Source organism: Macaca fascicularis, chromosome 6, assembly GCF_037993035.2.
Source record: "Macaca fascicularis isolate 582-1 chromosome 6, T2T-MFA8v1.1".
Lineage (NCBI taxonomy): Eukaryota > Metazoa > Chordata > Mammalia > Primates > Cercopithecidae > Macaca > Macaca fascicularis.
Window position 1 is genome coordinate 101,690,776 of NC_088380.1, and position 72,089 is coordinate 101,762,864.

General features: G+C 47.3%; 1 protein-coding gene and 1 pseudogene across 8 annotated transcripts; one reads left to right on the forward strand and one right to left on the reverse strand.

The window, feature by feature from the left end:
- Positions 1-2,475: 2,475 nt before the first annotated feature.
- Positions 2,476-54,706, reverse strand: LOC135971343 (SH3 domain and tetratricopeptide repeat-containing protein 1-like). 8 transcript variants are annotated; one of them, XM_073993916.1, is made up of 8 exons: positions 54,558-54,706; positions 51,425-51,541; positions 13,281-13,461; positions 11,954-12,104; positions 7,709-7,831; positions 6,847-7,003; positions 5,689-5,885; positions 2,476-2,875 (listed from the first exon to the last, which is right to left on the reverse strand). In XM_073993916.1, exons 6-7 carry the CDS (start codon positions 6,980-6,982, stop codon positions 5,782-5,784), a joined length of 240 nt encoding a protein of 79 aa, XP_073850017.1. In that variant the 5' UTR covers positions 6,983-7,003; positions 7,709-7,831; positions 11,954-12,104; positions 13,281-13,461; positions 51,425-51,541; positions 54,558-54,706; the 3' UTR covers positions 2,476-2,875; positions 5,689-5,781. The 8 variants fall into 8 exon arrangements, 7 of the variants coding, with proteins under 7 accessions (XP_073850017.1, XP_073850016.1, XP_073850018.1 ...); XM_073993915.1 differs by lacking the exon at positions 51,425-51,541; XM_073993917.1 differs by lacking the exons at positions 13,281-13,461; positions 51,425-51,541.
- LOC102116644 (uncharacterized) lies at positions 53,927-55,365 on the forward strand (annotated as a pseudogene).
- The last annotated feature ends 16,724 nt before the right edge of the window (positions 55,366-72,089 follow it).

A 72,089-nucleotide genomic window follows, 5' to 3' on the forward strand; every position in this document is an offset into this window, starting at 1 on the left:
CCTCAAAAGCTGCTGGTTGCCCATTTTCATGGTTATTTCTTGATCATACGCTAAACAAGGGTTGGACGATTCATGAGTGTTCCAGGAAAGGGGTGGGCAATTCCCAGAACTGAGAGTTTCTGCCTTCCCTTCTGAGACCGTGTAGGGTAACCTCCAGATGTTGCCATGGCATCTGTAAACTGTCGTGGCGCTGGTGGGAGTGTCTTGTAGCAGTTAAGGCATTATAATTAGCACATAATGAGCTGTGAGGGCAATCAGAGGTCACTCTCGTGGCCATCTTGGGTTTGGGGCTTTGGCCAACTTCTTTATTGCAACCTGCTTTATCAGCAAGGTCTTTATGACCTGTATCTTGTGGGGACCTCCTATCTCATCCTGTGACGAAGAATGCCTAGCCTACTGGGAATGCGGCCCAGCAGGTCTCAGCCTCCCTTTACCCAGCCCCCATTCAAGATGGAGTCGCTCTGGTTCACGTGCCTCTGACAAGCTGGCCTGGGTTGAGTGTCCCCTAGTGTGTGGTTGTTGGAGCTGTTCCTAGGAGTAAGCGGGATTGTCAGTAGGAAACAGGCCTCGGTTAGCCCTGGGGCTGGCACTCTGCCCCAGTATGTCGGTCTCATTTTAGTGGTGACAAAACTGGGGCTCAGAGACATCAACTCCCTCACCCCGAACCCCCAGACTGTGCGTGGTGGGCTGGGGTTTGAATGTGGGGCTTGAAGACCCATCATCTCCTCTGGTCCCCCAGTCTCTGCTGTCCAGGAGAAACAGGATCCCAGGATCCAGGCCCCTCATGGCACCAGCCAGGGTGGGTGGAGATGGGAAGGCACAGTTCCAAAGCCCCCCGGATTCTGAGGCAGTTCGGGGGCCGAGAGCAACCCGGACCTGCGACCCCACCCCGAGAAGAATGGCTGCAGGCCCGGCCCAGCGGGCAGGAGGTCTGTGTCCTCAGTCAACGTGACGGCGCTTCCCGCTCCTCCAGCCAGGCCGTGCCGTCTTCACGTTTCCAGTCATGCGGCCTCCTCTCCAATTCCCAAGCCCAACCCACAGAGACAGCGATCTGGGGTCAACGTGAGGTTTGTCAGCAGCTCTGAGCTGCTGCTTCCCGCCAGCCCCGCGGCCCGTTCTGGAAAGCTCTCTGCTGTCCCCTGGTGGGGAGGCTCGGGGCAGGGCTCTGGTTGCAAGCATGGGGTCCCAGAACCTCCTGGCTCTGTCACCTCTGCTGGGTGGCAAACCAACCCAGGACTGAACCAGTGACACCTGTGGCGCTCCCAGAACCTCCTGGCTCTGTCACCTCTGCTCGGTGGAACACCAACCCAGGACTGAAGCAGCAGATGGGTGCCTGATTCCTTATTATCAGAGCTCCGCCCACTGGCAAGTCCCTCTCTGGGCCTCAGTTTCCCCTTCCATTAAACAAGGGGCTTGGGGGATACAAAGGAGAGGTAACAGCTTAGTGAGGATGGGAGGTTTCTTCTGGGGAGATGAATACATTTATGAAACTTGATGGCGTGAGTGGTTGCACAGGACTGTGAATGCACAAATGCCACATTATTTGCGTTGAAATAGTTCATTGCATGCGATGTGAAAGTTACCTCATTTAAAGTGTTTAAAAGAGCGGCCTGGGAGAGTGCAGTGTATGTGAGAATCACGTGGGACACCCACAGTCTCTAACCTCGGTTTCCTTGCCGTAAACTGGCAGAGACCGTGTGAGCTGTGTTCCTTGGGCCCAGAGATTCCAAGAAGGAAAACCTGGGTTTCCAGGGACTGGGATGAGGGCCGGAGGCTGGAAGGGGAGGGGTATGTGGGGACGGCTGGGGGGCAGCCCAGATAAGGCTTTCAATACTGGGTAGCAGCATCTACACAGGCAGAGATCCCCGCATCTCACTTCCCGCAGGGCTGACCGGTGGTCAGAGGTGGGACTGGCCAGGCCCGGCCCAACCAAGCCTAGGAGCAGAGGACACTGAGTGAGGGATCCCTGGGGCCACCCTCACTGGCTTGTGGCTCTCCTGACACCACAAGAGAGGTCCAGGAGCTGACCTTGGGTCCTAATGGGGGACATCTTCCTGGCTGCAGGCTGGCAGGGTGGTGTGGTGGTCAGTGTACTGGGCTCTGCATCTCCGCCCCTACCTGCTGTGTGACGGTGGGCCAGACACCTAACCTCTCTGTGCCTCTATTTCTTCAATGGCGAACAGGGACACTAGCAGCCCCCACATCCAGGCACAGTGGCCTGAAGGTTAAAGGCAAGGGCGGCACGAGACCTACAGCAAGAGCTCTGAGCAGGGAGAGCAAGGAGCTGCCCAGAGTTCCACCACCATCTCCCCTCTGGCCGCCGAGGAAACCGAGGCTCATGATGACCTGGCCCAGGTCTGTTGGACTCACAGTTGTTCTCATCCCCAAGATCAGCGGGCTGCCACCAGGGAAGGAGATGGCCCCCAGACACAGCCCAGGAAGCACACAGGGAAGGATGCCCTGGGGACTTCGGTATGTTATTGTAAAAAAAAACCATTTATTGCTATTTGAACCCTGCTTTCATGCCTCCATTTCCCAGAAAATGAGCCACGGGAGACACCAGGAGAGGGAGGAGACCATCCTCCTTGCACAAAACCCACTCCCTCGGATGCTGTCCTCAGCGAGGGTGGCTGGGGGCCAACCAGGGGGCCCACCCGCAGAGTGGCAGAGGAGGCAGGTTGACCCTGTGGACGTTGAGCTCTGTGGCGAAGGTCCTGGCCTTCTGGTAGAAGAAGAGCGACTTCTCACGGTCCAGGAGGAAGTTGTGGGAGATGGTGGCCGGCCGCGTGTAGATCTTCAGCTGTGCCTTCTTGTTGCCCAGGTCCACGGCGGCTGCCAGTGCCAGCTGGTAGTACCTGGCTGCATCAAACGGGTCCTGAAGGGGACAGGTCATGCTCAGCAAAAGGGGGACTCGGAGCCCGTCTTCCCAGAGGCCGTTCCTGTCTCCAGGTCATTCCACATGTCCAGCCAATGCTGGCTCACCCCATGAACCCTGAAGCCTGTGACACTGCTGTGGTCTCAGCTGCAGGAGGTGGGGATGACCCTGACACCCCTGGAAGCCTTCCTGACTGCCCCTACGCCCCACTCACCCCAAGTCTCCTGCCCCAGTGCCACCCTCTCTGCAGGCAGTGGCTGCTTTCCCCATGGGCTGAGGTCAGGGCAGATCCTGCCTGCTCTGAGAGTTCCATGCAGGGCCCGTGGCTCCAAGCCACAGCAGGGGCACAGCGTTGAGTGACCCAGGCTCCCCTCTGGCCCCTGTCCATGCTGACCATTTCCAGGCCCTCCACGGGACAGGCCAGGTACAAAACCATCTCACAGGTGTTCTCTCTGGCAATGTTCCCTGAAATATTGACGGAGTGTGACTCCCCAGACATCCACTCCCATTTTCAATGCATCTTTGGCTCAAATTCACCATCCCTGGGTTGGGATGCCATCTCCCAGACCTCCTCCTTGACCCTCCCATCCCCCACCCGGCTTCTCCCCAGGCGCCTCCTCCACATGGGGTCACCCAAGGGACCTCTCTAAGACCCATGCCTAGCCTGTCCCTCTTTACCATCTCAAGATGACTCCCAGGGCCAAGGACAAAGTCCAAGATGCAGCAGTCCATTCCCCCACTGCCCCGCCCCACACACGGCGCAGGGGCGTGAGAAGGCCCCGAGTCACCGCCACTGCTCATCCAATGCCCCTCGGCCCAGCCGAACACTGGACTCTGTGCTGGGTACGTGGCTGAGCCTAATGTCCTTGCTCCCAGTCTGAGGGACCTGGGAGTGAACACTGACCACACAGGGTGGCCCGGGCTGTGGCAGAGGGAAGCCCAGGAGCCTGTGGGGGGCCCAGGAGGCCCCAGACTCAGCCGGGGGTGGAAGGCAAAGGCTTCCTGAAGGGGTGGGGGCATCCCAACTAAACAGGAAGGAGCCAGCCAATGCATATGTCTCTGCGTGTGCCTGTGCATGTGTCTGTGCATATTTGGGTGCCTGTGTGTCTGTGCGTGTTTGTGTGCCTGTGTGCATGCCTGTGTGTGTGTGCGTGTCTGTGTGTGCGTGTGCCTGTGCCCGTGTGCATTTGCGTGTGCATTTCCATGTGCCTGTAGTGTGTGCAGCAGCTAGTGAGTGGCAGGCTGAGCCAGGACACACCTAATCCTACCTATTCCAGGGCTCGCTCTCACGTGTAGACTAAAGGGGACCCCTTTTTAGAGGCAATCGGCAAAGATGCCCATTTACCCCTGCCTCTCTGCCAGCCTTCCAGGCCCCATGCAGCCCGGCTTTTTCTCCTACTCCTCTGGGCCCTGGGTCCAGAGCCTACTACACAAGGAGGAGGGTGTAGCCTTGGAAAGACAGCCGCCCTTGGGGAATTCCAAGGGGGTCTCCCTGTGGGAAGCTGGCCTGCGCTGACAGCATAGTCACAATGAGGCCCAGAGGGCTGTGCATGGGAAGGAAGACTGTGCATGGGAAGGAGGGCTGTGCATGGGAAGGAGGTGAAGGAGGCCTCTGCCCCTCAACCCCAACCATGGACTTTGGCCTCTCAGGTACTACTTGGCCCTTTCCTTCCTCCTGGGCAGGCGGAGTGGGCGGCAGGCTTGACCAAAACAGAGAAAGGCCTCTTCTGGGAGGCCCGTCCCCCTGGGTCCCAGGTGAGCCCCTGAGCGGTGAGCAGCGTCCCTCTAGGTCTGACACTTGGCACCTCCCTGTCTGGCTGGGACTTGGGAGGCCACAGGGACCACTTCTGACCACCAGGTGTCGTCAGCACTGGGCGGGGGCCTTCCCGGCAGCCCCAGGCCTGCGGTGGGGGATACGGGGCGGGGTCTTAGGGCTGCCCCAGCTCCTCATGTTGTTCTAAGGCCCCCAAGATCTCGGCCGCAGGACTGGAGTGCCCTGGCCCCTCAGCCCATAAGGAGCACTGACGCGGTGCCGGTGCGATGCTGAGGAGGGGCGGTGCCTGCTGGGCAGAGGGGTGGAGACACCCCAGGTCTGAGTCTGACAGTCCCAGCTCTCCACCCCTGCAGGGCTGGGGGCAGAGGGAGCACAGCACCTCCCCTCGAGACAGACCCGACCCAGCAAGGCCTCAGCCTGGCTGGCTGGGGCCCCGCCCCACCGCACCTGCCCTGAGCTGGGGTTTCCCTGTCTGTGAACCCAATGGTAAGACACTGGTCCCACCCCACCCTTCCTGGGTGATGTGAAAATTCAAGGTGTCTCGGAACTCCAGGAAGGAGTTGCTCAGTGCAGGCTGGCACCCTGGGCAGGCTTCCTAGACGAGGCGCCAGGATTTGGGTTGGATCTTGCAACGTTGATTCAATGCGAGGATGATGCCGTCCTCCGAAATGTCCTTCTCCCGACCCTGTTTTCTTTGTTAAATGCAACTTGACACTTGACTGTCAAGAATCAGCTTTGGTGTCATCTCCTCCAGGAGGGCCCCCCGACTGCAATCCTCCTTCTTTATCCAGAGGACACCATTGCCCACTCATGTGTCAGCCTCCCTGGCTGAGACTGAGTTCTTGAGGGTGGGGCCTGGCCAGCTTGGGAGCTGGGTTGTATCTGCTGACCTTGCCGGCTCCTCCAGCCACGTGCAGAGCTCCAGGGAGGCCACTGGGCCATTCCTAAGGAAGGCTGGAACCCAGGCCTCTGGGGTCTGGGTGGAGATCCCACTCCAAGGGGGCCGGGAACACCCCAAGCCCTGCCCCTCCCCACCCACCTTCAGGTCGTAGAAGATGATGTCACCGAGCACCAGGTACACATTCACGTAGTGGAGGGTCTCCTCGTCGAACTCCAGCGGCGAGTTGCAGAGCTACAGGGCCTTGAGGTAGAAGTGCTCCGCCAGCTTGCCATGACCCAGCTGATGGTGCAGGGCGGCCAGCCGGTGGTAGGCCATGCGCTCATTCAGCTGGTCCCCTGGGGTGGAGGCCAAAGGGGCAGGTGTGAGGATGTGGCTCCCTGGGGCAGGGAGGGCACAGGCCCCTCTGGAGCAGGCATGCAGACCCCAGGCAGCACACCTGGCTTGCCTCCAGGCACCTGCGGTCACCTGGGCAGCTCTGGCCAGTCCCTTCTGGGTTCCCAGACTCACTTTCCCATCTGCAAAGCAGAATTAATAAGGCCTGCCCCGTCTACTGTGAGGCTTTGGCAAAGTCGGACTTGGATGGCCCAGCTCTGTGCCTACACATAGCCACCTGCCTATGCTCACTGGTTTTAACCAGGGGAGCCCAAAAGCCATGCAGTCCAGGTGCTCCCAGGCACCCCGGCTCCAGGCAACCCACAGACATAACATCCGACTCCTCCTGGGTGTGTCACAATCGGAGCCCCCTACTTTGGGGAGTCAGCTGCACACCTACTGTGTACTGGGCCACAGGGCACAAGGCGCTGGGGCATGCGGCCTGCCTAGGGTTCCCTGTCTCTGGAGGGGGACAGACGACCCTGGCACAGCACCAGGGGATGCCCGGCCTTAAGGGGCAGACTGTTGGAAGGGGAATTGGGATTTTATCAGCCAGAGAGCTGGGTGGTTGATGAGGGTGGGAAGGGTACAAGAGAAAGGGAATATGCCACTCAGCCTGGCACATACAGGGACCAACGAGATGCCTGGCATGTCTGGAAGGCAGAGGGCACACTGGGCGGCCCTTGTGGTCAGCAGCGGGAACAGGCAGAGGAAACAGAGCTCAGTCAGGCAGGGAGCTCTGCACTGCGTGAGAGACCTTGGGCTGTGCCGCACAGCCGGACGGGGAAGCCAGTTGGGCAGATCTGCCTGCCTGGACAGGAGACCAGGAAAATCCAGCAGCTGTTTCAGCTCCTGCCCTGCAGTCCTGGAGGCTGGGCTCTGGCACAGTGTGGGTCCTGGCAGGGTGGGGCTCAGGGGACTTACCCAGAGTGATGCTGAGTGCTAGGGCCACGTAGGCAAACTCCAAGCACTCCTGGGGATTTTCCAGTGTGGCCAGCAGTGCCACCAGCTTGTTGCACAGCTGTAGCTGCAGCTCCGCCTTGCGGTTGCCTGTAGTCATTGCCAGGGCCAGGACCCGGTCCTACCACACAGGCAGGTGGGGTCAGGTTTCCCGTAGCACCCACCTTGCCCAGCGCCCTCCTCAGAGCTCAAACATGTGCTTGGAGCTTCCCACACCCCAGCTACACCTGCACCTCCACACAGCTCTGTGCTCTGGGATAACACACAGTTCAGACACCCAAGTTGGGGGCTGAAGAGTCACCTGAGGCCCATCCAGCTACACCCGGCAGCCTCAGACCCGTCTCTCCCACCTGGCCACCGGGGGTCTGACTCGGGGGAGCCAGCACTCCTCTCTGCTCTAAAAACACCACATTTATCTGTGCCCAGGACTGAGCCACACCGTGAGCTCAGAGGAAGGGAGAAGCCGTCCCACTTCGGGGTGCATGCAGACCCGGGCCTCCCAGTGACATGCTGTGTGTCCTCTGACATGTCCCTGTGCCTCTCTGAGCCTCAGTTTCCTCATCTGAAAGATGGGGACAGAACTTCCCGCTCATGGTTGCTTGAGATCATCAGGTACAAGGGTAGAGCCATTGTCACATCCAGGCCCCGAGTGTTTGTCCCAGGCAGGGGCACGGTCAATATCATGCCCGGTGAGACCACTTGGAAACTAGCATGTGCATGGGTGGCCCTGCCTCCAGGTGGGAGGCCTCTGCCCTGCCACACCTGTGCCTCAGCCCTCCAGGTGCCCCCCTGAGGCCCACCCACATCAGCCCACAGGCCAGCTCACCCGGTAGAAGGACACAGCTTTCTCCCGCTCCCAGGCCCCACTGAAGAAGATGTCTCCAGCTGCCTCAAACAGCTCCGGCCCCAGGTTGGGGTCGCCTGTGTACAGGACCACATTCTGTGCCACCTGAAAGGAGACAGAAGTTCCCTCAAGACCCACACCTGGTGAGGTGGCCATGCCCACCTTTTCCAGCCTCCTTCCTCTCACACACTACAGGTACACCTGAGCATTTTTCAGACCCTGTGCATTAGGGCTGCCCCCACCACTGGCATGAGGACAATGAACTGATGCACCTGAGTGCCAGGAGATAACTGAGCAGCTGCAGCCCAGGAGCCCGACACCTGTGAATCCTACCACCAGGGCTAGCCCTAGCCCACTCCCCCTGCACTCACACCAGTCTCCGTGGCCCCCAGATTGCTGGGAGCCCATCCCCTGGCTCCTTTCTGCGTTGCCACATCCCTGCCACATCAACAGTGTTTGTGGGTGGGCCTGGTCCCCTCTTGGCCATGAGCTCTTGATCCCTCTCCTCAGCTCAAGGAGGTATACAGCAGGTGCTCAGTAATGAAAGCTTCACCAGGCTCGTGGGCTTCACAATTTGTTCCGGACCACACTGTGTTTGGGAAAGCCTCTGAAAACAGCCACTATGATAGATTCATTTTGTAAGGAGATGTGCCACGTGTTGCTTGGAGCAAGTTCTTCTGTGTGTTAACTGAGTGGTCACATTATTTGAGCATGTGCTGTATTTGAGCAGGTGCTGGGCACTGTGAGGGGCTGCGCCTCTGCCCTCAGGGAGAAGATGCTGGCCACTGGGGGAGGATATGAGGGAACCAGTTGGAGGGAGGAAAAAGGCACACAACAGGTGCTCAGCAGTAGCTTAGGAATGAGTGGATGGATGGATGAATGGATGAGGAGATGTAGACACATGGATGGATGGATGAGTGTGTGGATAGATTAATGCTGGGATGGATGGATGGACGGATGGATGGATGGATGGATGGATGGATGGATGGATGGACGGACGGACGGACGGACGGACGGGTGGGTGGATGGGTGGATGGATGGGTGGATGGGTGGATGGGTGGGTGGATGGGTGGATGGGTGGATGGGTGGATGGGTGGATGGGTGGGTGGGTGGGTGGATGGATGGATGGATGGATGGATGGATGGATGGATGGATGGGTGGAATGATGTGTGTATGTCTGTATGTATGTATGGGTGGGTAGATAATGTATGGATGGGTGGAGGGTAGATGATGTATGTGCATATGGATGGATAGATGGTGGATGAATGTATGGATAAACAAATTGACAGATAGATGAATGGAGGGATGGATTAATAGGTAGATTGGTGGGTGGATGGATGAATGATGGATGGATGGACGAACAGTGAATGGATGGATGGGAGAAAGGATGGATGGAAGGATGGATGGATGGATGAATGGATGGGTGAATGGATGATGGATGGATGGAAGGATGAACAGGTGGATGGATGGATGATGGAAGCATGGATGGATGATGGAAGCATGGATGGATGATGGATGGATGGATGAATGGATAAAAGGATATGTGGATGGATGATGGACGGATGGAAGGATAAACTGGTGATTGGATGGATGATGGAAGGATGAACGGACAGATGGATGGAACAACAGGTGAATGGATGGATAGACGGGTGAATGGATGGATAAAAGGGTGGGTGAATGATGGATGGGTGAATGATGGATGGGTGAATGGACAGATGGATGAATGGACAGATGGATGGATGAATGGACAGATGGATGAATGGACAGATGGATGGATGAATGGACATATGGATGATGGATGGATGGATGGATGGATGGATGGATGGATAATGGATGGATGATGGATGGATGGATGAAGAGATGAATGGATGGATAATGGAAGGATGGATGAATGGATAAATGGATAGATGGATGAATGATGGATGGATGGATGAACAGGAGGTGAGTGGATGGTTGATGGAAGGATGGATGGATGACAGATGGATATATGGATGAATGGATAAATGGATGAATGGATAAATGGATGAATGGATGAATGATGGATGGATGAATGGTGGATGGATGAATGGTAGATGGATGGAAGGATGAACAGGTGGATGGATGGAAGGATGGAAGGATGAACAGGTGAATGGATGGTTGATGGAAGGATGAATGGACGGATGGATGGATGAACAGGTGAATGGATGGATAGACGGGTGAATGGATGGATGATAAATGGATGTATGATAAAAGGATGGATGATAAAAGGATGGATGGATGAATGGACAGATGGATGGATGAATGGACAGATGGATGATGGATGGATGGATGGATGCATGGATGGATGGATGGATGGATGATGGATGGATGGATGAACAGATGAATGGATGGATGATGGAAGGATGGATGGATGAATGGATAAATGGATAGATGGATGAATGATGGATAGATGGATGAACAGGAGGTGAGTGGATGGTTGATGGAAGGATGGATGGATGACAGATGGATATATGGATGAATGGATAAATGGATGAATGGATGAATGGATGAATGGATGAATGATGGATGGATGAATGGTGGATGGATGAATGGTAGATGGATGGAAGGATGAACAGGTGGATGGATGGAAGGATGGAAGGATGAACAGGTGAATGGATGGTTGATGGAAGGATGAATGGACGGATGGATGGATGAACAGGTGAATGGATGGATAGACGGGTGAATGCATGGATGATAAATGGATGTATGATAAAAGGATGGATGATAAAAGGATGGATGGATGAATGGACAGATGGATGGATGATGGCTGGATGGATAAATGGATGGATGGATGGATGATGGATAGATGGAAGGATGAACAGATGAATGGATGGATGATGGAAGGATAGATGATGGAAAGATGGGTGGATGATGGAAGGATGGATGGATGGATGAATGGATAAATGGATGGATGGAAGGATGAACAGGAGGTGAGTGGATGGATGATGGAAGGATAGATGGATGATAGATGGATGGATGGATAAATGGATGAATGGATAAAATGGATGGATGGATGGATGAATGATGGATGGATGGAAGGATGAACAGGTGAATGGATGGATGATGGAAGGATGGATGGATGAATGGACGAACAGGTGGATGGATGGTGGCTGAAAGAATGGATGATAAAAGAATGGATGAATGATGGATGGATGAATGGATGGATGGATGGACGATAGATGGATGAATGGAAGGATGAACAGGTGAATAGATGTATGATAGATGGATGGATGGATGGATGGATGGATGGATGGATGGATGGAAGGAAGGATGAGCAGGCGAGTGGATGAATGATGGAAGGATGGATGGATGATGGATGGATGGAAGAATGAACAGGTGAATGGATGATGGAAGGATGGAAGAATGGACAGAGAGATGGATGAACAGGTCAATGGATGGATGGATGATAAAAGGATGGATGATGAATGAATGGATGGATGGATGGACAGCTGAATGAAAGCATCATGGATGGATGGAAGATGGTTGGATGGATAATGGAAAGATGGATGGAAGGATGGATGGAAGGATGGATGGAAGGATGGACGAACAGGTGAATGGATGGACGAAGAGGTGAACAGAAACATGATGGATGGATGGATGGATAGAAGGATGAACAGTTGGATGGATGATGGAAAGATAGATGGAAGGATGGATGGATGGACGAACAGGTGAATGGATGGATGGACAGGAGAATGGATGGATGATAAAAGGATGGATGGATGATAGATGGATGGATGGACGGAGGGATGGATGGATGGACAGAGGGATGGATGATGGATGGATGGATGGATGGATGCGTGGAAAGACAAACAGGTGAATGGATGGATGATGGAAGGATGGAAGGATGGATGATAGATGGATAGATGGAAGGACCCACAGGTATATGGGAAGATGATGGAAGAATGGATGGATGATGGATGGATGGATGGAAGGATGAGCAGGTAAACAGATAGATGATGGAAGGATGAATGGATGGGTGGATGGACAGGTGAATGGATGGATAGATGGGTGAATAGATGGATGAGAAAAGGATGGATGAATGATGGATGGATGGATGCACAGATGGATGGATGGATGGATGGATGGATGGATGGATGGATGGATGGATGGATGGATGAACAGGTAAATAGATGATGGAAGAATGAATGGATGGGTGGATGGACAGAAAGTGAACAGCACAGGGGTCCTCCTGCATCCCTTGCCACTCACCTGGATGTACAAGTCCACCAGCTCGCTCTGCTGCAGGCTGTAATAGATCTTCCCTGCTTGCAGCCAGGCACGCGCCTCCTTCTCTTTCTTCTGAAGATCAATGAAAATCCCCAGACTTCATTTAGTGTAGTCCAGAGTGGATTTGTAGGCCCTGGAATCAGACACAGGTGTCAGAACAAGGGCTTTCATCCTCCTGGAACCAGTCTGCCTCCTCCTGTGGGTCTGGTGACAGATGAATCTGGAATGTGCGGACTGGGAACGGCCCCCTTGTGTGTGCAGTGTTCTGCCCTTCCCAGGGTGCTGGGAGGGCCAGGGTGAACACACACAGCATGGAAAAGATGAAGGACATCCTTCTGAGGGAATTGGGCATCATGCTGCCCTGTGGCAGGAGGAATGTGCTAGTCCATCTCCCCTGCCTCCCAGACATGGCCTGTGTCTTCTCCAGACGCACCAGGAGCCGTTAGTGTTCAGAGGCTATCTGGGCCGATGGTTCTCAAGGTGTGCAGGTATCACAGTCACCCGGAGGCCTGTCCCTATAGCTTGCTGGCCCTGCCCACAGAGCTTCCGGCTCCACAGGCCTGGGGCAGGCCCTAGAACTCCCACTTGCCACAGGCTCCTAGGTGACATGGATGCTGCTCTGCTGGTCCAGGGACTACACTTTGAGAAGCATGGCTCTAGCACACTGGCCCATTTTCCTTTTGTGAACCTGAGGCCAAGACTGGAGCCAGTCTCCCAGGTCCCCATGGAATCTGGCTCCTTCCCTGCTCTCTCAGTAAGTCTGACACTCCAGGGGGTGTGACTGCAGCAATGTCACTGGGCCCTGTGGGTGGGGTGGCCAGGGCCATGGTTACCCCACCAGGTCAGGATGCTTGGGGGAAGCCGAGTAGGCCACATATGGGATGTGAGACCTTGAAACCCTGCCCCAGGGAAGCAGGTGACACAACTGGCTCTGTCTTCTGTGGGAGAGAAGCCACAGGTGGCTGCTGTGGTCACATTTAAGGGGACAGATGAAGGCCAGGAGTGAAGATTCGGGGCAGTCAGAGGTCAGATGACAAAAGCCACCATAGTAGGAAGAACAGCCCAGAGAGCACGTACTGCCTCTGCTGGGGTGGAGATGACCTTTGACCCAACAAGGGAGGCTCAAGCTGGGACTCACGGGCCAGCAGCAGCCCTGGAACGACCCCAGGCCCACCAGCTCAAAGCATCTGATGCCAAGGAACCAAATGATCAAAAGGAGAGGGGCTGCTGGGGTCCTGGGCCAGCTTTCTTGTGCCCCGCTCCTTGCCCTGCCCATCCCCACCTCCACCACTGCAAAGCCAGCCCTTACCGCTCGGTACCCAGGGACAGGTAGAGCTGACTGATGGTCTCCAGGAGCTGCCCCTCCAGCACCTTGTCGGCCACCTTGCGGGCCAGGGAGAGCTGGAGCTCATGGTAGATGACACGCTGGGCCTCACTGGGCATGACGGTGCCGTAGAAGTAGCACAGCCGCTGGACGGACCGCAGCTGGCCTGGGCAGAAGACAAAATGGAAGACATTAGTCTCCCAGCATCGAAGCGAGGCTGGCTGGGCTCGGAGGCCCCTGAGCCATGCTTGCCTCTTTCACACCTCTGTGAGCCTGGGCCCCATAGGTGGGGAGACTGAGCACAGACAGGCCATGCACCCATTTCAGGACAGATTCCGAACACACAGTCACATGGGCACACTTTGGTGCAGATGCTCATGGTAGAGGCCGGCCTTCTTTACAACTCCCAGGGCTGAGGTCCTGGCCAGGCTCGGCCCCTGCACCAGGCCATCTATTTCTGCTTCACAAAGCCTCTCTGGCCAGGACCAGGGCCGCCTTCAGCCTGAGCTGATGAGGCCAGGGGCACAAGTAGCCCCTGTCGCAGATGGAACCCTGAGAGAGCAAAGCCAAGCGTCATGTCTGCCACATACGGCATCATGTTGGGGGAACGGGGTTCAAAGCTGGGCCCTGGCGTTCCCACACATGCTTCTCTCATGCAACCAGGCTCCCAAGCCACAGGCTCACTGACCTCTCCCAAAGCCAGGGCGCTGGGAACGGTGGAAAGCTTCTGATTTTCTAGTGCCAGAAACATTCCGGAGATTAACACAGGAAACCAGGTACGCCAAATGGACAGCTGTTACACACACCACCCAACAACAGCTGAATACACAGTCCTCTCGAGCACCCATGGGACATTCCCCATGACAGACCATGTGCCAGGCCACAAAATGAGCCTCAGGGAATGGAGAAGGTCTGAGACCAAAGCAGAGGTGTTCTTCAGCTGTACTGGCACGAAACTGGAAATCAACAGTGAAGGAAATGTGAGAAATTCAAAAATATGTGGAAATTACACACTCCTAAACAACCAGTGAGTCAAAGAGACCATCAGGGAAACTGAAAACTAATTTGAGAAGAATGCAAACAAATGCACAGCCCGGGCCAGCGCGGTGGCTCACGCCTGTCATCCCAGCACTGTGGGAGGCCGAGGCGGGAGGATCGCTTGAGTACAGGAGTTTGAGAACAGCCTGGGAAACATGGTGAAATCCCGTCTCTATAAAAAAGTAAAATATAAAAATTAGCCGGGTAGGGTGGTGCATGTCTGTAATCCCAGCTACTCGGGAGGCTGAGGCATGAGAATGGCTTGAACCTGGGTAGAAGTTGCAGTGAGCCAAGATTACACCACTGCACCCCACCCTGGGCAATAGAGCAAAACTCTGTCTTTAAAAAAAAAAAAAAATAGCACAGTGTATCAAAAATTCCAACATGCAGCTAAGGCAGTGCTGAAAGGGAAATTTATAACTGTAAATGTCTACATTCAAAGACAGAAGAAAAATCTCAAAAACCTAACCTTCCACCTTGAGAAACTAGAAAAAGAATGAACTAAACCCAAAGCAAATAAAAGGAAGAAAATAATAAATATGAGAGTGGAAATGGGAAGTAAAAATACAGAGAATGGAAAAACAGAGATAATCAACAGAACCAAAAGTGGGTTTTTTGAAAATAATAACAAAATTGACAAATCTTTCACCAGACTGACCAAGAAAAGAAAGAGGGACACAAATGACGGAAATCAGAGACTGAGCACCATGGCTCACGCCTGTCATCCCAGCGCTTTGTGAGGCCGAGGTGGAAGGATCGCTGAGGCCAGCATTCAAGACTAGCCTGGGGGAACATGATGAGACCCCATCTCTAATAAAAAGAAATAAATAAAAAATTAAAAACCCAAGTTTCTAAAATGAGAAATGAAAGAGGAAACATTATTGCCAACCTGACAGAAATAAAAGGATTCCATGAAAACACTACGAACAACTCTACACCAACAAATCAGACCATCTAGACACAACAGCCAAACTCCTAAAATGACACAAACTACCAAAAGTGACTCAAAAATGACCCCAAGTAAGCATGTGGGGTATCAGCGCCGCCCTCGGTCTCCTTGACCATTCAGGGCAGGGTGGGGAGATAGGGAGGCATGATCCCCGTTCCCTGGCCTGCATTTCCAAGTCTGAATCCCCCAGCACCCTGGGGACGGCCTCGTAGGAGGAGGTGCCACAGGCTATTGTGCCAGGAGCCACGGGAGGCTGCAGTGGGGGTTGGGGCGCTGGATTCCTGGAGGGTCTCCTTCCAGTCAGAGAATGCCCCTGGGGAAGAAGCCTGGGTCTGAACCCCCCACCCCTCCTTGGGCAGATATGTGGGACCGGGGCCCCTTCACATGGTCCTTCCCAAAATCTCATCCCTCCTAGGGCCAGGAGTGGGTGCCAGGCCTGTGCTGGGAAATGGGCAGATTTGGCCACAGCCCCTGGGGCTCTGGTCCAGGCCACAGGAGGCAGCTCTGAGTGCTCTCACTATGCCATGACAAAGCACTGCAAGGCAGAGGGGACCCACAACAGTATCCCTTGTCTCGGCCATTTCCCTGGACTCAACTTCCTCATCTATCCTCTGCGGCCTAGATTTCGGACAGCCCTGCCCACCTACTGTCCATTCACTGCTCAGTCTGCAGTGACTGTTGGATAGCACTCCATGGCTCCCCAGTGCTCTTGGGGAAAAGGCCAAGCCACAGCCTGAGGCCCCAGGCCCTGCTTAGCTCTCCAGAAGAGCTTCTCACCATCCAGCACCCAACCCACGCACTCCTAACTCTGCACCTCCCTGCATAAGCCCTGCTCACTCACCCCCGCTCACACCCCACTTATCCCCGCTCACACTTCCGCTCACTCACCCCAATCACACCTCCGCTCACTCACCCCCACTCAGTCATCCCCGCTCACACTCCCACTCACTCACCCCATCACACCTCCGCTCACTCACCCCCACTCACTCATCTCCACTCACACTCCCGCTCACTCATCCCCACTCACTCACCACCGCACCCCACTCATCCCGGCTCACACTCCTGATCACTCACTCCCATCACACCTCTGCTCACTCACCCCCACTCATCCCCGCTCACTGACCATCACACCTCCGCTCACTCACCACCACTCACTCATCCCCGCTCACTCACCCCCACTCAATCACCCCCACTCACTCACTGCCCCTCACACCCCCTTCGTCCCCGCTCACTCACCCCCACTCGCTCACCCCTGCTCACACCCCACTCATCCCCGCTCACACTCCCACTCACCCCCATCACACCTCCACTCACTCACCCCCACTCACTCATCCCCGCTCACTCACCCCCACTCACTCACCACCACTCACCCCCACTAGCTTATCCCTGGTCCTTCACACAGGCTACACCACCAGCCCCTCCACCACCACCTATTACTTGATTAAATCCTCTCAACCCTCTGGTCCCAGACTAAGAGGCTTCCCTAACCCGGGGCCAAGTGCTGCCCCGCCATCACGCCACTCACCCTTTTGTGGCTTCTCTGGCCTAAAACTCACATTCCCATGCTCAGTCCCTGCCACCCGAGGACCCCACAAGCCCTATTTATGCGTGGGGCTGGCACACACTGCACAACGAGCTGCTTTTGCATGAACTGCTCTGCGGCTTCGGGCAATCACCCGCCCCGTGTCCTTTGTGAAGTGGGATGACAGGTGCGCAGCCTGCCAACACACCAAGCAGATAAGACGGGCACAAGAACCGGCGTTCAGGGCCTGGCTCATGGAGGGGCCCCAAGTCCCAGCTCAGCAGAGCCTGTCTTGATCCCAGGGTTATGGCTAGGGATTCCCAGCACGCAGGACTTTCCGTGCTCAAGGCAGCATGGTCCCTGGGCAAACTGGGAAGAGCTGGCTGCCCCAGTAGGGCAGAGGGCCTGGCCTTGCATGGGAACCGCCTGTCTCCAGGGCGCTTGCCAACATCTGCTGCTGGCCATGACTCAGCACTTTCGATGGTGGAAAAACCACCACTTGTTTCTGAATCACAAACCCCAGGTGTGCCCTGATGCGAGTGGCCCCGGAAGGTGAACAGGAGGAACCGGGGCACTCACTCTCCACATGGCCCATCTCCACAGCGACTGGAAGGGCCCACTCATAGTAGCCCTTGCCCTGCTGGGCCGGACCCTGGTGGGTGCAGAGGTGGCCCAGCTGCAGGAGCACGTGGGTGAAGTCCCGGCCACACTCCCTGCAGGGCAGCCTTGAGAACAGCCGCACGGCCTCCAGGAGGTGGTGCTGGGCCAGCCTGCTGGCACCCGCGTGCAGGCACAGGGTCCCGAAGTTGGCCAGCACCACTGCCTGGTTCCTCCGCTGGCCCAGGTCCTGAGCCGCCCGCAGGGTGCGGTAGTAGCCCTAGGCTGCCTGTCTCATCCGGCCCAGCAGGGCAAGGGCTACTATGCCTTCAGAGCCACGTCTCTCTCTTGTCATCTAACCCATTTAAACTCTCCTTTCAAACTATATGCCAGACCTAACCACTTCTCACCTTTCTCATCATTTCCAACCAGGTCCAGCCCTCATCACAGCGCTCTGGGTTACTGCAAAAGCCTCCCAATCGCCAGGCACAGTGGCTCATGCTTGTAATCCCAGTACTTTGGTAGGCCAAGGCAGGTGGATCATCAGAGGTCAGGAGTTCAAGACCAGCCTGGCCAACATGGTGAAACCCCTCTACTAAAAATACAAAAAATTAGCCAAGCATGGTGGTGGGTGCCTGTAATCCCAGCTATTCGGGAGGCTGAAGCAGGAGAATCACTTGAACACAGAAGGCAGAGGTTACAGTGAGCCGAGATCGTGCCATTGCACTCCAGCCTGGGTGACAAGAGCGAAACTCCATCTCAGAAGGTTTAAAAAAAAAAAAAAAAAGCCTCCCAACCTACCTCTCTCCTTCCACCTTTCACCCTACCCTGCATTCTACCTTCCACTCTCAAACATTTCAGAAAAAAAAAAAATTATATCCACAGAGAGAGAAAGAGAAAGTACAAATGGGGTGAAATGTTTGGGGAATCTGAGGGAAGAGTATATGGGAATTCTCTGTACTATTTTTGCAACTTTTCCATAAGTCTGGATTATTTTGAATTCAAGAGTTAAACAAAGAAAAAACAAAAACCAAAACAAAAACAAAACACTATCTCCATTTGTGAATCCATCCTGTCTTTCCCCTGGCAACTGAAGGATGCTCTCAACTAAGCACATCTATTTTTTCATGAACACTAAAAGAATCCTTGCCTAGTTTTGACTTTCTGTGCTTGGCAGTAGAATTTCATATATGTGTGTGTGTACATATATGTGTGTGGTGTGTGTGTGTATATACAGAAAGGGAGAAATATATATGTGTGTATATATATAAATATATTGTAAATTTATACTGGTAATGTGTATATATATAAATATATGTGTGTGTTTAGATATATATAATACATACCCCATAGGCTGTCCTTAACCAGTTCTAAACTTAGTCGGAAAAACACATACCTAAGCAGAGAATTTCAAAATAATAAGATGAATATTTTGATAGAGGGATGTGTTGCTATGGAACATGCTGCTAAGACACAAAACCTCCTAGATGGGGCAAAGAATGAACGAAGTTTTGCACCTATAGGCACCCCCTCTGATATCCCCTCAAACGTTTATATTTATATGCATTTGCTTCCCCCAGGACCCCCGTTTCATAAGGGTTAGTCCTAGAGCCTAGCAAGTTCCTACTACAGCTGGCACACATATGCCATTCAAGAAACAGTGGCTGAGTGAATGACGAGTTAAGAACCATTTGTCAGCCAGTGCTCAGTAATACAAAATGCACTGGTATGCAAACTATATTTTTGTTGAAAGCAAGGGCAGGATCACAAATTATCTTTCCAGAGAAAGCAAACCTCAAAAGCTTCTTTACCCTACTAAAGCACGTTATAAGACGCTCCCCTTATATAAAAGAAAACCTCCTCATTCGTTATCAATGGCATGGAAACCTAATAAGCCTTCACCTCTGATGACATCTCTTCCATCCCCAGGGCTAGAAGAAGGAGGTTCTGGAAACCCTGGTAGTTGTGAAGGTGGCTCCCAGCTCTGACAGTCTTGAACCCTGCGGGTGCGGAGGTCACACAGCAGAAGAACAACAGAGGGAAGCATCATCAGGCTTTGAATATGTTTGAACCAGAGATGGCAAATAGGCTGCAGCCAACTGAAAACACCAGAGATTCATGGTGGCCACCTGAGGGGTTGTGCTCTTAAAAAACAAAAATAAAAATTAAAAATTAAAAAATTAAAAAAGGAAGGGGTCAAGAATCCATCAGGTCTGACTGAGATGTGTATCAGTGACTAACACCTCATATGGCAAAAGTACTCCGGTGCGCTTTGGGTACTCACAGCTTCAGCAGTATTCAAAGGCGTGTGCTTCCCTAAGACTAAGCCACGGGAATACCCCCAGCAACAATGCCAGGAGAAACGTCTAACATGGATTTGGCTAGAAATACAGTTGTCTTTAACAAATTAACACTGAATAAATCCTGACTTACTAGAGCCTGCGAGAATGACATTCTCAATAACAGTTATCACTACAATCTCCAAACATCTGCAATCCTGCAAGGAGGAACTGTGACAGCGCAGGCCACGTGTCCAGACGGCTTGCCAGACTGCCTGTCACAGAATAAAAGAAATGAAACCCCCCCTAAGAATGTCTTCACTCACATTTAGCCAGTTGTTCCTTTGTGTGCATCTCTTTGCTAAAATGGCCATTCTTCCCCACAGCCTGAAGTCATACGCTAAAATAAATGAGACTCACATGAAGCCAGAAACGTGCAGATGCCAAGGAAACCAACACAAACGAAATGGGCTGGAGAGTGTGGCCAGGAGGATGGTACTTCCCAGGAAGCAATTACTTCATCTCTGCCCATGAAGCAGGCAGCTGTCACTGTCCCCCAGGCCCACGCCAGCCACTCGAAGTAGGTTCTAACCAAACTACCTCCAACAATCAACATAAATACACCACACAATTGGCTTCTGAAAGGACACCTTGCAACCAACAAGAAACTGCTAGCACAGCTTTGAAAAACTGTGCAACTAAAATCCTTGGAAAGGGATCAACACTGCCACATTTTGACTCAAATACTGTTTCGTGGTAGCACTGCAATAATTCACTGAAACAAAAGAATGAATGAGGAACATTATATAAATGAATATAAAAGAATGAATGAAGAATGAACATTATATAAATGAATGTTTATATAGGAATCAGAGGAAGCATGACTAATCATTTAAAGAAATAGGTCAAGAAACTGCTAGGTTCAGATGCTACCGTGAGACACTGTCAGGGCCTTAGGCAAATTCACTTCTCTTGGTCCTGTTTCTAGGTTCATCAAAAATCAGCTTCGGATTAGGGAATCTGTTGCTTTCCAATGCCTTCCTTCTGCGATTCCAGCCCAGATTTTAGGACTGCTCTCCCACTTGGTATATGAAAGCACTTTCTATGTACAATAGCAAGAGTACATTTCTGTGTTGAATGCGGTTTGGGACCTACTCTATGAGGCAGAATATCATCATGTAATTTTAAGCATGACAACAAGGCACACTCTAGATAAGGATAACACATAAGGCATGGCCATACACCTGTGTGTGCCTGGCAGGGAGACGGGGAAGTCTCATTTAATGAAGCCGGGGTGCCTGTTGCACCTTAACATCCTCAGTCCACATCAAGTTCACAACGTCCTTCTGACATCAAACCACAGGTATCACATACTTTTCCATACTTTCCACCCAAGATTAAAATATGCAGAGCACACCGTGATAAAGACGCCTCCATCCCCAGCATGTGGGCTCACATTCTGTAGAATTACATACTTTCAGGGCAAAATGGTGACCAGGTTGTAGTGGCAAGCAAGACTGGGCTCCGTGGGGACAGCAGGCCCTGCAGCAGCCACCACTCCAGTTGCCACAGTCTGATGCAGCTGCAGAGAAGCTGTGGCTGAGGCCATTCACTTTGTGAGAGAACCGCACAGGAGGGAAAAGGTAGGGAAGGTAGGGAAGAGGGCAATGTCAGGCTTCTGAGCCCAAGCCAAGCCATCGCATCCCCTGTGACTTGCACATATATGCCCAGATGGCCTGAAGTAACTGAAGAATCACAAAAGAAGTGCAAATGCCCTGTCCGGCCTTAACTGATGACATTCCACCACAAAAGAAGTGAAAATGGCCGGTTCTTGCCTTAAGTGATGATATTATCTTGTGAAATTCCTTTTCCTGGCTCATCCTGGCTCAAAAAGCTCCCACACTGAGCACCTTGTGACCCCCACTCCTGCCCACCAGAGAACAACCCCCCTTTGACTGTAATTTTCCTTTACCTACCCAAATCCTATAAAATGGCCCCACCCTTATCTCCCTCCACTGACTCTCTTTTAGGACTCAGCCCGCCTGCACCCAGGTGATTAAAAAGCTTTATTGCTCACACAAAGCCTGTTTGGTGGTCTCTTCACACGGACGTACATGACAGGCAGGTGCAGAGCCAGGGAAGGATCTGTGATGAGAACAGAAAGGAATGCGCCTCCCTGTACACACACTCGGAGTTTATGACAATGTGGGTAGGGGGCTGAACTGGATGCCTGAGAACATTCCTCCAAGTTCCTTTGCTGATTTTCTAAATATTGGTGTAAACTCTGAACTCAGAAAATTTTTTTAAATCACTTCAATCAACATCTTTGTCTGGTGCTCAGCATCATCATGTCTACATGATTATCTAGAAAACCAACTTCGGTTCTAAGGCTCACGTCCTCCTACAGTGTCCCAGGGATTTTACAAGGGAATGCACCTCTCATTCGCATCAAGAACACACACAACTACCATTAAATAAATGCTTAATTTGCTTACACAATTTTTTAAACACCCAGATTTGAAATACAATAGAGAAGACAACTTTTTGATAGCTCTGCTTGCCAACTGGAGAAAATAACCTGCCATGATTTCTAACCAGTCAACCACCTGTCTTCCCTGGCTGCAGTAGGAGCAATCTTTCTGAGCTCAGGATTAAAAAGAACCTAGCTGGTTAAGGGACAGATAATCATCAGTTCTCAGCAGGCCTCCTGGGTCCCAAATCCCCATGTGATACGTGGAAGTAAAAAGCTATCAATGACCAAGCATCTGGACGCTTATCCCACCTTGCCATCTGCTTCTCCTGCCATGCAAATATAAAATTAATAAGCCTGCTATTAGAGAACAGAGTTGGTGCTGCATCTGTCTTCCTAAAATTACGGATAATTACCAGCCCACAATGGCTTCTAATCAGATTTGAGTGGTCCCTTAGACAGGAAGCTAAAGTGCCTCAGCCCTAAACTGAGAAGAAAACAGAAACTGGAATGTTCTAGGTTTGATTTTTTTCCCCCTTGTTCTAAAGTTGCTGTCCCCAAATCTCCTTCTACTGTCTTGTTTATAAAATGTATGAGAAACAGGGAAATTTAAAGACACTATAGAAATGGCCACTTTTTCTAGGTACAAACTTCGTCAACATGATTTTCAGCTGCTGGGCTTTTTCTCCACAAACTGTGAGCCTGGAGTACATTTTTCTCCCTCGTGGTTACACATTCAGAGTCAGGGAAAGTGGCTTTAGCAGTAAAGAGGGGAGTGCAGTGAGAAGTGACCGGGCACTGAGAAGGGCAGACAGGGACTCTACCTCGGTGGCCTGCAGCATTCCTGGGCCTCGGCCTTTACTTTTCTATCTGTACAAGGGATCTAAAGGCCCGTGATTCTAGGCCACGACAGCTCTTCATACACACATACGCAAATATCACACGCCTATGTGAAAAGCTGTGACACTTGGCTGATTTCCTGAAGAAGTTATCTTGTATCATTTCTACTCAAGTACTCCACCTCCTTCCAGACAAGTATCTGAGGATGATGGGCGATCCCCCAGCAATGTGTGTAACCTCTCCTGCTTATGATCCCTGTTCACATAGCATTTTCCAAAAGCATTTGGTGTGAAGTGCCAGAAGAAAGAAGAAGAAGGTTCTTTTAGCCCATTCATTCATTCATTCATTCATTCAACAAATATTGACTGACTAACTACGTGCCAGGCACTGGTGATATAACAAGGAACATACATATTTTTGTAGGTAGAGACAGACAACCAAAAAGTATGTTAAAGAGTGATCAATGCTGTAGAGGAAAATACACCAGGAAACAGGAAAGAAGAATACCCCTAGCCACCCTACACTGGGGTGATGCTAGCGTTACAAAATGGAAACAGCGGCCGGGCACGGTGGCTCACACCTGTAATCTCAGCTCTTTGGGAGACTGAGGCAGGCAGATCATCTGAGTTCAGGAGTTCAAGATCAGCCTGACCAATACGGCGAAACTCTGTCTCTACTAAAAACATAAAAATTAGCTGGACGTGGTGGCACACACCTGTAATCCCAGTTACTCAGGAAGATGAGGCACAAGAATCACTTGAACCTGGGAGGCAGAGGTTGGAGTGAGCCGAGGTCGTGCCACTGCACTCCAGCCTGGGTGACAGAGCAAGACTCTGTCTCAAAAAAAGTAAAAATAAAAATAAAATGTAAACAGAGAATAAGATACCAAAAGAAAGAACGTGAACGATTAATTGTAACAAAAGCCTTTGTAAGCTGATACTTTCCTTCCTGGATCCTTTTACCTTACAAATGGAAAAAAACGGTGGGTAGGGGTAGCATCAAAATTATGGTGATGTTTTAAGATGGCTTTGGGTTTCAGATATCTGACAGCCATACTCATGTACTTCAAGGAGAAAGCTCTAGCTCTGTAAGCCATCTGGGCAATGGTTTAATGTCTTTTTTTTTTTTTTTTCCCCAGAGGATTTTTAAAGTACAGGAAAACGTGTGTGTTTATTTGGCTGCTCTGTGCCCGCACACGTGCAAACTGTGCTAACAGGTTTTTCCATGTTTTGCTGAATTTGCCAGCTTGCCATAAACAGGCTTCCATGTCTTAATTGTCTATAAATAGCACGAACACACAAAAATGCAAATCAAGACAAGCTGTCCCTTCAACTGCTGCTGCCATGATGACAGCGAGCGACAATTGGCCAAATCAATACATGGAGACTGAAGCTGTCCGGCAGAGAGCACAGGGCCGACTGCTTTTCCCATAGCATTTAAAGAAACAAGCGGAAACAGCTCTCCACACAGGACAGACACGTCCTTTGTTCTTTGAATAAATGCTGCCAATGCCCAAAATACTTTCTCCATCACACTATCTATATGGAATTCAAGTTCCTTCCAATACCATGAGTAACACCAGTGATAGACTATGTTTAGCCATAATGACCCATTAGCATTCTTTTTCCTCTAAAATGTTGAAATAATAACATTGAGTGTGCACTCACGAGGTGCCAGGCTCTGAGTTTGATCTCGTTTAGTTCTCATTGAAATCCGGTAAGATCAGTACCATATTCTCTCATTTTTCATAGATGAGGAAACTGAGTCATAGAAAGGCTAAGTAAGTTGTCCATGGTCACAGGTTATTTAGGAACTTTTCTCCAAACTTTCAAAAGTTAACTACTGCCACTATTACTAATGGGTTTCTGTTTGTTTGTTTTTCTTTTTTTTTTTTTTGAGACAGGGTCTTGCTCTGACCAGACTGGAGTGCAGTGGCGTAATGATGTTTCACTGCAGCCTCGACTTCCCGGGCTCAAGTGATTCTCGCACCTCAGCCTCTCCAGTAGCTGGGATTACAGGCATGAGCCACCACACCTGGCTAATTTTTTAATTTTTATTTTTTGTAGGGATGGGGTTTCACCATGTTGCCCAGACTGGTTCCGAACTCTGGGCTCAAGAGATCCTCCCAGGTCGGCCTCCCAAAGTGCTGGGATTACAGGTGTAAACCACTGTGCACAGCCCTACAAATGCGACTTGTACAAAGTCAGAGCAGTGAGCAGGAAGAGAACAGAGACTTCAGTGAGTCTCCTGGCTGTTGCAACACCATATCCCTCCTCCATACCGTAATGTGTCTACACCCACCAAGCTCCTAGATGTTGAAGGCAGGCCAGCTCAGAGCCGAAACAGCAGTAAAGAAAGAGAAGATGCAGACATGCGTCTTGATTTCAGTTCGAGCGTGCGTCTCTCCCCTGCAGCTGCACAGGCAGAAACCAGGGGCCTGAGTCTGAGGCAGTGTGTTTGGTTCCTGGCAGGTAATCTTTTGGGAGACCATCCCATACAATTAGTGTTACACTTCTCAAAAAGGAAGTGAGACTTTTATAGAAAAATCGATTCCATTTGGGAGAAAGGTCTAATAAAACTACAAAAGGATAATTCAACAACAAATTAAATTCATCTGTCCAAACTGAAATCCCAAAGCCCTCTGGGCACACAGCTGCTTTTCTGAGCTGAAATTCAGCTCCAGCTAAGAAACAGGTCAACTTTTCTAAAAAGATTCTTTTTCACAAGCCTTCAATAAAAATTCCTTTCCCTCACTTGTCATTTTCCAGATTTAATGGCTCCGTTGGCCTTCCTCTTATTTAGGCCATGAGCACTGACTGCATGTCTGCTACGGCTGGGACTCCAAGGGAGGCACCCTAGGGAACACAGATGACGGCAGCACAGCGACACCCTCAAGGAGCACACACGGGGAAGGCAAGATGATACCATGGCAGCCTTCAAACAGAAAAGAACTTGGCCTCCATACCCCGTCTCATTTCTAGAAAACAACGATGCTGAGTCAGTAACATTTACCGAACAGCCTGCAGTGTGAAGGCAGGCACGAGGGGGCTCCATGCGGGGAAGAGCACCTTCAGAAGGGGGCATGCAAGCAACGTGCAGGCAGGAGACACTCCCACTCACAAGGGCCAGCCTGGGGGCCTGCAGAAATGCCCATGCATCTGGGAGGAGGGAGAGAGGACAAGATACTTAAATGCTCCAAAATGAATAGAAGCATCCCAAGAACCTCCCCCAAAATGGGGCAGGGATTTACGAAAGACCAAACCGAGCATGCGCAGTTACCTGAGCATAGCGCCACCAGAGCGAGCTATCAAGGAAGAAACAGGGTCACTAGAAGCCTGAGCCTCTACTCCCAGCTCTGCAACTCATTCACCCTATGACCTTGGTGAAGGCTCTTAGCTTCTGTGAGCCACAAGAGAATCACGGGAAAACAGAAGATATGAAAACTGCTCTGCCTTTTTCACAGAACTGCTGAGGGAATAAAATCAGATAATGGATTTTTAAATTCTCTGTGAATTACGAAGCAAAATACAAACGTATGAAATCATTCTTACCATTAATAACAGCACTGTAAAATTAAGAGCAGAGTTAAGACAACAGCATTTTCCACCCCCCGACTCCCGAGAGAAATAGTGAGTCCAGCTGATGTATTTGGGCAACCCCAGTATCTAGGCTTTGAGAGCCTCAAACAGCTCAGGAACTCTGACAGTATCACTCCAGCCCAGTGCTCATTAAGTTCTCCAAGACAGCCACTGACATAAAATACTACAGCTTTTTCAGCTGGGCTTGAAGCCCTCCTCCAAGCTCACAGCACAGCTAAACAATGAAGAAGAGGTTTTCTGCTACTAGGCTCAAAAGCTGGCTTTTGTAGATTCCCATAGAAAGAACATTCAAGGCCAGGCGTGGTGGCTCATGCCTGTAATCCCAGCAATTTGGGAAGCCGAGGCAAGAGGATCACCTGAGGTCAGAAGATCAAGAACAGCCTGGCCAATATGGCGAAGCCCCGTCTGTACTAAAAATACAAAAATTAGCCGGGCATGCTGGCGGGCACCTGTAATCCCAGCTACTCGGGAGGCTGAGGCAGGAAAATCGCTTGAACTCAGGAGGCCGAGGTTGCAGTGAGCTGAGATCACGCCACTGCACTCCAGCCTGAGGGACAAGAGCGAAACTCCATCTCTAAGAAAAAAAAAATAAAGAAAGAGCATTCTTTTTTGCTGATGTTTAATTTCCTGTGCTTAATACAGAGAAATCATACAACACTGAAATCCTGAAAAACATATCATAAAAAGCATTTAGTGACTGAAAAGACATTCAATATAACCTGTAACAGTGAGTTCCCCTCCTCTTTCCAGCGAGCTCCACTAATGCTGTGACCCTTAACAATGCTTTCACTAACACAGAGAAAATTTAATAGGACCGCTTACCCCTCTCAGCTGACAGCTAAACCAGTGCTTCTCCCTGGGCTCACTAAAGATTGCCTTTACCTAAAACCAGGCTGCAATGACCCTGTAGATGTTGACTAACAATTTCAAAATTCCCATATTCTTTGTCCACTCCTAAGGAAGGTGAACTGAAGCCAGGTGTCTCCAAGTCAGAACTAACAGAGGCCGTAAACATCAATGGCCCATCCCCTTCTTTGACAACCAGGGGATCTAAAGCTGAGATTATGGAAGAAAACAGCCTGCTTAGGAACAAAGCGGAAACCAAAGCCTAGTCACTTAACCTCTGGTCCAGAAATCCTGTGACAATCCAGCACCCATATAGGATGAGTCTCCCTAACCAGAAACTCCGAAATCCACAACTTTTTGAGTGCCGACGTGACGCTCAAAGAAATGTTGATTGGAGCAGCTCAGATTCTGGATTTTTGAATTCAGGATGCTCAACCAGCAAGTGCAATACAAATATTCAAAAATCCAAAAATGCAAAAAAATCTGAGACACTTCTGATTCCAAGCAGTTTGGATGAGGGATATTCAACCTGCATTTTTTTTTTTCCTCTAATGAAGGAAATTAAAAATGAGGACCGAGCAAAGTCATTCAATCCATACTAAAGTCATTCAATAGTTTAATTAGTACCCATTTAAAGTTAAGTGCTACCCGCAGATATTTAAAAGGATGAACACATACATGCCTATAATCCCAGAACTTTGGAAGGCCGAGATGGGAGGATCACCTGATGTCAGGAGTTCAAGACCAGCACGGCTAGCATGGTGAAACTCCATCTCTACTAAAAATGCAAAAATTAACCAGGCATGGTGGTGCACACCTGTTATCCCAGCTACTCGGGGGGCTGAAGCACGAGAATCGCTTGAACCTGGGGGGAGCACGTTGCAGTGAGCCAAGATCACACCACTGTACTCCAGCCTGGATGACAAAGCAAGACTCTGTCTCAAAAAAAAAAAAAAAGAAAAAAGAAAATTAATTTAAATTGTGTTTTCACATGCAGCCCATGTTCCCATAACACAAGCCCTGCTCTGTGCTCCAAGGGCACACAGGGTGCCCCTTTATCTTAATACTCACCATATTCCATGGCAGCCATTGGCACATGTCTGTCCATCACACTAGACTTCCTGTGCATGAGGCAGGGATCATATATTATTACCTTTCTGTCCCCAATGTCTGGCCTAGAAGACACTCAGTAAATGATTACTGAACTAAGTCAGTTACTAAGACATGTTAAACTTGTATTAACAAAAATGTCTGGCCTAGAAGACACTCAGTAAATGATTACTGAACTGAGTCAGTTACTGAGACATGTTAAACTTGTATTAACAAAAATGTCTGGCCTAGAAGACACTCAGTAAATGATTACTGAACTAAGTCAGTTACTAAGACATGTTAAACTTGTATTAACAAAATTAATTCAATAAGTTTGCCAATGCAGCGTTCATACCACACAGCTTAAATCTCAACCTGCGGATTTATCTTGTGTTCTGCTAGATTATCACCTATTAACATTCAGGAGGCACCTAGTATGTGCTAGGCATTACTAATTGCTGGGGACCTAGCAGTGACAAAACAACATTCCTTGTTCGAAGAGGAGTTCTAATAGAAAGAGGAATAGAAGGAACAGGCTAGATTGATGAGAGAGCTAAGAAAAGGACAGGCTGCCATGGGAAGCACCTGGTCTTGTCTGGATGGTACATAGTTAACGAAGTCTGAGTGCTTCATATGGCATAAGATCATCTCCTCCAAAGAAGCGAATGAAGCTTTGATTCCCCAGTACCGGAAGTCACCATAAAGATGCACACAGCCACATGCTTAGTGTAGGAAGTGAAACCAACCAACCAAACAAAGCTCCAACTTCCAGAGGCAACAGTCCAATTATGAAATCCTCTGGCTACGTTCAATTGAAATTCAAGGTATTCAAGAGGCTAATATTTAAGTGATAAATTAACCCAACCACTTAAAACTAAACTAGTCTTTGGTTCAAGGCGTAAGGGTATATACTACCTTTACAAATTTATTAGCTCTTAATATTTACATTTAAATATGATGATGATGGTGTAATAATAACTTTACTGAGTAGTTACTATGTGTTAGGCACCAAACTAAGCACTTTACACACACATTTGCACAATCCTGTGAGATGATAATGACTCCTTGTCATCCCATTTCATAGCTGAAAGTCAGGTTTATATAAGCTTAAAAACTTGCCCCAGATGACACAGCTAGTTAGCAAGACGCAGGCAGCCTGACTCCATAGGCCTTGTTTAAAGAAGGAATATTTATAAACTGTCCAGCACAGCAGTGGTACAAACAAGAGTTCAATAAATGCCTAAAGAGTACTTCATACCCAAAATTGTTTCCCGCCAATCAAACTACACTTACTCTGGTTCTGCATAACCAACTGTCAAATCATTGTTCCATGAAGAAAAGGTGGAACGGGTAGAGATCAGAATAGAGTGAATAACTGGTAAATATACTTCATGGCAGGTAGTAACAGGAGGTGGCATTTAGGCTATTTCCACATTTGTTTGCATAACACTTTTTTTCACAGTTCTAAAGCACAAGAACCATTCTAAGCTGGTGAAAGCATAAGGCATGTCTATGATCCAGGACTCCAATTCACTGTGGATCAGTGGATCTCAACCTTTATGGTATATCGGTTTTTAACAGCACTATAGCTGCCCAGGCTCCATTCCTGCAGATTCTATTTCAACTGGTCTGGAGTAAGCACGCATGCTTTTTTCACAGCCCCCCAGATGCAGCTAGGTTTGCAAACCACTATCCAAGATGTTCTCACACTTCCGCTCAGTTCAACACACACTCACTGAGATTCTAAGCACTACGAATCGGGCTAAGTTAACAAGTCAGGCTCGACTCCCTAATAATATTGGCAAAGAAACCAATATCAGAGATTTATTCCAGTCCAAACCAAATAAATTGCCGGGTGAAAAAAATGCCCAGGCAAAGTTTGCCACACAAAACAACTTCCTGTATCTTCCCGGTCCGTAGCCTAGAGACTGACTCTGAGCCATGAGAATTCAGAATCAGGGGGAAATGCCAGTCTGAGGCATCTGCCACACTCCTAACACACCCCCAAAAGCGCCCAGCTACATTTCACATCCACTGTCCTAACAGGGGTCGAAATAGGGAAGAGCAGTGCAATACAGAAAACAGAGCCTGCTGGGTGCCAAAAGGCTGGGGAATTCCAGTCCTAGCCCTGCTACCAATCGGTCTGGTCACTTCTCTCTGGTCCTGGTGTGGCCAACAGTTACGCGAGAGGGTGAGGCATAAAACCACAGATGTCAGGCAAGCTCCAGAATCCAAAATACATAGAAATTAAAAAGCATTAAGGTGATATCAAGGAATATATGCCATCAACCAGAAAAGTAACTGAAGTATTCCTTTTCCCATTCATAAGAAATCAAATGTGGAAGCAGAAAACTGAGCAATCAGCCTACCAAGTTGACTGGGGCAACAGAATACACTCAGGGATTCTGTTCAAAACAGCGGGGGTGACAGGCCAAAAGGAGAATGGCAGAGCGTCCCTCTCTCCTCTGTCCACCCATGCCACCAGCACGTGAGTGCGTCCACACGCAGCGCCCAGTCTCCTGTTCCACTGACGCCAGCGTCCACTCATCGCAAGCCTACTAAGTGCCACATCTGCTATGATGCTCCCTCATCTCATCACCATAGACATCCCTGCTGGAGGTGAGTATGTGACAGACGAAAATCACGGAGGCCTAGGGAGGTTGAGACCTGCATTCCCACTGCGGTGAGGGCGTGCTTGAGAGGGACCCCACGGCTGGGCTCTCCATGCTGCTCTCCTCAGTAACCACTCCCAGAGCAGAGCAGCGAGGGGGAATTTTCTTCCTCTCACTATTTTCAGCCCCTTGGCTGACCCAGCATTCCCCAGAAAGCTATCGAGTCCTGACAGCTCTGAGGCCACAAAGCCATAAACGCAGGGGACACACAGCCCATCTGTCTCTAACGGGTCTTTTACTTGTCATGCTGGTCATTTCTAAGAGCAGATGGGTTAAGAAAGACGTGGCAGGTTACCACGAAATGACCCCTCCACTCCTCCGTGGGGGAAGGCTGACTAGCGAGCAGTCAGGCCGGCTTTCTCCCCCCCCACTCCCTGCATTCCTGTCCCTAAGGAACCACAGACAATTCCACCAAATATAGGCAGGAGACAGCCACCTCCTTCCTACAGCTGGAGGGGGGAAGGGTCCTCTCGGGCCTTTCTAACTGCATGAAAACCAAACTGTGAGCCGTACTGACCCGGGCCTCACTCATGTTGCAGGCATGTACAACACAGGTGCCCAGTGGTATCATCAGGCAGAAATATGAATGTGCTTTCCATCGTTTTCATACAGTGATTCCAGAACCGCTATTCACACAGCTCCACTTCTCACACATATAACGGGCTTCATGGATTACACAGCATTTTCACCAAGCCCCTCATCCGCTCCTCCCAGCAGCCTTGTGTGATCCCTTCAGTAAGCTTCCTCATCTCCATTTCTTAAGAAATGGAGTTTCTGAGGTTATGAAACCAAAACTTTCCCAAGAACATCCAGCTGGTGTTAGAACCAGGATATGAGGGCTTCTGATTCTACAACCAGTATTTGTGCCAATATTCCACATGGGCCCCTCCAGGGATTTCTGCCTGATCTTAAAATGCAGACAGCAAATCCGTCTCTCTAGAGTTCTGGGGTTCCCTATAGACAAGAAGTAAAACTTCTAACAGAAAGCTTATACTTATTTGGAAGGCTACGTGGGATATTCCTTTAAGTTAGTTTGTTCATGTTTTGGAAAGATTGTTCCAATGACAATGCGGGGCATCAAGTGTAGAAAGGATTCCATGATGAGGCAGAGAAACAATTCAGTGGCTCTTACAATAGTTCAAATGAGGCATGAGGCGCAACCAGAAAGGACAGAGGGAAAATGCATTGGAAAGAAATGCAAAATGAAGTCCACTCAGACCCAGGATGGAAAAAAGGGGATTAAGCATGATAGTGGTTTCTAGTTTGAAAGACTGATGAACAACGATGTCATTAACTACTGCAGAGTGGTATCTGGGGCCTGGGTGCACCAGTTTGTTTAACCATTCACCTGCTGAGCAGTTTCCAGGCTGTTTCCAGTTTCTAGCCTTTATAAATAATGCTGCTATGAACAGATACATAAAGGCTTTTGTGTGAACATAAGTCTTCATTTCTCTGGGATAACTGCCCATGAATGTGACTGCTGCATCCTATGGCAATTGCACATTTAGTTTTTTCAGAAACTGTCAGCTGTTTTCCAGAATGGCTGTACCATCTTCCATTCCCACCAGCCAAGTGTGAGTGATCCCATTTCCTTGCATCCTCACCAGCATTGGTCTTGTTACTACCTTTTATTTTAGGCATTCTGATAGGTGTATAGTGATGTGGCTTTAGTGTGCATTTTTCTGATGGCTCATGATGTTGAACATCTTTTCCTGTGCTTATATGTTATCTGAAATGCCTCTTCAGGTCTTTTATTCATTTTCAAAGTAGATGATTTGGTTTCACTGCTGAATTTTGATAGTTCTTTATATATTATAGATATGAGTCCTTTATCAGACATCTGGTTTGCAAATAGTTTCTCCCAGTCTCTAGCTCCTCTTTTCATCTTTATTTTGCACTGTACATTTTAGTCCATGATCCATTTTGAGTTAATTTTTGTACGAGGTATAAGGTTTAGATCAGAGTTCAGGTTTTTTTCCTATGAATAATCAGGTAGCCATTAACTTTTTTTAAGAGACAAGGTCTCACTCTGTCACCCAGGCTGGAATGCAATGACAAGAACAGAGCTCACTGCAGCTTTGACTCCTGGGCTCAAGTTATCCTCCTGCCTCAGCCTCCTGGAGTAGCTGGGACCACAGGCAGGTACCACCACGACCAGTTAATTTTTTTAGTTCTTGTAGAGACAGGGTCTTGAGCCATGTTCCCAGGCTGGTGTGGAACTCCTAGGCTAAAGTCATCATCCCACTTATATGCGGCCAGGCAGTGGCACATGACTGTAATCACAACACTTTGGGAGAATGAAGCAGGAGAATCACTTGAACCCAGGAATTCCAGACCAGCCTGAGCAACAGAGGGAGGCCCTGTCTCTGCAAAAAATTTTAAACATTAGCTGGGCATGGTGTTGTACACCTGTGGTCCCAGCTACTTGAGAGGCTGAGGTGGGAGGATCTCTCGAGCCTATGAGGCTGAGGCTGTAGTGAGCCATGATTGCACCACTACATTCCAGTCTGGGAGAAAGTGAGACACTGTCTCCAAAAAAAAAAAAAAACAAAACAAAACAAAAGAAAAGAAAGAAACAAACAAACAAAACATGCTAGAGCATCACCCATATGAGACAGGTATTGTCTTTCTGAAAATTTAATTACAGTTATATAATAGACATGTAAAATGTCCACTTTGAAAGCTTGAAAAATATATAACTCTAAGTATTCTTACCTTAAAATTCTGATTCCTACCTAAGATATCACATACTGTTTACATAAGTATCACAATGCCTGGACAACAACTAAAAATGTGTACGAGGGAGAAAAATGAGCATGTATGCCTATTAATTAAGGTATATTTCCCCCTCATTACACAAAAAGTCATCACGGCAAACCCCTGTGACTGTATCTAAAGCAAGCCTACAGTTTTACTTCTCTGTATAATAAAATGCAAGGCTAAAATTCAAATACTAAACATTTCCTGAAGCCAAGGGTAGTTTACTTAAAATAAATGCCCCGGGTCTATATCAAAAATATGAAAAAGCTAACTACTTAGCCATTGCAATCTAAGTTCAGCTTTTTCTTTTTAAATTGACACATAATTGTGCACTCTACATATGTATGGAGTACACATAGTGATGTTATATTACATGTAATTTATGTGATCAGCGTAATTAGCATATCCACCATCTCAAACATTTATCATTTCTTTGTGTTGGTAACGTTCAATACCCTTCCTCCAATTATCTGGAACTATATATTCTTTTTTTTTTTTTTTTTTTTTTTGTGAGACAAAGTCTTGCTCTGTTGCCCAGGCTGGAGTGCAGTGGTGTGATCTCAGCTTACTGCAACATCTGCTTCCCAGGTTCAAGCTATTCTCCTGCCTCGGCCTCCCTGGTAGCTGGGGTTACAGGCACCCACCACTATGCCCGGCTAATTTTTGTATTTTTAGTAGAGATGGGGTTTCACCACATTGGCCAGGCTGCTCTCAAACTCCTGACTTCAGGTGATCCACCCATCTCAGCCTCCCAAAGTGCTAGGATTACATACATGAGCCATGGTGCCCAGCCTGAAACTATATATTCTTGTTAACTATAGTCGTCCTATGTTATAAAACACTAGAACTTACTCCTATCCAGCTCTAATTTTGCATCCTTTAACAAATTTCTCCCTATCTCCCTCTTCCCCCACCCTTCCAACGCTCTAGGATCCTCTGTCTACTTTCAACTTCCATGAGATCCACTCCTTTTGCCTTCCACATAAGAGAATATATGCTGTGTAACTTTCTGTCCCTGGCTTATTTCACATAATATCTTCCAGTTCCATCCACATTGTTGAGAATAACAGGACTTCATCCTGTGTTATGGCTGACTAGTACTCCACTGTGTATAAAGACCACATTTTCTCTATCCATCATCTGCTGTTGGACACCGAGGCTGATTCCATACCTTGGCTATGGTGAACAGTGCTGCAGGAAACACAGAGGTGTGGATGCCCCTCCAACACTGATTTCCTTTTCTTTGGGTATCTACACTGTAGTGGGACTGCTGGATCACACTGTAATTTCATTTGCAGTTTTCTGAGGGACTTCCATACTGTTTGCCATAGTGGGTGCCCTAGCTTACTCTTACTCTTTTTCATTTTTCTCTTTGAGACAGAGTCTCACTGTTGCCCAAGCTGGAGTATAGTGGTGCAATCTCGGCTCGCTCACTGTAGCATCCGCCTCCCGGGTTCCAGTGGTTCTCATGCCTCGGCCTCCTGAGTAGCGGGGATTACAGGCGCCTGCCACTGCACCTGGCAAATTTTTGTATTTTTTAGTAGAGATGCGGTTTCACCACGTTGGCCAGGCTGGTCTTGAACTCCTGGCCTCAAGTGATCCGCCCACCTCAGTCGCCCAACAGTGCTGGGATTACAGGTGTGATCCACCATGCCCAGATAATTTTTGTGTTTTTAGTAGAGACGGGGTTTCACCATGTTGGCCAAGCTGGTTTCAAACTCCTGACATCAGGTGATCTGCCCATCTCGGCCTCCCAAAGTGCTGGGATGTCCGCGTGCACCCCGCGCCCAGCCAGCTGCTCTAGTTTACACCCCCCTACACCCTGTAAGAGCTCCCTTGTCTCCATATCCTTGCCAGCACTTGTTATTTTTTGTCTTTTTGATAATACCCATCCTAATCGGTGAGATGATACCTCACTGCGGTTTTGATTTGCATTTCTCTGATTGTAAGTGATACTGAACATTTTTTTCACATATTTTTTGGCCATTTGTATGTCTTCTTTCAAGAAATGTCTGTTCGGTTGGGTGTGGTGACACAAACCTGTAAGCCCAGCACTCAGAACGCTAAGGCAGGAGGACAGCTTGAGCCTAGACCAGCCTAGGCAGCAGAGCAAAACCCTAGCTCAAAAAGAAAAAAAAAAAAAAAAAAAAAAAGAAATATCTGTGTCTGTTCAGCTTTTTGACCTCCAAAAATTAAGAGCCCATTTTGGAATCGGACGACCTGCCTGATTCAGAGACAATCTGTGTTTGGTTCTACTCTGCTACTTCCTATGTGACTTTGGGAAGTTCCCTTAGCCACTTTGAGCTCAACTTCCTCAACATTAACCAGGAATAAGTACCACCTGCCTCTGCTGGTTAACGCTGAGGACTGAAAGGAGAACCTCAACGCCACTTGACGATGCTGCCTGGCGGAAGCCCCTCAATGCGGGACTGGTAGGATCATCTGAAGCTAAGTACAACTTTCCTTTCCACTGTCCTAGGCTCACTCTGCATGCGATTAGAAAGGAATAGCGAATAAAGGAAACCAAAATAATTGCTTAATTTTTAATAAGAAATTTTTAAAAAGTGGGGGTGGTGGCAAAATAGGAGGGAGAGGAGGGGAAGGAAAAAGCAGCCAGTCCCAAATTCTAGTCCAGGGCTCATCCCCGGCCTCCTCACTCAGGCAATCACCAGTCCCCACCTCCTGGGGAGGGGTACTTTCTCCGCTGGATTCACCTACAGGGAAGGCACTGCCACAGGTGTTCAGAAACCAGGAGCACCTTGAAATGGGCAATGTGCTTTGGGTAGGAGACCTACAATTTACCCAAAGAAACCACGGCACAAAAGTGACCCACATAGGAGGGACCAATGGCTGTAAATACTTGGTGGCAAAAACTGATGTCATACCGTCTGTAAAGGAGACACACACCCAAATAAAATTTGCCAAAATAGCATGAAAAAAATTCAGCAGACATCCAGTGCCATTCTGTTACTGAAATATGTATATCCCAAAGCCAGGGACCTCTCTGGAACACTGTCTTTATTTCCACGTTTCATGGAAGATGTTTGAGTGCACTCACGTGTGTCTCAACAAACCTCCAGTCCCTGCTCTAAACCCTGTGACTCCTCAGCAAAACCCAAAAACAAGTATCAGTTTTCCTTCCAAATGGGAAATTTCCTGACCTAGCGAAACCAGCATCAAATCCACTTATTATGAGATAGCTGATTACAGGCAAAGCCCTCTAGTCCAGGATGACTCCCCTCCTGCAGGAGCGGGAAGGATGGGCATAGCACTGGCCTTCCAGACCACATCTCCAGGCAGTTTGAAACCATGGCTGCTCAGGTGAGCCATGATAAAAATCAAAACCAAGTATCTCTGAAAAGTGTGCATGTCAAGACCCAGACCTCGGACCAGACTCAGCAGAAATGGATGTTGCAAGGTTTGTTCAGAGACCTCCTCTCCATACCCCCTCTCCCCGGGACCTCCCTCCTTGCACTAGCGGTCCAGGGCCAATGGACCGCTCCCTTACCTCTAGCCCAGTGCATTTTCAGGACCAGCTCCCAGACTGTACCAGACCCTGAAATGTATTCGCTGAATGCACTATTTCTTGAAATGATCATAAATCACCTGATTATAGCAACAATTGTTTTAAAAGTGTTCTCTCTCTCTCAGGAATCATGCCATGAGTTTGAGCAAGCAGCTTTGCTTCTCTCTACTGCAATTCTATCATTTGCAAAATGTTAACAATTACTGTGTTCACCCATAGCATTGTTGTAAAAAGCCTTAAGACCCACTTCATGTAGCCTGCCCGGAGCACAGACCCTGTCACATGGTAAATGCCCACTGAAGGTGAGTTATCTGTAGCTATTATTACCTGCCCCTCCAGCGAACAAAAGGAGTCGATCAGGTCTCATCGTATCACCATGAAAGGATGTCCATGTAGACTGTGCAGTGGGAGTAGGGGAACTCAATGTTTATCAGGTACTATTTTGTTTTTTACAAAGTGTACATATGTATTTGTAGGTACACTGGAAAAGATCTGGAAGGAAATACACCCAGTGTTAATAGTGACTACCCCAAAGACACATTCATCCAAACACACAACAGAAAAACACTCACTATCTTTCTGTCTTCCATATCATTTGAACTATTTTCAATAAGCATCTATGGCTTTTGTAAAGTTTTTGAAAGCAATTTATTGCATTTTTTTCTGGAGAAACAAGCAGGAGCACGAAAAAGGTGGAAACAGAAGGTAAAATGGAATGGGACTCAATGGAATTGAGTCCCAGCCAGGCTCAGCAGGCACACGAACCACACACCTCTCACTACAACTCAACACCAGCTCTCTCTTCTCTTGGTCCAATGGCCCAAGACTTAGAGATAAAATGTTTATTGTGATCACATCAATCACACCAAGGAACTTGGAACCACCCTTTCAAACTCCTCTCGTTGTGTGTACCTGCCCAGGGCTGTTAGCTTTCCTCCTGTGTCTTTGGCTGGCCTGTAATCCCCTAGCAGTGGAAATGCATCCTGACACTTAGCCATCATCCCCACAACACTCAGCACCGCATAGAGACCAGGGCAGTGATGCCCACTCGGACTGCGATTCACTTATAAAGCAAAGGACCAGGGGCCAGATGCGACTTGTCTTTGGTAACTCACCAGCTGTTGCTTGAACCAGAACAAAGCCAGGTCTCCTGATGCCCAGAAAAGAGCTAGTGCCTGTACCGCTAGAAAAGTGGTGAAAATGTTTTGCTTGCTGTGAAAAGACGCACTACTGGAGAAGATGGGTGCAACTTCTCATGGAGCCACTCAGCCCAGATCACCAGGAAACAGGGCTGCCGGATGACACACTAAGCCCAGATCACCAGGAAACAGGACTGCCATATGAGACACTAAGCCCATCCACTGGAAAGGAAATCTGGCTGGGCAGTAGAAGGAAATTCACACAGGTTACCCCAGCCCAACGGCAGGAACAACATGAAGAAAACAAAAAATAACTGACTGGAAAGCCATAGCCTGGCTAGCAAATTCAAAACAGAGCCACAATCCTAGCAGCACATATCACTGCAACACAGAGCTTCAGTCAGTGTGCTCACACTTTAAGTAGAAAGGTAAAATGTCCATGTTTTTGGAACAAAGGGCTATTTTTATGTGTGTGTGTGATGTCAGAACAAACTGTTGGCAAGGAAATAGAAATAGGCGCCCTTACACATTGACAGTGAGATAACAGTATGGCCCTAACAGAAGGGAATCGAGCAACACCCATCAACATTTAAAATGTGCAGAACCCTGAATCCCACAATTCCATTTCTAGCAATGCATCCTATGAACATATTGATGCAAATATGGAAGAATTACGTACAACTCAGCATTGATTAATCCAAACGGTTGGGAATAACCTAAATATTTACCAGTGGGGAACTGATGGAGAACACTGTTTATCTTATGCCAACATCTGTGTTTTAAAAAGAAGATACATAGGCTGGGTGCAGTCGCTCACACATGTAATCCCAGCACCTTGAGAGGCTGAGGCAGGTGGATCAAGAAGCCAAGATATCCAGACCATCCTGGCCAACACGGTGAAACCCCGTCTCTACTAAAAATACAAAAATAATCTGGGCATAGTGGCGCGCGCCTGTAGTCCCAGCCACTCAGGAGGTTGAGGCAGGAGAATCGCTTGAACCCAGGAGATGGAGGTTGCAGTGAGCTGAGATCACGCCAGCCTGGTGACAGAGCAAGACTCCATCTTGGAAAAACAAACAAGCAAACAAACAAACAAAACTGGCAACAGTGGTCACAGAGCAGTGATGGGAGTAGGACTGCCTTTCACTCTCCAGGACCTTTTGAATGTCGCTCATATTACATACTCAAAATATATGACTACAGTAAATATTTTCAGAGTAACTATGAAAAACTGGGGAAATAATAATATCTAACACACAGGACTGCTGCATAATTAAAGGATGAAAAACATTAATCACTATCAGAGTTCAAAGGAAGAAAGATTAATTCTAGCTTGGATGTCAGAGCGGGGATCATGTAAAGGAAGTGAGTATTTCAAGTCTTGAAGGATGGAGAAGATTTAAAGAGGCAGAAGTGTGGAGATGATGTCCCAGATGGAGATAAGAACATAGGCGAAGACGATGTCCCAGACGGAAATAAGAACACAGGTGAAGACGATGTCCCAGATGGAGATAAGTACATAGGCAAAGACGATGTCCCAGACGGAAATAAGAACACAGGTGAAGACGATGTCCCAGATGGAGATAAGTACATAGGCAAAGACGATGTCCCAGACGGAAATAAGAACACAGGTGAAGACGATGTCCCAGATGGAGATAAGAACATAGGCAAAGAAGATGAAGAGATGAGAAGGTATAAATTCTAAATGCAGCTCTCAGGCTGGGCTTCAGAACAGCGCTTAGGCAACAAGTTGGAATGCAAGGCTGATGGCGGGAATGGAAACACTGCAACCCAACTTGCATATCACGCCCAGATCATGAGCCTTGAATGCCAAGCCAGGGAACCCGTCCTTGATCTTAACAACAAAAAATCACTGGGCTGGGCGTGTGGCTCACGCCTGTAATCCAGTGCTTTGAGAGGCTGAGGTGAGAGGACTGCTTGAGGCCAGGAGTTTGAAACCACTCTGGACAACACAGCAAGACTCTGACCTTACAAAAAATTTAAAAATTAGCTAGGCAGTGCTGGGATTACAGGTGTGAGCCACCACACCCGGCCTGGTTTCTCTACTTCTAAGGGCACTAATCCTGTCAGACCAGGGCCCACGCTCATGACCTCATCTAACCCTAATCACCTCTCAAAGGTCCTATCCCCTAATACCATCACACTGGCAGTTAGGGTTCCAGTACAAGAATCTGGAGGGGACATTAACATTCAGTTTATAACAATGTCTTTTCAATCCTGTTGAAAAAAACAACCAAATGAGTAGGCAAAGAAGTACCTTATATGTAAACAAGTCAGAACTTTTCATATTTCTGCGAACACATTAAGGTCAATTTAAAATGTCTGATAACAAGAGTCAGAAGCAGAGATAAATGAAAGTTAGTTACTCTGCATTTTAGGCCCACCTTGAGTTGTCTTCCAATGACATTGTGGCACAAAGAACACTGCTTTCTATTCCTGGTTTTGCCACCAAAGAAGCTGGAACATTTCCCTGTATTTCTGTTTATCTTGAAAATCACTGGGCTGACCTAGCAGACCTCCAAGGTCCCTTCCATTCACAAATTCCACAAATAACTTCCTACCAACAGAGGCTACACAAATAAACTACACTGACGAAGGGGAAAGCTAACACTAGCAAACAATGAGATGCACACAAGACAAGACGTATAGAGAAGTGGATCAACCACAAACTGGTGGACGATGAGCCGGCGGGGGATAAAAACACATTCCCTAACGATGGACAGACAGGAAATGGCGCTGAGGTAGTATTGTTGAAGATTTCCTATTTTACAACTTCAAGATAAATGGCCCAATTGTTTATATTCATTCTGATTAAATGTGAACGTGAAAACTTCCTCCAGGGGACACAGACATCTAAAAAGTTCCCAATGTATCCAATTTGTCATTTGATATTTTTACTGACAAGAAAAATGAGGGACTGAATATACAAACAGAACATGCCTGATCATATGTATAAAGACAGAACTCAGACCACAACCTGTAGCTGCCCACCCAGGAAACCAATCCCCTATCTACAGTAAACAGCTAGGAGGCCAGCCAGGCTAGCACATGAGACAGGAAGCCAGACTGCTCTCTCTCCACAACCCAGAAACTAAACCACGATTCTGTCCGTGGCCAGGACTTGACTCAAAACTGACAGCCACCCTAATTTTGGCCCCTATTTCCATTTAGGATAATTCAAAGAAAGCCAAATACACCCCTAACGAATCACATAGGACACCCCACTTCTGCACAGCCGCCTCCAGCCCCCACAACAGCCTCCACTGAGAGCCATTCTTTTCCATCCTGAAGCTTCCCCACTCCTCATCTGCCACTCACTTGCATGTCAGTCTCTGCCACACGCAAGTGATGGTGCCGACTCCCTTGCCACAGCAGCTCTGAGAAAGTCATCTCTGCCTGTCTCATGTGGGCGGCCTTCCTTTATTTCCCCCAAAGAATAAGTCTTAAATGAGGGGCTTCTCTCTCTATGGCCCAGCTACACAATTCAGAAGCCCAGCATGGCAATTCCAAGCCTGGAAAGACCATACACCCCTCAGGTCTTCTTTCCACAAAACACAACTTCCTTGAGTTCTTCAGTCACTCCCCACTAACCGGGGAAGGAACCATGTGTTATGGAAAGATCAAGGGCTTTGAAGTCAAACTTCTGAGTTCATCAAGTACTTCATCTTTCCACTTAAATTACATGGCCCTGCCCAGGCGTGGTGGCTCACACCTGTAATCCCAGCACTTTGGGAGGCCGAGTTGGGCGGATCACCCAAGGTTGGGAGTTCAAGACCAGCCTAACCAACATGGAAAAACCCCGTCCCTACTAAAAATATGAAATCAGCCTGGTGTGGTGGCTCATGCCTGTCATCCCAGCTACTCGGGAGGCTGAGGCAGGAGAATCACTTGAACTTGGGAAGCAGAGGTTGTGGTGAGCCAAGATCACGCCATTGCACTCCAGCCTAGACAAGAAGAGCAAAACTCTGTCTCAAAAAAAAAAAAAAAAAAAAAAAAAACAAATGACGTGACCTTGAACAATTTTCTTAACTTCTCTAAGCTTCTATCTTCATCTTCAATAAAATAATTTTACCTCTAAGATTGCATTAAATGGAATCCCACATGTAAAACAGCTGACAAATATTAGGGACCCAACAGCTGTGTGCTCCTACTGCTGCCCCACTTTACCCCAAGGGAGAAGTGCAAGATGTCCAGAAAAAGCCTGTTGATCCCTACACCTCAGCATCCTGTGTTCACACAAGGCGCAGTGGCATCCAGACTTACCTGGGTCACCCAAAGACAAGCCATGTTTTGATTTGTCAACTTAGGTACACATGGCTTCTAATGTTCACCATATATGATCCATAATTTAGAAGAGATTTTCCTACACTACCCCGCGGTTCTATTTTAGCAGACTTAGATGTGCCATAATAGCTCACTCTCTTAAGCCCTCTTCAGTATCAAAAACAAAACTTTAATCTGTAACACAGTTATCAGCCGTGAAAGTGGAAAAGGTACCTATGAGTCAAAATGACCCTCTGCCCCGCTCCACCCCACCCTACAAAAAGCTGTTCAGGAGTATTTGGGCTGCTTATGAGAATGCTGTCTGTATTCCCAGGAACAGACAAACGCCTACCCTGGTTAGAAGCTGCACTGCTCAGCCTCCAGGGTAGAAAGCTCCCCACACCCTCTACCCAAGGAGAAGAGAAGCAAATGGGGTGGCCAGGCTCCAGGACGTGGACTGTTTAGTGTGGTTTCTGCAGTCCAGGTCACCGCCATGGGTGAAGCTTTTCCTTCCTTCTTTTCCAACCAAGTGGCCAAGGTCCTACGGCTGCTGTAGGGCCTCTTCCCCAGGATGAGACAGCCCAGCCATTCCCCTTCCCTCTTTTTTTTTTTTTTTTTTTTTTTTGAGATGGAGTCTCACTCTGTCACCCAATCTGCACTGCAGTGGTGCAATCTTAGCTCACTGCCACCTCTGCCTCCCGGGTTCAAACAATTCTGCCTCAGCCTCCCTGGTAGCTGGAGTTACAGGCGCCCAGCACCACGCCCAGTTAATTTTTATATTTTTAGTACAGATGGAGTTTCAACTTGTTGGCCAGGCTGCTCTCGAACTCCCGACCTCAGGTGATCCACCTGCCTCGGCCTCCCAAAGTGCTGGGATTACAGGCATGAGCCACCGCATCTGGCCGAGTCAGCCCAGAAATCTTGACTTTTTGTTCTGGCAAAATTACTCTCTTCCACGTCTGCCTTCCAAGTAGCTAAATCAGAGATCTGGCCTTGGGGCAGGCTTGAAGAACCCCTGTTTTTTGGTCCTCAAGAGCTCCTACCAGGGTCTGGGACAATTCCAAGACTTGTGTTCTTAAAGAGGAAAGAAACCTCACATACACGGCTCTCGCAGAGCTCAGGCAGAGCTCAGGCAAGGCTTGGGAGGTGGCCCTAAGGTTTGGGTGTGCCATCTATGATCACAGCTAAGAGATCTGAAGCCAGCTGTCTGGGTTCCAACCTCAATTCCAACAGCACTGGCTGTGTGATGTTAGACAACGTCCCCAGCCTCTCTGTGGTTCAGTTTCCTCACTGTAAAAGGGACGCAACAATAGAGCTTCTCTAAAAATTAAGTGAATTGGTGCATATAAGGTATTCAGAACAATGCTTGGCACATGGGGGAGTTCAATAGACACGTAATGAACAGAGTAACTTAGCAATTAGTAAATATACTCATCCAGGACAGGCGCGGTGGCTCACGCCTGTAATTCCAAAACTTTGGGAGGCTGAGGCGAGAGGATCACTTGAGCCCAGGAGTTTGAGACTAGCATGGGCAACACAGCAATATTCCATCTCTAAAAATGTGTTTCTGTAACATATATGTCTATATAGACTCATATATTCACAGTGTATTTATAATACACAAAATAGCGGAATACAGACTTAACTATTCACAATGGTTACTTCTAGAGAAGGGGAAATGCAAATTTCAGCTTTTTATGCTACACATATATTCTTGTATCATCTGAAATATTTAAGCAAATTGTATGTATAAATTTGCCCCAAAACACATAGCAGAACAATGTAGTTTTGACTCAAAAATCTTCAAATCATGATGGAATTGTCCTGTGAAAGTAAAGTTATAGAGATGAAAAGTCTCCCTCCAGCCTAAATGCTCTTTCATATGACCTATATTACACACACCAATGCAGACGCCCCAATCCTTTCCCCACGGTCATAAGAATTTTTCAGTGAACTGTATTCCCCTTTACAAACTAGATGATAGTTAGAGTTACCAGGCAAGAACGTGGATCCAGTTCTGCTTTTTCAAAGCCCAATGTTCCTCACATAATAGCAATGCATTCTTCAACCGGTCAACTGCCCCCAACACCTGAGCTCTCTGTTGTACACAACTCAGCGAGGCCTGGGAGAAAGCAGGTGCAAATTTCACTTACTCAGTAACAACACATCCCACCTGATTCCTCTGCTGGGCTAGTTCTCAAGTCATCTTTTTCTAAGCTTTCATTCGGCTCTACCACATGTACCTAGGCTGGGTAAAATACTTTACCAGGTTTTTTTTTTTTTGAGATGGAGTTTCACTCTCTAGCCCAGGCTGGAGTGCAGTGACACCATCTCGGCTCACTGTAACCTCCACCTCCCGGGTTCAAACGATTCTCCTGCTTCAGCCTCTCAAGTAGCTGGGACTACAGGCACACCCAGGACTACCACCACACCCAGCTAATTTTTGTATTTTTAGCAAAGATGGGGTTTCACCATATTGGCCAGGCTGGTCTCAAACTCCTGACCTCATGATCCGTCCGCCTTGGCCTCCCAAAGTGCTGGGAATACAGGCGTAAGTCACCGCACCTGGCCTACTTTACCAGTTTTATTCCTGAATTAAACCTGTTATTACTATCAATAACGTCAATCAGTGCCATTTCATTCACCGTATGACACACACACACAAAGCACTCCATACTCGCTCCACCTATCTGCTTTTCTGCAATGGCCACAGTGTTCCCCATCTTACATGAGAGGCACACACAAAGACAATGACTTCTCCAAGGTTTTGTAATTCACAATCAGTGGCAGAACCAACATGACCAACCACGTCTGGCCAAGGCCTGTGTTTCAGCCACACCATCTGGTTGCTGCCCCAAGGCTCAATGGGCAAGTAACAGATCACTCCGATTGCAGAGGCTTCAGAAATGCCTTCCACCATGGTACAATGGACGGTTCGCTCTCAGAAGGGGAGGCAGGGGTGGAATCAGCACACAGTTCTGCTAGGTTTCTCATGCAGGGCACAGACTATGTGTATTTTGTGCCTTGCTTTGCAGTTGAAATGTCTCCTGCCCCCTGTACAACAGCTTTCTTTGTCCTCTCCACATAAAAGTACAACTGAGGTCCTCAGGGGAAGGCAGTGATCACTGCCCTGTGCCACACCTGACTGATGTCCAAACAAGTGGACACACAGGCTCTTCTCTTATGGCCCAGGCTGCCCCCATCTGCTAAGCATCAACAACTACACATAGGATTTGCAGAACATGAATGACATGGAGGTGACTGCTTTATCTCTGTTGAAAACTTACTGCACTCTCTTAAAAAAGGGAATTCAGGAAAAACTGAACATTTGAGGCTGGCTGGCTGTAATCTTCAGCTGCTGAGAAAGCCTCAGCTGCTCGGTTCCACTGTGGAAATCCAACTCCTCCCTCAAAGTCCAACTCAAGTACACCTCCTCTGCGGTGACTGCCCCTTCCTCCCTTTCACAAGCATGTGTTCTCTCTGCAGTCCCAGAGCATTCTATCGCCACCTCTGGAGCCACACTGTCCCAGCCTACAGCCAGCTCAGCGCACAGCTGCCTCTCCCTTTGTGTACCTGCAGGCCCCACCTGGGCTGGAAGGCTGCCTCCTTCTCCTCCGCACAGAGGCGGCACTCAGGAACTACTGAATGAGGGAGGGAGTGGATGAGCAAGATCAGCCAAGGGCTACAGGGAGTGACCTGCAGCTCCCAGCAGGAACAGCCCCTGCCCTGCCAATCCGGAGGTGCTGGCTCTGTTCTCAGCAGGGCCGCTAAAAGCTCCCTTATAACAGCTCTAGGACACGACGGTCAACTTGGTGTCAGGCCCTAGAGACACCGAAACTCCTAACAAATAAAGAGGCCGCGTATGCAGCATGCTCGTTAAAAGCACAGGCTTCGGAGTCAGAGCTTGAATTCCGCTTATTATGTGACCTTGAGCAAGTTACTCAATGCATCAGTCTCATTTTGTCACCGGCAAAATGAGGACATTATCTGCCACACAGTGTTGCTGAAAAAGTAAGAGAGGTGACAGACGCAAAGTGCTTGGCACTTACTTACTCTTATTGGTTTATTACAAAGAAGAGAACACGGGAACAGCCAAATGCAAGAGAGGCACAGGGCACACCACGGGGCAGAGAGGTCGAGGCTCCCATGCCTGGAAGTGCCACCTCCCCAGCACCAAATGAGTTCACCAAACCAGAAGCTCCCCAAACCCAGTATTTAGAGGGTTTTATGGAGTTTTAATAACATCAACATGATTAAGTCACTGGCTACCCGTGACTAGCTCAATCTCCAGCCTGTCTCATCTCCCCTCCCAGAGGTAGGTGTGGGGCTGACATGTCCAACTCTATAATCATGACTCATCTTTCTGGCAACCAGCCCTGATCCTGAACCTGTCTAGGGGCCGAAGCCCCCTGTCATCTCATTATCATACAAAAGACACTCCTATCGCCCCAGAGATTCCCAAAGTCTTAGAAGCTCTTGTGTCAGGTATTGAAACCTAAGACCAAATATTATAACCAATGATGTTCCTATCACTCAGGAAATTACAAGGGTTTTAGAAGCTGTGGGCCAAAAACCAGGAAGAATACTAAATATATACACTATTATACTATGTATCCCACTATCACAATAATTTTTTTTGAGACAGAGTCTACCTCTGTTGCCCAGGTTGGAGTGCAGTGGTGCAATCTCAGCTTATGGTGCGATCTCAGCTCACTGCAACCTCCACCTCTCAGGTTCAAGCAATTCTTGTGCCTTATCCTCCTGAGTAGCTGGAACTACAGGTGTGCAACACTACAACTGACTAATTTTTGTATTTTTTAGTAGAGACGGGGTTTCACTGTGTTGGCCAGGCTGGCCTTCAACTCCTGGCCTCAAGTGATCTGCCCACCTCGGCCTCCCAAAAATCTGGGATAAGTCACGAGCCACCGTGCCTGGCCTCACTAGCACAATAATTATACTGAGAGGATGGGGGAGAAAAACGTGGGCAACAGGAGGAGCGGGGAAGGTAAGCAGCCTGAATCCTTGTCTTCCATAGTAGGACACCTCCCTGTCTTTCACACAATCTAGAAGAACGAGCTAAAACATAAACACAGTAACCTCCAAGGAGCAGGGATCAGAGTGGAGAAGGGTAAGGTGGGGGATTGCTGGGTTTTGTCCTAAGCCTTGTTAATTTCTGACTCTTAGAACTGTAGGCCTGTACAACTTTGCTAAAAATGAGTATTTACCTGTAATCCCAGCACTTTGGGAAGCCAACGTGGGCGGATCACGAGGTCAGGAGATCGAGACCATCCTGGCTAACACGGTGAAACCCCGTCTCTACTAAAAATACAAAATACTAGCCAGGCGTGCTGGCAGGCGCCTGTAGTCCCAGCTACTCAGGAGGTTGAGGCAGGAGAATGGTGTGAACCCAGGAGGCGGAGCTTGCAGTGAGCTGAGACTATGCCACTGCACTCCAGCCTGGGCGACAGAGCGAGACTCCATCTCAAAAAAAAAAAAAAAAGAGTATTTAGTTTTTAAACAAAATCTGATATTTGACCAACAACAATAGTATATTAAGTGATATGGTTTTTTGTTTTTGTTTGAGAGAGGGTCTTGCTCTGTTGCCTGGGCTGGAGTGCGGTGGTATAATTCTAACTTACTACAGCCTCAAATTATTGGGATCAGGTGATCAACCTCTCGAGCAGCTAGAACCACAGGTGTGCACCACCATGCCCAGCATTCTTTCTCTCTTTTTTTTTTTTTTTTGGTAGAGGTGGAGGTCTTGCTATGTTGCTGGTCTTAAATTGCTGACCTCAGTGGATCCTACTGCCTCAGCCTCCCTAAGTTCTGGGATTACAGGTGTGAGCCACCACACCAGGCCAAAGTGGTGTATAATAAAATTTTTTGGAATCCAACCACTTTGAAAAAGTATGGAGAGCTATAAATCATCTCCCCATAAACACACATGGATGCAGATACACAAAATTGTTGCACAGGATTTTGGGGACTTCATAAAGTCCTGAAAGCCAGGTTAAAAACCTTAGGACTATACATTCTGGTTTCTTTTTTTTTCTTTTTTTTTTTTTTTTGAGACAGTCTTGCTTTGTCATTCAGGCTGGAGTGCAGTGGCGTGATCTCCGCTCACTGCAAGGTCTGCCTCCCAGGTTCACGCCATTCTCCTGCCTCAGCCTCCCGAGTACCTGGGACTACAGGCGCCCGCCACCATGCCCGGCTAATTTTTTGTATTTTTAGTAGAGGCAGGGTTTCACCATAGCCAGGATGGTCTCAATCTCCTGACCTCGTGATCCACCCTCCTCGGTCTCCCAAAGTCTGGGATTACAGGCGTGAACCACCGCGCCCGGCCCTAGATTCTGGTTTATTAAAGGAAATGCATTTCAAGTCAGAGTTTGTCATTTATTGCACAGGAAAATAAAAACTTAGTTAAGAAAATCAAAAACACCCACATGATAAAATGAGGTCCTACTTGGTTTTAAACTACTTGGTGACCACCATCAGTTGTTTGCTTGACCACAGGATGCACCTAATTCCTAACTATGAATAAAGGTACAAACATTGTTTATTGGGCTTTTGGCTTCAGCCTTGAAACAATCAGATTCTCTCAAACTCAGGAATGTGAATCGCTGTTGGGTTGATGCAGCTGTTTCCATTCTAGAAATGGACCTGGAATCATGTACTTTTCGCCCATGAAGAGTCCTTTGTGCAAAACTTGAAAAGGGAAGGTCCCAAATTCCCCATATGGTATTTCTTCCAGTAGAGGAATTACTCTAATGACTTCTTAGCAAAACTTACATGATCAGGGCAGGCCATCAAAATACTCCAGAAAACAAAGTTTAGCTCCATTTCTGATGGACCTGTCTCCACTGCTATCAGTCTCACCAACAGCCTCACATCAAGTCAGAGGAACGGTTTTTTCATTTAAGAAGGATCTTCATGGCTGGGTGTGGTCGCTCACGCCTGTAATCCCAGCACTTTGGGAGGCCAAGTTGGGTGGATCACGAGGTCAGGATTTTGTGACCAGCCTGGCCAACATACTGAAACCCCGTCTGTACTAAAAATACAAAAATTAGCCAGGCTTGGTGGCACGTGCCTGTGGTCCCAGCTACTTAGGAGGCTGAGGCAGGAGAACTGCTTGAACCTGGGAGGTGGAAGTTGTGGTGAGCCAAGACTGCACCACTGCACTTCAGCCCGGGCAAGAGAATGAGACTCCGTCTCAAAAGAAAAAAAAAAAAAAAAAAAAAAGGGACCTTCATGTTCCTGCCAACTTGCAAAAAAATTAAATAAATAAATAAATAAATAATTGATATCTGTTAACCAGAGGTGACAAAAAGCACCTCCCAGGCTGCTGTAGTAAGTGGATCCGTAACTGTGGTGGGAGATTCCAACCCCCGAGACCTGTGACTATGTCGTGCAGCAAAAGGGCTTGGCCACAGGCCTTAGGAAGAGTATCCTGGGCTATCCAGGGAGGTCCAATCTAATCCCATGAGCCTCTAAGAGCATAGAACTGGCCAGGCGCGGTGGCTCACACCCGTAATCTCCACACTTTGGAAGGCTAAGGCAGGCAGATCACGAGATCAAGAGATGGAGACCATCCTGGCTAAAATGGTGAAACCCATCTCTACTAAAAATACAAAAATTAGTTGGGTGTCATCGCGGGCAACTGTAGTCCCAGCTACTCAGGAGGCTGAAGCAGGGGAATCACTTGAACCCAGGAGGTAGAGGTTGCAGTGAGCTGAGATCATGCTACTGCACTCCAGCCTGGGCAACAGTGCGAGATTCCATCTCAAAAAAATATTTTAAAATAGGGAATAGAACTTTCTCCGAGTGCAAGAAGAGAAATGCACAAAGGGGAACGGGAGAGCCTGACCAGGTCCCTGGCCTACCTAGTCCTGAGCTGATGGGACCACGTACAAAGACCAGATAGAGGCCTCAGGAGCTGAGGGCAGCTCCCAACAGATGGAGAGCAAGGGAACAGACACCTCAGTCCTGCAACCACAAGGAACTATATTTGGCCAAAAGCACTTGGAAACAATTCTCCAGTGAGGAATGCAGCCCAGCCCACATGGTGATTTTTGCCCAGTCACATCCACGTCAGTCTTCTGCCCCATAGAACTGTGAGATGATACAATTTCAATTGTTTTAAGCCACTAAATTTGTGGAAATGTGGTAAAGCAGCAACAGAAATGAATACAGTGATTCACGTGGAAACCCCTAGAAGAGTTCCTGGCACAGTGTTGACACCTGACAAGCGTTTCCTGATTTCCTTACATCGCAAGGCAGGGCTGGCCACACTCCATCCAAAACAATAAATGATAGACTTGTTCTGACAAAACAGATTCAGTGAATTATAAATGGCCCAGAACACCTACAAATTTTAGGTTTCAGGTAAGTGATTGCCTTTCTTTTCACTTAGAAGCCTCCCAATGCTCATCTTACTGATAAACTCTAAGTACCAGGCAGGAGACTAAACACCAGACAAACCCAGCCCCAGATGCCCCAAGGGAGCCCATCCCAGCACTCACTCTCCGCTGCACTGAAATGATGTCCAGGTCAGTTTATCCCACTAGACCAAGAACTCCAGCTCTCCACGTGTGAGTCACCAGTGCTGCCTCTGCATCTCTGCTTCTAGGATGGTGCTTCTGCACTTCACAGGAAATCTGTATCAATGTTTGTCAACACTATATATGACAGTGTCACTTAATATCTGCACAGAAAACATAAATTCTTTGAGGACCAGGGCTGGGTTTATTAGCCTTTGTAATCCCACTGCCACTGTCTGAGACATCAGAGGCACTCGGTAGAAGTTGGTGAAGAGAAAGAAAAGGCAGAGGAGAGACAGGAAAGCAGGACCAACACCGCAGACACAGATTCTGAGGTGGCCGGAGGAGAGGCAGGGCAGAGAAACTTCCTGGATGCTGGAATGGGGTTCACTGTGATATCTGCTGCTGGATTTCAAATGTCAAAGGTGACGCTTTGCTGACCTTGACCTCTGACTGCCCTTTAGCTTTCCCAACCTCAACACAGGGCACTTAGAAACTGCAATGTCAAGAAATTATGCTTCATTAAAGCATGGGAATGTTATTTACATGGACGTTCATTACTGAATTTTTTACATGGGAATGTAAATAATTGAAGAGATTGTTAAAGATTAAATCATGCACATTCAATAACTTTGTAAAATATTAATGATAACTGAAACACAAATTTTGATGTTCCCCAAAAATGCTAAAATATAAAAAAATACTGGCCAATTAAAGATAGAAAACAATCCTAATGCAGCTCCCCAACAGACACATTAAAACTTCTCTATACATTAAATATTTCGGATTTCAAAGGAAAACCCAGATTCATTCCATTCTTAATATGGCGTTAAAAAAAAAAATCTTAGGTAATACAATATTTCATTTAAAATTTACAAAATTCCATTACATTCATTATTTCATTTGATCCTCAAAACAATCTCCTGAGTTAGGCAGAACAGGTATTATTAACAACTAACTCCATTTTACAGGTAAGGGAACTGAAGTTCAGCAAGTACTTGGGCTTAACAAAAGCTTTAATAGGGCCACATATCAAAACCAAATCCTCTGCTCAAAAGAACTAGAATAAGTTATCTTTTACATATTATTCATACTTATATCCTGTCAATATCCAAAAATGTTTTGAGGTAGCCTGCAATAATAGACACCTATCCAATAAAAACATTAAAACGAAAAACAGGGGGAAAAAAAAACAGCAGGTGACATGGGAGACAGACGAAGGTAGATAGCAAAGACTGAGACTTATAATCTAAGAAAACTTCATCTCTGACCTTCCAGTTCCAGGGAGATAACGCTAAGGAAACAAGATGGTTTATAGACTCATAAACTGACAAAAGAGAGGTTGCATCAGTTCTTAACTCTGAAACACTCCTAGCAGCCACAGCAAATCTCTAGGACAACATACCAATGGCATCAAAGCAAGAGTATACTTCGGGATAGAGTGAATTAAGTTCCCTGTTTGGGACCCAGGCCAGGGCTAGAGAAAAGAACTCTGAAATGTAGAGCTCAAAAATACATCCTCTGTCGGCCAGGCGCAGTGGCTCACACCTGTAATCCCCAGCACTCTGGAAGGCCGAGGCGGGCAGATCACGAAGTCAGGAGATGGAGACCATCCTGCCTAGCACAGTGAAATCCTGTTTCTACTAAAAATACAAAAAATTAGCCGGGCATGGTGGCAGGCGCCTATAGTCCCAGCTGCTTGGGAGGCTGAGGTAGGAGAATGGAGTGAAGCCAGGAGGCGGAGCTTGCAGTGGGCCAAGATCCTGCCACTGCACTCCAGCATGGGCAACAGAGCAAAACTCCGTCACCAAAAAAAAAAAAAAAAAAAAAAAAAAAACATATATATATATATATATATACCCTCTGTCTTCTCCATACCCATGTGTCCCCTTCTGTGAGAGACTTCCTTACACCATTGCGGGGAAGAGAATTTTTCTCTGCTATATTTGCTTGAAAGAATTAAAGGTGTAGGGCAAAAATTCTTGGAAATTATGTAGTTTACGATCCTCAAAAGTGAGAAAAATGAAGCCCAGAAGAGAAGGCCTTCCAGGAAAATTCCAGAGCCAGAGGTAGACCCAGTACATTGTTTTTGTTTTTGTTTTGAGAGGAAGTCTCACTCTATGGCCCAGGCTGGAGTGCAGTGCAGCCATTTCACTCACTGCCACCTCCGCCTCCTGGGTTCAAGCTATTCTCCTGCCTCAGCCTCCTGAGGAGCTGCGATTACAGGCGCCCACCACCACACCCAACTAATTTTTGTATTTTTAGTAGAGACAGGGTTTCACCATGTTGGCCAGGTTGGTCTCCAACTCCTGACCTCAAGTGATCCGCCTGCCTAGACCTCCCAAAGTCCTCGGATTACAGGCGTGAGCCACCGTACCAGGCAGACCTGTTAAGTTTTAATCAAGTACTCTGAACTATGCAACAAACGCTAGGAAGTAATAGAAAAAAAATTAATCTAAAAACCCTCTGGAGAGTCAAGGAATTGCAGATTTAAAATAGCACGAATACTTGGATTCACGGTATTGAAAAAGGACCTCGCATTTACCCACGCGCGCGGGTCCACGCAGCCACCTATATAGGTGACAAAACACTCAGGAAGCCCTCATGCGGGGCCGGGAAAGAGCCCCCACGCAGAGTCACGGACTCCCTCGTCCGAAGGTCCGCGCAGTCCCCTCGGTGAGTCTAGGGAAGCAGTCTCGCTGCGAGGGAGGGCGAGGAGGGCGGCGGAGTCTCCCTCTCGCGGTGGCCCGGACCCCGCCCCACGAGTGGGCCCTCGCAGGGCCCCCTCTGCTGCACGCGGGGACCAGCCACGCTGCGGGGAACCGGGCAGAAGCCAGCGCCTGGGTCCATGCAGTCCCCTCCGCGGCAGACGCGGGGAGCCGGGGAGCAGTAGGGACCGGCCCTCACCCGCAGGGCGACCAGGACACCCCGCGGGCCCACGAGGTACCGCAGCAGGCGCTAAGCCCCCGGTGCCGCCCAAGGCCGAGACAAAGCCCTGGAGCAAGGACCCCGGATCCCAACCTCAGACCCTGCGGAGCCCAGCTCGGAGCCGCCAGGCGCGGGGCAGAGACCCCCGCCCGGTCCGGAGACCCCGTCGCCCGTCGCGCCCTCTCACCTCAGGCTGCCGCCTCGCAGCGCTCGCTCCTCGCCGCGGCGCCTGGGCCGACTGGAGCGCAGCTGAGCAGCCGACAGAGCCGCGGCAGCCTCAACAATGGAGCCCCGGGGCGGGGCCGCCGCCGCCGCTTCAGCCCGTGTTCCCCGCTCAGGATCCGGCTCGGATCAACGAGCTGCAGCTGGCGCGGGGTTGCGGCCGGGAAACACACCGCGCAGGTGCACACGGCCCAGCCCGCCGCCCGCAGCCCCGCCCCCAGCGGAGCCGGGCGCCCAGGGCCCGCCCCCCGGGCAATGGGGAGCGAGCTGCGCGGAGAGGGCGGGGCCTGGGGGAACAAAGGCAGGTTGGGCGGGGCGGCGCTGGGACTGGGCGTGCGGTGTCCCGCGGGAGGACCGGACCCAAGAGCTGGCCGGATCCTGGCCTCCTAGAAGACCCAGCTCAACGTCCACCTGCAGTCTGCCCTACAGGACGCGCTCATCTCAAGCCCAGAACTCAGGCTTTTAGGGCAGAGAGCGAGAGACAGGCTTGCTTTACAAAAAAGGAAACTGAGGTTCAAGGAATAGGATTGCCTGCTGCCCGAAGTCACGTAGTCCCATTCACTCGTTCACCTTGTCATTCAGCAAACATTTGGAAGCACGTATGGTGGGCGTTAGGAGTGAAGTAGGGCCAGGCGCGGTGGCTCGCTCCTGTAATCCCAGCAGTTTGTGGGACGGAGGCAGGTGGATCACTTGAGGCCAGGAGTTCGAAACCAGCCTGGCCAACAAGATGAAACCCCATCTCTGCTAAAAATAAAAAAACTTAGCCGATCGTGGTGACGCGTCCCTATGGTCCCAGTTACTGGGAAGACTGAGGCAGGAGAATCGTTTGAGCCCGGGAGGTGGAGGTTGCAGTGAGCTGAGATGGTGCCACTGCATGCGCTCCAGCCTGGGCGACAGAATGAGACTCTGTCTCCAAAAAAAAAAAAAAAAAAAAATTAATAGAGGGGAAGTAAAAACGAACTTAGGCCTTCCCTGAAGGAGCTCGGCCAAGGAGTACCTGAAATGTCTCTGCATCTCTTTAAGGTCTGATAAAGGAACCAGGAGCAAGCGCTAATCACTTCCCTTTCCTACCTCAGAACTTTCATGTGTTTGCTGTTCCCAGCCTGAAATGCCAAGTACCAATGGTATTTATTTATTTATTTATTTATAGAAATGAGGTCTCCCTATGTTGCCCAGGCTGGTCTCAAACTCCTGGCCTCAAGCTATCCTCTCGTCTCAGCCTCCCAAAGTATTGGGATTGCAGGCATGAACCACTGTCCCAGCCCTGATCGTCTTTAAAACGTCTTTCCTCATCTTATTTGAGTTTCCTGCTCCATGTGACCCCACACCCTTGGTTTCCCTGTACTTCCATAGCTGCTCCTCGGTGGGTCCTGGGGACCCACCCCCTTCTCTGCCCAACTTGTATATGTCTGGACTCAGGCCAAATGCCCTTCCATTTGCAGTGGGCACTGCCACAAGAAATCTCATGCCTTTCCAGGCTTCACAAACCATCCACATGCTCTGCTGCCTGCCAGAGACATCCATCCCAGTCAGATGCCCAGCCCTGACCTTTCCCAAAGGCCCAGCTGGACACAGGGAAACATCTCAAATTTTCCGCGGGCCAAACAGAGTGCTTTATTAGTGCCCTAACCTGCTCATCCACATTCTTGTGATTCTCAGTGAACAGCCCCTCCATCCACCCAGCTGCTCAGGTGAAAATCTCAAATCCTCCTCCAGTCCTTCCTCCTGGAACCTCTCATGCAGCCCTCTGCCTTCCTAGGACACTGAGCACGCCTCACTCCCAGTGCCAGCTGGGGTGCTGTCTGAGTGGCTGCCACCCACTTGGCATGAAGTGTGACCTCTCGCCCGGTGTGGTGGCTTATGCCTGTAGTCACAGCACTTTGGGAGGCTGATGTGGGCAGATCGCTTGAGGCCAGGAGACTGGGACCAGCCGGGCCAATATGGTGAAACTAAAATACAACAATTAGCCAGGCATGGTAATGTATGCCTATCATCCCAGCTACCCTACCCAGGAGGCTGAGGCAGGAAAATTGCTTGAACCTGGGAGGCAGAGGTTGCAGTGAGCCAAGGTCACACCACAGCACTCCAGCCTGGGCAACAGAGCGGGACTCTGTCACAAATTTTAAAAAAGAAGAAGGAGGAGAAGAAGAAGAAGGAGAAGAAGTGTGACCTCTCTAAGGCAAGGCAGTGTCCCACTCTGATTCACTTCCATGTGTAAAACAGGACCTGCGCCCTGAAGGCACTCACTCAGGAAGGCTGCTGGGATGGGTGGATGCACAGTTCAGGTCTTCATGGTGGCTGGGGCTGACCCCATCCCCATCGCTCTTCGCACACACACCTGCACACTCATCACTCCCACGCTCACACCCACCACTGAAAGCCTGGCCCCTAATCTGATTTGCCTAACAAGGTCCCTGGATGAACAACACATGCTTCCCTACCTCTCCCCTGCTAGGGCCCCACCGTGTTCTGGGATGTACTCAGGGATCAGGAGAACAAAACCTCAGGGAGTGAAAGGACATGCCAGGGTGCAGGCCTCTGCATCCCCCTCCATGCCCTCACCCCTGCCTGACACACCCTCACCCCTGTACCTGGCCAGCTCCTACCAACCCTTAAAGTCTCACCAAGTTCAGTGGTGGCAGCCACACCCTAAAGTGACTGACCCCCCAATGACCTATGCCGTTGCATAGTCTTCCTGACCTTGGGTACGAGCAAAACCGGTGACTGGCTTCTAACCCATAGAGCCTGGCAAAAGCAATGGGATGTCATTGTCACAGTGCATCACCTTCGCACACTAGAGAGAAAGGTTCCGCCTGCAGGCGCTACAGGAGGGAGATGCTGTGCTGAGAAAGGACCTTCGGAGGGGCCCTGTAGGCAAGGAAGCAAAAAACTGGGTCCTTGCCAAGCGGGTCCGAGGAAATGAATTATGCCAGTAACCTCGGCGGACCTGGAAATGGATTCTGCCCTGGTGGAGCCTCAGATGAGGATGCAGCCCAGCTGCTTAGCGTGAGATCCCAAGCACAGGACCCGCTAAAATGAGCTCAACTCCTAGCTTGCCAAAATTGGCTTAAAGGTGTGTGTTGTTTTAAGCTTCTAAGTGTTTAGTTATTGCCTATGAAAGTGGTAAAATATGAGACAATAACTTAGGTCCCCTCCCCATCACACACATTCTTCTTTCTGGCATTCATCACAATTATACTTATTGATTTAAAATCTCCCTTTTGACTGGGTGCAGTGGCTCAGGATTTCCAGACCAGCCTGGCCAACATGGTGAATCCCCATCTCTACTAAAAATACAAAAATTAGCTAGATGTGGTGGTGCAATCCTGTAATCCCAGCTACTCAGAAGGCTGAGGCAGGAGAATTGCTTGAATCCAGGAGGCAGAGGTTGCAGTGAGCCGAGATTACACCATTGCACTACAGCCTGAGTGACAAGAACAAAACTGTCTCAAAAAAAAAAAAAAAGAATTGTCTCTTGCCACTAGCATGAAGGTCCCATGAGAAGAAAAATGGAAACTCTTGCTCATAACAGTGCCCCAAATGCCCAGCACGGTGTAGCTCTAGGGCAGTTAGTCGATGGTGGACGCTGCTGGTTGGAGGGCCCTGCTGGCCCTCCCAACTGCCTTCTCTCTGGTCACATTCCATTATAGAGAACAGAATAGTTTCTTGCCTTTCCAGAGTCCCTCTTAGTGGGGATTGGCCAAGTGACATTGTCCTGCCCCGGGAGACATAAGTGGAAGTTGGCCGAAAGGTTTCTAGCCTTGGTGTGCTGGGACAATTTGAACCAGGACATGACAGCTGACCGTCCATTGTTCGGGAATTCTGCAAGTTGGTTGTTCAACACATTCGGTACTTCAAAATATTAAATAATATAAACTTGCAAATTAAAAAATGCATTAGACCAGATGCAGTGGCCCACGTCTAACACATGGGAAGCCTGAAGCAGGGAGATCACTTGAGCCCAGGAGTTCAAGACCAGCTTAGGCAAAAAAGGAAGACCCTGTCTCTACAAAAAATTTTAAAATTAGCTAGGCATGGTGGTGTGTGCATGCAATCCTAGCCACTCAGGAGGCTGAGGTGGGAGGATCGCTTGAGCCATCTGTTCAAGGCTCCAATGAGCTATGATAGTGTCACTGCACTCCAGCCTGGGTGACAGAGCCAGACCCTGTCTCAGAAATAAATATATTTCATATATTAATAAATTTATAATAAATGTATATATATACACATTTATGTATTATAATTATATATTTTGACATAAATATCTATTTCTTGTTTTATTTATTTATTTATTTATTTTGAGATGGAGTTTAACCCTTGTCACCCAGGCTGGAGTGCAATGACACAATCTGGGCTCACCGCAACCTCCACCTCCTGGGTTCAAGTGATTTTCCTGCTTCAATCTCCTGAGTAGCTGGGATTACAGGCACGCACCACCACGCCTGGCTAATTTTTGTATCTATAGTAGAGATGGGATTTCTCCAAGTTGGTCAGTCTAGTCTCGAACTCCTGACCTCAGGTGATCTGCCACCTCAGCCTCCCAAATTGCTGGGATTACAGGTGTAAGCCACTGTGCACAGCCTATATGATATATTTATATATTATAATTATGTATATTAATTTTATATAATATATACAAATATAAATATGAAAACTTTCCTTGCCTTCTCTTGTTTCTATCTACAGTCAGTCCCATGACTTCAAATACTATCTACATGTAATAATTTTAAATGTATATTTTATATATATTTATAATTTTGTTGTTGTTGTTGTTGTTGTTGAGACGGAGTCTCGCCCTGTCGCCAGGCTGGAGTGCAATGGCACAGTCTCAGTTCACTACAACCTCTGACTCCCAAGTTCAAGCGATTCTCCTGCTTCAGCCTCCCAAGTAGCTGGGCTTATAAGCGCCCACCACCACGTCCAGCTAATTTTTGTATTTTTAGTAGAGACACGGTTTTGCCATGTTGGTTAGGTTGGTTTCGAACTCCTGATCTTAACTGATCGCCCACCTCAGCCACCTAAAGCTCTGGGAATACAGGCGTGAGCCACCGTGGCCAAACTATTTTTCTGTTTCCAAACATTTTACATGAGAGGAAAGCAGAGAATAAATCATCTAACACTCTACTGTAAAAAAAATCTTTGTGCCTCTCTTCTTTTCATCTTTCCTAAGTGTACATATTACCAAAATGTCTTTAGGTTGAGGTCCCCCCGTGAAAACTCTACAGGGTGTTGTGTCCTCAGCCACCCTCCTGTCTTTTCCTAGTCCTGGCATTTTAGAACTGTCTGGGGATGACCCAGGATACGCATTGTGGCCATGTCTATTGGAGGGTCTAGTGAGTATCAGCCCCGGGATCATCTCATCCCCAAGGACAGCCTGAGGTAGGGGGTAGTGTCTCTCAGGAGAGCAGCTGGATGCTCTTGGCCTTAGAGGAATCTCCTGGTATAGTTTCATCTAAAATGGTGACCCCTTAGGGTTATTAAAATTTTAGGACATTAAAATGAATGGACAATACAACGTAATGTCATTAAAGCTAGGTCATTAAAACTGTTCCTCCAGCCGGAGCTTTTATTCCTCGGAGACACATTGACGGTCTGCCAATGGAATACTGATATTGAGAGGAAAAGGCAGAAATGATTTCAGCTCTCTAGATTGTCTCAGACTTGTGAAGAGAGAAAAACTGTCCCAAAGAACAAGGAAAACCCACCCCAGAGAGGATGTGCAAGAACCTGAACATGAAGATGCTTTTAAGGCACACAGGAGGACAAAGAGCAGTGCCAGTGCCTCCTAGGTGGTGACTGAGTGCTTTACTGAACAGGATGGGTGTCCCGAGGGATAGAATGGAATGCCGTGACACTTAGAAAGGTCTGTGTTGGGGTCAGCACTGCCTCTCCCTGAGTTTGTTATCTTGAAAAGGCTTGTCCGCTTATTTGAGTTTCAGTTTTTCATTGACTGTAAGATACATTTTGTCAGTACAGCTTGAAAGATAAAAATACTATTTCCAAAGAGGCAAGCTAAAATGATGCATTTTATTTGCTAAAAATTCATATTTATTTCTTCCTCAGAGTGAGTGTAGTAGGTTTTAAAGGTCTGTTCTTTTTAAGGGTAATTTCAAACGGAATTGTAGGACTTAGCTTTGTCAATGCTACTGGTGAAATAAAAGTGTGATAGACAAATTGATGATTTACAAAGATTCACCAAAATGTCAGTTCCCCTCTTGTAGCATGGTGAAGAATTTATGAAAGTGGACACATCTGCATCCTTTATCTGGATATCTGGGGTTTTCGTTTGTTTGTTTGTTTTTTTGGAGACACTGTCTTGCTCTGTAGCCCGGCTGGAGTGCAGTGGCGCCATCTCTGCTTACTGCAACCTCTGCCTCCCGGGTTCAAGTGATTCTCCTGTGTCAGCCTCAGAGTTACTGGGATTATAGGCCCACCACCACACCCAGCTAATTTTTGTATTTTTAGTAAACACGGGGTTTTAGGCCTGGCACGGTGGCTCATTCCTGTAATCCCAGCACTTTGGGAGGCCAAGGTGGGTGGATCACAAGGTCAGGAGTTCCAGAGCTGCCTGGCCAACACGGTGAAAAACTGTCTCTACCACAAATACAAAAAAATTAGCTGAGCCTGGTGGCAGGCACCTGTAATCCCAGCTACTCGGGAGGCTGAGGCAAGAGAATTGCTTGAACCAGGGAGGTGAAGTTTGCAGTGAGCCAAGATCTTGCCACTGCACCCCAGCCCAAACGACAATGGAAGACTTCATCTCAAAAAACAAACAACAGCAAAAAGGCGGGGTTTTGCCATGTTGGCCAGGCTGGTCTCAACCTCCGGACCTCAGGTGATCACCCGTCTCAGCCTCCCAAGGTGCTGGGATTACAGGCCTGAGCCACCACGCCTGGCCCACTCTATTTTCTTTTTAGTCCCTAAATTTTAACATGTTTGAGTTTGTCTGTTCCTTTATCACTGTTTTCTTACACAAAAGAAATTCTGCCTAATCCTTCGTAAAAAAAAAAAATCTTCCTGTGACTTCTGAAAGTGTTCTGGTTTTGTCTTTCATATTTGAATATATAATAAGTTGATTATGGTTCATGGAATAGAGAAGAATGCAATGCATTTTCCCAAGTAGATGCCAGCCTGGTTTGCCTCATATTTTAAAGTGCATGTGATTTCTTTTTCTATTCTACAGTGCCTAGTCTATCATTCATCAACTTTCCATATAAATGCTGGGTCATTAAGACTTTTCTTCCCCTTGGTCTGCTTGCTCATCTCTCTGCTAATACTGTGCTGTCCTGAGTATTTTCATTTGAAAATCTTAGAAGTATGTTAGACAAGCTATCACTCTTTTTTTAAGTGACAAAAAAGCATTAGATATTTGTCATTTTTACTACGTATGAAAAAGTAGTTTTTCTTGCCTAAAACAACCTGATTTGGGAATTTATGTGATTTCATAGGAATAGCATCTGGAAGTGGTGACATTAATGTCATTTTAAAAACCATGTGTCATATTTCCTCTTATTCCTTTCTGCCTTGACATTGTGCAATAGAAATTTTAAAAATTGTTGTATTAATGTTGTTAAATACCAATTATTGGTTTTATTTATTACTCAATTAAATTTAATAAGCATACTCTGTCTTGGTGTAATCACATGGAATGGGCTCAACTCCCCAGTTAACAAGTGACAGCACATGTAAAATATTGTCTACCAGGGAAACTCATTGAACACTTAGTGTTCAGACTGTGTTTTGGTGTCTGGTTCCCTAAGCACCACTGCAGTGACACAAAATAATAGACCTTCAGCAGAAAAAGTTTTGGCAAATATATTGCATAAGCCATTTAGATGCAGTGGGTCATTCTTATTACTTGGGTTGGTGGAATCCCTTTCAAAATGTAAGTTACTAATACAAAGATGGAACTTTGCCAGCAGGTGTTTTTAAGAATCAGTAGTCTCAGGACTGATAATATTAACTCCCTTATGCACATCAGGTAGGACTTTATTATGACAGATACTAGAAATGTACAAAGTGAAGTTAAAAGGTAACTCCTAGCAGCACATCTTACTCCCTGGATTCTCTAATGAGATGGGTGTTTCTACTTTGCTGTTACCTTTTTGAATAGTTCAATTCCAGCATTAATACTGCTGTGTGGGAGGGAGTATGTGTGAACAGAGTAAGAGTTGTGACAATCACGTCATAGAAGAAATGCTTGAAAATTTTAGAATCATGTAAAGAGCTTATGGATTGAGTATAAATTCCCAGTGCTGTCAGTCTCACCCGTCCTTCTATCCACATGTGTGGAATGTTCTAGGACTCCATGGCTTTTGAGGATGTGGCTGTAAACTTTACCCAGGAGGAATGGGCTTTCTTAAATTCTTCTCAGAAGAATCTCTAGAGAGAAGTGATGCAGGAAACCTGCAGGAACCTGGCTTCTGTAGGTAAGAATGACAACACATTTCACTTAATTACAGAAGTATTTCCCTATCATCAGTGCTATTTGTGATTTGGAATGTGGCAAGGGAATGATTTGGTGAAGAAATCAGGCATGGGCACTGTGTACAATGAACATAAATCTAGTAACGTTTCTATAGTTTTTAATAATTCGTGATAATTTTGTGGGTCTGCATTTTAGGAAACTAATGGAAAGACCAGAATATTGAAGATCACTTTGAAAAACCTGGGAAAGATATAAGATAACTTGCACTGAGAAGAGGAAATAAAGTCCTTTGAAGGAATCTTAGCAAGTCATATGAACTTAAAAACAAGTAATCAAAACAAATAAGAGTCACTTGAAATTTATTTTGTTTTAGAAAAATTTCACCCAAATGTAACGTACTTCAGTGTAGCAGTCAGTGTTTGGAAAACAGTTTACTTGAAAATAGCGCTACAAAATTGTGTATGTGAATGTTACTAATTTCGTCATAGTCACGTAGGTGGTAGCTGTGTTTTCAGTGGTAACCCATTTACTTTCAAATAATTCAATCATGGCCAAAAAAAAATAATAATAATGCATTTTCCTTGGTATTGGTAGCAGCGTAAGTCCAAGACCTATTAATAAGTATAAAGTTATTAAACCAACCAATAATAATGTGCTTGTCATTTTTTTTTTTACAGAAATCATGTGTTACAGAGACTGTGTGAAAGCAAAAAAGGTAGACAGTATGGACAAGTTGTCAGCCAAATTCCAAATCTTGATCTGAATGAGAACGTTTCTACTGGATTAAAACAACGTGAATGCAGTGTTTGTGGAAAAGTCTTTATATATCATTCCCTCCTTAATAGGCACATCCTAGCTCACTCAGGATACAAACCATATGGAGAGAAGCAATATAAATGTGAACAATGTGGGAAATTCTTCGTTTCTGTTCCAGGTGTTAGAAGACACATGATAATGCACAGTGGAAATCCAGTTATAAATGTACGATATGTGAGAAAGCGTTTTATTTTCTCAATTCATTTGAAAGACATCAGAGAACTCACACAGGAGACAAACCCTGTAAATGTAAAGAATGTGGTGAAGCGTTCACTGTTTCCAGTTGTTGTGTAATACATGAACGAACTCACACTGGAGAGAAATCCTAGGAATGTAAGGAATGTGGGAAAACATTCAGATTTTCTTGTTATTTTAAGACGCGTGAAAGGACTCACACTGGAGAAAGACCCTATAAAGGTACCAAATGTGATAAAGCCTTTGGCTGTTCCACTTCCCTTCGTTGTCATGGAAGCATTCATACTGGAGAGAAACCCTATGAATGTAAACATTGTGGCAAAGTCTTTAGTCCTTTGAGTTCCCTTTGTAACCATACTGGAGAGAAACCCTATGAATGTAAACAATGTGACCAAGCCTTCAGTCGTCTCAGTTCCCTTCACCTCCACGAAAGAATTCATACTGGAGAAAAACCCTATGAATGTAAGAGATGCGGTAAAGGCTACACTCGTTCCAGTCACCTTACTCACCATGAAAGAAGTCATGATATAGAGGCTGGGTGTAGTGACTCAGCCTATAATCCCAGCACTTTGGGAGGCAAAAGTGTGTGTATTGCTTGAGCCCAGGAGTTCATAACTAGCCCGGATTAAAACAATGTGAAACAACCTGGGCAACATGGTGAAACCCTGTCTCTAGAAAAATAAAATAATGCCGGGCACGTTGGCTTACGCCAGCTACTCGGGAGGCTGAGGCAGGAGAAGGGTGTGAACCTGGGAGGCGGAGCTTGCAGTGAGCTGAGATAGCCCCACTGCATGCCAGCCTGGGCGACAGAGCGAGACTCCATCTCAAAAAAAAAAAAAAAAAAAAAAAGAAAATAATTAACTGGGCATGGTGGCACATTTCAGTTGTCTTAGTTCTTTTTCAAGGACATAAAAAGCCACGGGGGATTGGGGGAAAGCCCTGTGCATGCGGATCACAAAGTCAGGAGATCGAGACCATCCTGGCCAACATGGTGAAACTTCGTCTCTACTAAAAATACAAAAATTAGCTGGGTGTGGTAGCATATGGTTGTAATCCTAGCTACTCAGGAGACTGAGGCAGGAGAATCGCTTGAACCCAGGACGTGGAAGTTGCAGTGAGCCGAGATTGTGCCACTACACTCCAGCCTGGTGACAGAGTGAGACTCCCTCTCAAAATTAAAGAAAATAAACAAACAAATAAATAAAGCCCCTTGAATGTAAGAAATGTGGTAAAACATTTACTCTTTCCCATTCCCTCATAAACATGAAAAGGCTCACACTGCATAGAAACCATAAGAATGTTAGGAAATGTGGTCAAGCCTTCAGATTTTCCTGTTTTTGAAGATTTGGGAGGACTCAGAGTGGAGAAAAGCCTTTTGAATCTAAATTTGTAGTAAGGCCTTCAGTTGTGTTAGTTCCATTTGAAGACATCAGCTCATTCCTGAGAAAAACCCTATGAATGTCCAGAATGTGGGAATGTTTCATTGCTCTCATACCCACTCAAGGACATATGAAAATGCACACTGTAGCTCCCTGGACCTTGTAAATACAAGAACGTACACAGGATTAAAACTCTAATAGTTTAGAAACTGCAAGAATATTTTCAGTTTTAACATTTATTTGAAAAGTCATGTTAAAATTCCCACAGGAAAGAAGTTCTGTAAGTGAAGCTTTTCTAATTTGAAAAGCCTGATGCAAATTAATTATGGTGCAGTGCTTGAAAAAAATGTATGAAATGTTACACAAGTTACAAGTATATTGTTTTTATCAGTGGCTCATTCTTAAAGAGTCTTGAGTATGCATTTCACCTTGTTTTGCAGGGAAACCTTGAGGTGAGAGTTCTGTAAATGCTCTTTAAGCAGTAGTACTTGAGTTTCATAGATAATGATACTAAGTTTGTTGGTAGAATTTTTGTCTATTCATTTGATAATGTGCTGGATTCATGGTTGAATTTTAATGTTTTTCTAAAATGTAGGTAAGTTTAATTTTTTTTATTTCATTATTATTATTTTTTTTTTTGAGATGGAATCTCACTCTGTTGCCCAGGCTGGAGTGCAGTGGTGCAATCTCGGCTCACTGCAACCTCCGCCTCCTGGGTTTAAGTGATCCTCCTGCCTGAGCCTCCCGTGTAGCTGGGACTACAGGTGCCCACCACTACGTCCAGCTAATTCTTTGTATTTTTAGTAGAGACAGGTTTGGCCATGTTGGCTAGGCTGGTCTTGAACTCCTGGCCTCATGATTTGCCCACCTCAGCCTCCCAACGTGCTGGGATTACAGACATGAGCCACTGCACGCGGTCAGTAAGTTTCATTTGTATGTATTGTCCTGTGATTAACTGACCAGTGAATAATGATTGTGAATTGTTGGGATTGTCTTACTAGCCTCATTTGGCAAATTTTGATTATCCCTTGTTCATTATACACATTCCACCTTTCTTTATTAAAGGAAAAACTACTCTTGATATAAAGATGTTTACTTTTTGCTAATAATGAGTTGGTATTAATTCCTAAGTACATAAATTTTACCATAGAGTATCATCTCGTGAGTTCTTTGCATTTGTTGCCTTTATTCTTTATTATTTCTGTCTATTATTTGGATCATTCACTTTGAATGAAAGAGAGAGGACTGTGATAGGACAATATGTTGTAACTAATCTGAGGGAGGAAGCATTCAATCTCTCAGTCACGTATGATAGCGTTGGGCTTTTCATCGATGCCTTTCTTATTGTAGTAGATAGTATTGCACCATTATGATATGATAGCTTATATATTGTATTTTAGAGTATTACAGTCTTACCACTCAGTGTCACATGATTCAGTTCCCTACCAGCCAATAGACAAACCAATCACATACTCCTGTAGGAATAAAGGAACATCCTGGGCCGGGTGCAGTGGATCACGCCTGTAATCCCAGCACTTAGGGTGGCCGAGGCCGGTGAATCATGAGGTCGGGAGATCGAGACCATCCTGGCTAACACCGTGAAACCCCATCTCTACTAAAAATACAAAAAATTAGCCACGTGTGGTGGTGGGTGCCAGTAGTCCCAGCTTCTAGAGAGGCTGAGGCAGGAGAATGGTGTGAACCCGGGAGATGGAGCCTGCAGTGAGCCAAAATCACACCACTGCACTCCAGGAAGGGTGACAGAGCGAGATTCTGTCTCAAAAAAAAAAAAAAAAAAAAAAAAAGAAAGGAACATCCTCACCTTTTTAATGCTATACCACTCTCTGCTCCTAAATTAATCCCTGTTTGGGCCTGTGGGAGCTTACACCATCCTCCTATATGTAATTAATAACTGATGTCTGGCTTATCTGTTTAGTAATAGATGTTATGTGTTTCACGGTGCCAGTAAACGTAGGGTGCTCATTCCTTCCTTACCAGTGGGCTGCATGAGACGCTATTGAAACAATTGGCAACACAAGTGGAATGGACCAACCCTCATGAAGGACACCTGCTCAACTTGACCTACCTGCTGTCGGCTGACGGTTCCGTAACACATTAGCAGCCGCCTGAGTCAGAACCGTGAGCTGACGATGGGCCTTCCCTTTGGTCTACACAACGTTTTGTGGTCTTCAGGTGTTGTCATCTTCTCCCACACTAAACTGCTCTCATCTCCTACACATGAATATTTACTTGCACCCCCGCATGACATTTGGCCTGTGCTTAGCAGGCAGTTTTGAGGCCCTGGCTTATTAATGCACAAAAGGGCAGCACATAAGCCGACACTTAAGTCCTAATTAGCAAGGATCAGGCTGTATCTCTGTAGTCCCTGCATCTACTCTGGTCACCATCTCTGTATGCTCAGGGCAGCCATGTGAACATTATTAATTATTGTACACTCCAAGACAATAGTTATTATGTAGGCAGAAGTAGTGGCCTTGTCTGTTTCTTGTGCTGCTGCTCCCCTTGCCACTGTCCCCTACACCCTCCTGATGAGGTGTACATCTATGGTGCCTCATGGTTCAGTCACGGATGAGTAAAGAAAATGGGAAGAAAGAGTTGTTCTAATAATCACCATTCTGACGGATGTGAGAAGTATCTCATTGTAGTTTTTATTTGCATTTCTCTAGTGGTTAGACTCAGATAAATCCAAGATTCCATGGATTCTTTTCGATTTGGCAACGGCTTCTCCGAAAAATAAGTATGTTCAAGACATTAGGAGTTATGTGTGAAGTCACAGCACAGTAGTTGTCACTGTTATCTCCGGAGGTTTATCTGTTATCTCTCTAAAACTCCATTTTTTTTCTGAGGTTTCCCAGAAAAGGTCTGGAAGAGAGCCTTCCTCTGCGGGTCTTGTTGCCTACAGAAGAGAAAAAGTTCAGGCCATGCACCCAGTTTTCCCCAGGAGACAGGAAGAATCCAGTCTCTGGCCCAGTCCTGTTCTCTGTTTTGTGGTAAATAAACGGAACTCTTGTGCCCTTTCCACCTCTGCACCTTCCCTCATGTGCCAATCTTCCCATCCTCCCAGTGGCCTTCTAGGCTTCCCAAGTAAGGACCAGCATTTGGATTCCGTCGCTATTCCCCCTGTCATGGGGAACCTGCACGAAGCTTCACCACCTGACATCGTCCTCCCCCAGCTTAATATCAGGAACAAGTCTGTTGTTTATTATTATTATTAAATATAATATAAATTAATAGTAATCATCGATAATAATAGTCACAATAAAGATAATAAAAATTAATACTGGTTAAAAATGTTAACGATTAGTATTAATAATAGCAATATCACTATTAGTAATTAAATAATCATATCAGCAATTAATGTTACTTAAGTCAATACTAAGTGATGTTGGTAATAAAATAATGATTAATATTATGACTAGCATTGCTAAATGACATGAATATTAATAATTAATTTTAAGCATGCATAAAAATATATTTAAAATAATTATCCATAATTAATAATGGTATCCTATTAAATATTAGTGTCATCGATAATTGTTAAAATCAGTCATTGATGTGTAATAATTAATCATATTATTATTCCTAATTCTGCAGTGTGTGTACAGCTACCTGTGATGTCGTTCCTAATATCCAGGGAGGGAGAGGATGGTTTTAGTTTTAATATCACAATAAGTGTACACTCATCCTGTGACACAGATCCTAATATCCAGTGTAGTAGAGTATGACATGTCTCCCAATATAGCAATTAATAGGTAGCTACCCAGTGATATAGTTTCTAAAATTCACGGAAGGTGCATATGATATTAATCCCAATATCACAGGGAGGGTAGAGCTCTTCTGTGTTATGATTCCTAATATCCAGAGGGGGAGAGGATGATAATAATTCCAGTGTCACAGGCTGTGTTCACCGGCCCTGTGACATTGTTATTAATGTCTTGGAAGGGAGAGGATATTACTCCCAACATGGCAGGGGGTGTACATCCACCCTGGGATATTCTTCTTTATATTCCAAGGCCGAGAGGTTGATATTACTCCTAGTATCACAGACACTGTACACCCCCATGTTTTTAATCCCTGTGATATTGGGAGTAGTATCATCTTCTCCCGGGTGGAAATTAGGAACAGTATCTCCGGGGGCGTGTACACCCCCTGTGATATTGAATGTAATATCATCCTCTTCCCTCCTGGATCACGGGAACAACATCACTGGGGGGTGTACACTTTCTGTGATATTGGAAGTAACATCATCTTCTGTGCCTTGGATTATTAAGGACAATATCATGGAGGGACATGTGTACATCTTCTACAATATTGGGAATAATATTATCCTCTCTCCCCCTGCATATTAGGAAAGATATCACAGAGTGGGTGTTCACCTCCTGCGATATGGTGATGAATGCCATCTTCTCCCCTTCCAGATATCAGGAAGAGTATCACATGGGGGTGTACAGTGTCTGCGATACTGGGAGTAATATCAATCTCTCGGCCTTGGAATATTAAGAAGAATATCACAGGGTGGATGTACACCCCCTGCCATATTGGAAGTAATATCAGCCTCTCCTCTCCATGGATATTAGAAACAATATCCCAGGCTGTGTGTACGCCTCCTGCTCTATGGGGAGTCATATCATCCTCTCCCTTCCAGGATATTAATAACAATATCACAGGGCGGGTGAACACAGCCTGTGATACTGGAATTATTATCATCCTCTCCCCCTCTGGATACTAGGAAACATATCACAGAAGAGCTGTACCCTCCCTGCGATATTGGGAGTAATATCATATGCTTCTTCTGTGAATATTAAGAGCAATATCACCGGGTGGCTTTCCATTCATTGCTATGTTGTGAGTCATGTCATACTCTACCACCTAGATATTAGCATCAGTGGCACAGGGTGAGTGCACACCTACTGTGATATTAAAACTAAAATCATGCTCTCCGTCCCTGGATATTAGGAACAACATCCCAGGTAGGTGTACAGCCCCTGCGGTATTAGGAGTAATAATATGATTAATTACTAAACATCTATGTCGATTTCAATAATTATCAATGGTACTATTAATTAATAGGATACCATTATTAATTATGGATACTCATTTTAAATATATGATTATGCACACTTGAAAATAATTAGTAATATTAATGTCATTTAACAATATTATTAGTTCTTAATATTAATTATTTTATTACCAACATTGCTTAGTATTGATTTAAGTAACATTAATTGCTAATATCATTATTTTATTGTTAATAATGATATTATGATTAATTGTTATACTAATCGTTAACATTTTTTACCAGTATTAATTTATACTATCTTTATTGTGATTATTAATATCAATGATTGCTATTAATTTTTACTATATGTATTAATATTAATAATTAATAGACTTATTCCTGATATCCAGCTGAGAGAGAATGATATTACTCCCAATATCGAAGAAAGTGAACACCCCTCTATGATGTTATTCCTAATAGCCAAGGGGTAGAGGATGACATTATTGAAACTATCACAGTGGGTGTCCATCCCTTCGGTCATCTTGTTCCTTATATCCTGAGTGGGAGAGGATGATATGACTCCCAATATCGCAAGAAGTGTACAACCGCCTGTAATATAGTTCCTAACATCTAGGTGGGGAGAGGATGATATTGCTGCCCATATCACACGAGTTGTAAAACCCCTTCAATATTTTGCCTATGATCCTGAGGGGAGAGGATGATATTACTCCCAATATCGAAGAATGCGTACACCCCCCTGTGACACTATGCCCAATATCCACGTTGGGAGACAATGACATTACGCCCAATATCCCAGGGGATGTACACCCACCTTGGGATTTTGTTCCTTATATCGAGAGGGGGAGAAGATGCTATTACTCCCAATAATGCAGGCGCTGGGGCTGTACACCCCTCCTGTGTTATTGTTCTTAATATCCTAGGGAAGAGAGGATGATGCTACACCCAATATCGCAGGGGGTGTACACCCACCCAGTGATGTTGTTCTTAATATGCTCCACCTCCCACCACCAGGGATATCGTTCCTAATATCCAGGGGAAGAGACGATAACATTATGCCCAATATCACAGGGGAGTGTACACACCCTCTGTGATGTTGTTCCTAGTATCCAAAGGTAGATACGATGATGTTACTGGCCATATCGCAGGGGGTGTACACCCTTTTGTGATATTGTTTTTGACATTCAGTGAGGGACAGGATAACATTAATCCCAATATTGCACAAGGCATACAGACCTGTGATGTGGTTCCTAATGTACAGGGGAAAGAGAAGAATATTGCTCTCAATATTGCAGGGGGTGTAACCACCCTGCCTCCCATATATTGTTCCTAATATGCAGCGAGGTGGAGGCTGAGAGTACTACCAATATCCCAGAAGGTGCACACACACCTGTGATATAGTTCCTAATATCTAGCGGGAAAGAGGCTGATTTTACTTTCGATATCACAGTGGGTGTACACCGCCCGCAACCCCGGGGTATCATTCCTAATACCCAGGCGGGAAGAAGATGATATGGCTGACAATTTCGAAGGTGGTGGACACCTCTTCTCTGATATGGTTCCTGATATCCAGAGGGTGAGTGGATGATATTACTCCCAATAAAGTAGGAACCGTACAGCCACCCTGGGATTTTGTCCTTA

Bases quoted from the DNA above. Each gene is read 5' to 3' on its own strand.
- LOC135971343 (XM_073993912.1), bottom strand. From the start codon at position 7,882: ATGGCCACCTCACCAGGTGTGGGTCTTGAGGGAACTTCTGTCTCCTTT. The intron at 7,004-7,708 runs GTGAGCTGGCCT...CCTGTGTGGTAG, and splicing joins AAGCTGTGTCCTTCTACCGG to GACCGGGTCCTGGCCCTGGC.